Source organism: Cherax quadricarinatus, chromosome 36 (genome assembly GCF_038502225.1).
Source record: "Cherax quadricarinatus isolate ZL_2023a chromosome 36, ASM3850222v1, whole genome shotgun sequence".
NCBI lineage: Eukaryota > Metazoa > Arthropoda > Malacostraca > Decapoda > Parastacidae > Cherax > Cherax quadricarinatus.
This window is the reverse complement of record NC_091327.1, coordinates 33,398,672-33,470,760: the sequence shown is the minus strand read 5'-3', so window position 1 is coordinate 33,470,760 and position 72,089 is coordinate 33,398,672. Positions and strand designations below refer to the sequence as shown.

Genomic DNA, 72,089 nt, shown 5'->3' with positions numbered 1-72,089 from the left:
GAGAACATATCATTTAAACTTTTTTAAGATACAAAAGAAATCTGATAAACTCAGGCAAGAATTTTTTTTCCCAAGTTAAAGGTAACTGGACAATACATCATAATAGTGTGATAATTTAGTGTATAAGCTGTTATAAAAAACGTCGGAGAAGTAGAACTAGAAGGACTAACAGGTAAGGACCCACTAGTGTGGATCATTACCTCAGAATCCATAGAATTCTGGTGGTTTGGTCATTTAGAGAGAATGGATCAAAGTAGAATGACATGGAAAGCATATAAATCTATAGGGGAAGGAAGGCGGGGTAGGGGTCGTCCTCGAAAGGGTTGGAGAGAGGGGGTAAAGGAGATTTTGTGGGCAAGGGGCTTGGACTTCCAGCAAGCGTGCGTGAGCGTGTTAGATAGGAGTGAATGGAGACGAATGGTACTTGGGACCTGACGATCTGTTGGAGTGTGAGCAGGGTAATATTTAGTGAAGGGATTCAGGGAAACCGGTTATTTTCATATAGTCGGACTTGAGTCCTGGAAATGGGAAGTACAATGCCTGCACTTTAAAGGAGGGGTTTGGGATATTGGCAGTTTGGAGGGATATGTTGTGTATCTTTATATGTGTATGCTTCTAGACTGTTGTATTCTGAGCACCTCTGCAAAAACAGTGATAATGTGCGAGTGTGGTGAAAGTGTTGAATGATGATGAAAGTATTTTCTTTTTGGGGATTTTCTTTCTTTTTTGGGTCACCCTGCCTCGGTGGGAGACGGCCGACTTGTTGAGAAATATATATCTATATATATATATATATATATATATATATATATATATATATATATATATATATATATATATAACACTGATCTCTGGCTGAAGGAGACTCGAACCTACGAACCTTGGAACAAGGTACGCAGTGCTTTACCAATCTACCCACACTGGACCAATACCTTGGGGTCCAGCTTGCTCTAGACTTTGATCCAAGGCAGCCAGCTTTCAGGGAGAAGGCTTACAGCAGGGGATGAGATTAAAAGCTGTAAGCCTACTCCCTGAAAGCTGGCTGCCTTGGATCAAAGTCTAGCGCAAGCTGGACTCCAAGGTATTGGTCCAGTGTGGGTAGATTGGTAAAGCACTGCGTACCTGTTCCAAGGTTCGTACGCTCGAGTCTCCTTCAGCCAGAGATCAGTGTTTGTGCATATTTCGCCTGCTCTTGCAAATTCCTTGCATATGTATATATATATATATATATATATATATATATATATATATATATATATATATATATATATATATATATATATATATATATATATATATATATGTCTTGCCGAATATGTAAAACTGGTCAATTAGCAAGAACTCATTTAAAATTAAGTCTTTTCTAAAATTTTCTCTTATAAGTTTAAAGATATATTTTTTTGATTAATGTTAATGTAAAAAATTTTAATTTTGCACCAAAAGGAACTTAGAAAACTTACCTAACCTTATTATAACAAGAACAATTTATTTTAGCCTAACCCAACTAAATATATTTTAGATTTGTTTACAATAATTTAATACTAAACAAACACAGTGAAATATATTTTTTTCGTTAGGTTCAGAATGATTTTGGCGAAATTATTGCATACACAAATTTTCACTTGTCCTATATGGCAAGATGAGCGTTGCTATTTAAGCCAAGATTGCAAGTTCTGCCAATTCGGCACGACATATGTATATATATATATATATATATATATATATATATATATATATATATATATATATATATATATATATATATATATATATATATATGAAACCACATAATATTTAGTATTGATACATTTACCAGACTGCAGCAAACCGGGATTAAATCCTGCGACACATTCTCTCGTCTCATTACATATATTAAATAATTATAATAATCATGTATACATTGCGTTGCTTGACCTAGTGGCATTTCATTGCAAGGAGCGCCTTCTTGCATGTCATCACTGGTATGGTGTGCATCACTGGTTGCACACATACCAGTAATGACGTATTGCGTGAGGCTCTGTAACGGGTGACGATGAAGGTTTGACAGCACAGTTGAGTCACTCGGAAGAAATGTTGAGTAGCCGAAATATGTCTCTGAGAGTTCGAATTGGCTGAATTGAATCCCACCGCTGCCATCAGAAGTACGAATATGTTTGTATGTAACTATTCTCTAGTCATGTCTGTTATTCAATTGTAGATAATGCACGTTATATATCTATTTGTAAGACTTGTGCTAGCTGAACCTGAGGTTTGTGTGCGAGCTGTCTGTCTGTCGGTTAAGAACTGAGAGGGCAAGCCTATTATAGATTATTTTACCGGAGATGTGAACTGGCCTACCACTGATTAGCTAAGGCATAGCATAAAATTACTAAAATTGAAATCTGTTGTGATGAACTATGATATAAGCCTACGTAAGTGATACCGACAAAATGGTTTAATAAGACACGTGAGCAAGCACTAAGACATACCTATTTGAAAATGCTTGGGTCCTGGGACATTGCTCACTTTTAACATGCAAAGGTCAAAAATGATAGATTACAGGCTTAAGAAAGAAGCTTTCCTAAACAAATCACCCAAACAGTTCAGAGTTCTTCCGTGTGGTGATGTTTCCAGGAATACCCTCCAGGCTCTTGCTAGAAGAAAAATTAATGCTTCCATCATACCTACATCCTCCATTAAACACCTTAATTCGAAGCGCAGTTCGACACCTATAACTTCCAGAGCAGGCGTCTACCCCATCTCCTGTGGACACTTTCCCAATAAGTATGTAGGGAGGCAGGGGAGAGAAACCGAAATCTATCTGTCCATTTAAGTGAACGTCGAAACGCCTGCAACTGGGACGACTTAAAAAAAAAAAAACGCTGTGTCCTCCACAGAAACTCCACTGGACATTTGATGGATTGAAATGAGGTACAGCTAGTCCTTACTTAGACTCACGAAACCGTAATAACACGAATTTTAAAACTCACCTGTCATGTGCTTGAGCACAACCCGTGCTGTGATTTATGGCCTTAGGCGCCGACGGTGCCTAGAAGCCTAGCTAATCTCATTTATCGACACCGTGGAACATAATAATGGAAGCTACAAATTTTAGAAGCTACAGATTTTATATAAAAAAAAAACTGGTACATATTATTCTTTGACAAATTAAGCACAATCTGCCTCACAGAGCAGAAATCACTTGACCTCATAGGCTACCTGACGCCATCTCAAAAACCTCACTTGTGTTTTCGTTATGTCACTACATGTCACTCACTTCTCACTTCTAGCCTGGATTTACTGTTATTTTCGATCTTTGTATATTAGAAGCGATCAAAGTCCCAGGACCGAAACGTTTTCTAATAAATATGTCTTAGTTTCTGCTTGTATCTTCAACCACAACTAGTGTTAATATTACTGCAATAATCATCCTCATCACAACCACCATTCTTATGACGACAACCATTCTTATGACAATCATCCTTATCACTAAAACAACCATTCTTATCGCCACATCCACCAGTCTTATAACCATTCTTATCAACACAACCATTATTATCACCGCAACAACCATTATTACCACAACCATCATTATCACCACAATCACCATTCTTACGATAACAGTATCCATTCTTATTATCACAACCATCCTTATCACCACAACAACCATTCTTATCATCACTACAAACATAATTATTACCACTACTACTATTGGCACTACTGCTACTACAGCCATCATTATCATCATCCTTACCACCATCATCATTAATAATAACATCATTATTAAATAACTATTGTCTGTATCATCATTGCCACTATCAACATATTTTTTAATGCTACCAGCAACACTATCACTCCGTCACCATTGCTATCGGTTCCCATAGATCCTATCGCTTCCACCACCATTATCACCCCCACCACAATCCATTATTACTATTGCCACTACTGGCATTACAATCACAGCTGTTAGCACCACCACCAGCCTCTCTGCCATCAAAAGGTATCAGTATTATCATTAACATCAGTATAATCACTATCATTATTATTATTGCCTCCATAGGAATTATCACAACTAGTGCCACCCCCTCCCCTCTGTGCCAGCGCCAGCACCACCACTACCACCACAACCACCCTGTGCCATCACCATCAATGCCATCACCATCAATACCACCACCAGTCACACTCATCGCGATAAGTCTGCATGTCTCCTCCCCCCTCCCCATTACCTGGAAGTGTGCCATTTACACGTTTAACAGGTTTAGTCGGGCAGTCTGAAAATACCCACGACTCGACCTGTTTGCCCCCAGCATTTTCTCAGCGTGTGTGGGGGTGTTTGGTGAGTTTGGGGGATGATGGTGTTGGAAGGTGGAGAGTGGAGGGTGTCGTGGAGGGAGGGTAGAAGAACTGGTCAAGTAGTAGTTGGTAAGGTGAGAGAGGGAGGGGATGATGAGATTAAGGGAGATTGGTTGCGGAGAAATAGAGGATTATCTTTGGAAGAGAAAGAAGTACAGAACGAAGGAGGACAATCATGGTGCGGAGCAGGGAATAATGGGAGGGGAAAAGAGAAACGAGAGAAGAAAGGCAAAGAGAGAGAAGAAAGGTTGAGGCTATTCATTGAGAAGGGTTGCATAGAATCATGCGGCGGATGCGGGGTGGAAAACGTCCATTGCAATAAAAAGAGGATGTTAGTGAGATGGTGACATTGGTGAGTTGTTAACGTTCCGTGGGTGCAGATGCTGCGACATGTACCATACGAGAGGATGCTGGGGCGGGAGGACATACTGCAAACCCTAGGAGGACACAGTTAGACAAGTAACTATTAAAGTAGCTAGTGTTAAACACAACAGCTAATGAAAGAAATAGACATCATAGAGCACTGCTTCGAAAATTATACTCTGTAGCCCAATTCTGAGATAAGGCTTTCCTAGTTACTACTTGATCAGTCAAGCTGTTGTTATGGCAGGTTCTGGGTTTCACCCTGAATCCACCAGTTACTTACCTGAAGTTGCTTCCGGAGGCCACCGCCCCCGCGGTCCGGTCTCAGACTAGGACTGGTTGCTGGCCTGACTGATCAAGGTCCAACGTATGCAACACAACTCAGTTGATCAACAACGGTTTTAAGGAATCTGTCGACCTCCCTCTTAAAGACAGCTAAAGGTTTATTTGTGATCTTCCTTATGAATGAAGGGAGGACGTTGAAAATTCGTGATCCCTTAACACTTACTGAGTTTACTCTCAGTGTACTCATCACTTCCCTGTTTTTCACTGGAGGTCTCATACAGCGTTAGCCTTGGCGCTTGCCTGAGTTTATATGAGCTGTGAAGATTCTCTTTACATTTTCCAGCTCAGTAATATCGCCTACCTTGATGGAAGCCGTTAGTACACAGTAATAATGCAGCCTAGAGAGAATGAGTGACCTAAAGAGTGGCATCACTGACCTCGCATTCCTTGTTTTAAAGGTTCTAATTATGCAACCTATAATTTTTCTTCCAGCTGCGATAAAAATGCTGTTGTGTTTCATGAACGTGAGATCTCCTGAAATTGTCACTCCCAGGTCTCTCATATTTGACTTTCGTTATATTGAGTGGCCTGATTTGGTTTTAATTTCCTCCATTCTTCCGTGGAATTTGTCCTCATTGATCATTTTGTTTCCGGTAGCCCACTGGAAGATTTGAATTATATCAGCTTGGAGGTTCGCTGTGTCTTCTATGGATGACACTCTCATACAAATTCTAATATCGTCGGCAGAGGATGATACAGTGCTGTGATTAATGTCCTAATTTGTTAGAAATGAGAATGAAGAAGAAAGTTTGGTGAGTACCGTACCTTAAGTGACAACTTTTCATTTTAGCTGCTTTTGATTTCACTGTGTACTATTACTCCGAATTCTATTGGTGAAATTAACAATCCATCTTCCCACTTTCCTAGTTAGTCGCAATTCTTTTTTTTTTTTTTTAGAATAAGAAACTGGCACAACTGAAATACTAATTTACAGGCGATAATTTTTAGCCGCCTCGTCCACTTGCTTTTACCCTTAAACATTGATAACTTGTTAATACAAACGCTCAGCGGATTCAAATTTCGTTTGCTTGTGCACTTCATGATATTGGTCTCCTGAGCTAACAAAAGAATTTTCACTTTAGTTTGCCTTCAAAGCTGGAGTTTCTTAGTGAAAAGTTTGAATTCGTTTAGGGTTGTAGATATCCTAATTTGCTTTTATGAAAAAATGAAATATTAGTGTCCATGTGATAATTTGTGAACACCAAATTTGATTTGCTTCAGATTTTCAGCGCTAATACTTAACTGTATTGTAAACTTATAGAGTCCATTCTTAAATTAGGTTGGGTTGGGATAGGTTTGCCTGGAGTTTATCTGTTGAGAGGGTTCCATGGAGATATGATGGTTGGAGATAAACACAATTGTTGGGTTGTATACACTTATATTAGGAAAGTTGTGAGGGGAAGGCCCAGCCTAGCCTGTCACCTCACAACTTTGCTAATGTAAGTGAATACAACCCAACAAGTGTGTTTATCTCCAAGCATCATATCTCCACGGAACCTTCTCAACAAATGGTGGCAGCGGTGGGATGGATTGATCCAGGGCAGTGGATGAACTCTGCCACCACCATTTGTTGGGAGGGTTCCGTGGAAATATGATGGATGGAGATAAACACACTTGTTGGGTTGTATTCACTTATATTAGCAGAGTTGTGAGGGGAAGGCCCAGCCTAGCCTGTCGCCTGTAGGTCTATCCGTGAACTGAGAGAGGGACAGTGTGACTCCCGCCCACAAGCAGCGCTGTGTGACGCCACAAGTTAGCAAGGGGTCGTCTATATAATACATATGGATGGTACTATGATATTCAGCTATGCTACATAACATATACAGGGGATCAGGAACTTTGCTGACATATCTGGAGAGGGTTTCGGGGGTCAACGCCTCCGCGGCTAGGTCTGAGACCAGGCCTCGTGGTGGATCAGGGTCTGATCAATCAGGCTGTTACTGCTGGCCGCACGCAAACTGACGTACGAACCACAGCCCAGCTGGTCAGGTACTGACTTTAAGTGCCTGTACAGTGCCTTCTTGAAGACAGCCAGGGGTCTATTGGTAATCCCCCCTTATGTATGCTTGTGTATGAAATATTATTCTGTGAGAACAGAAAACGGGCAGCCACTGCACGAGGTTCATGTAGCTATGTCATATTTCAACTGTTCAAGGTTATGTCAACAGTCACCCATTTGACTATTTTTACTACAGTGCCATGCCTGTGGTAAATAGGACGGGTTGTAACTACAGTAGCTCTTCCATGCACATGCAACAGTGTTGCGCTGACACTGTACTTCACTGCACAGTATTGTACTGCATATGCTATGTACCGTGTTGCACTGTGTGTGTACTCACCTAGTTGAGGTTGTGGGGGTCGAGTCCGAGCTCCTGGCCCCGCCTCTTCACTGGTCGCTACTAGGTCACTCTCCATGAACCGTGAGCTTTATCGTACCTCTGCTTAAAGCTATGTATGGATCCTGCCTCCACTACATCGCTTCCCAAACTATTCCACTTACTGACTACTCTGTGGCTGAAGAAATACTTCCTAACATCCCTGTGATTCATCTGTGTCTTCAACTTCCAACTGTGTCCCCTTGTTACTGTGTCCAATCTCTGGAACATCCTGTCTTTGTCCACCTTGTCAATTCCTCTCAGTATTTTGTATGTCGTTATCATGTCCCCCCTATCTCTCCTGTCCTCCAGTGTCGTCAGGTTGATTTCCCTTAACCTCTCCTCGTAGGACATACCTCTTAGCTCTGGGACTAGTCTTGTTGCAAACCTTTGCACTTTCTCTAGTTTCTTTACGTGCTTGGATAGGTGTGGGTTCCAAACTGGTGCCGCATAATCCAATATGGGCCTAACGTACACGGTGTACAGGGTCCTAAACGATTCCTTATTAAGATGTCGGAATGCTATTCTGAGGTTTGCTAGGCGCCCATATGCTGCAGCAGTTATTTGATTGATGTGCGCTTCAGGAGATGTGCCTGGTGTTATACTCACCCCAAGATCTTTTTCCTTGAGTGAGGTTTGTAGTCTCTGGCACCCTGCAGTCTGCAGGGTGCACAGATAAGAAGGGAGGCCCAAAGACAATATGAAAATGACATAGCAGCGAAAGCCAAATCTGACCCAAAACTGTTGTACAGCCACATCAGGAGGAAAACAACAGTCAAGGACCAGGTAATCAGGCTAAGGAAGGAAGGAGGAGAGACAACAAGAAATGACAGTGAAGTATGTGAGGAACTCAACAAGAGATTCAAAGAAGTGTTCACAGAGGAGACAGAAGGGGCTCCAGAAAGACGGAGAGGTGGGGCACACCACAATGTGCTGGACACAGTGCACACAACCGAGGAAGAAGTGAAGAGGCTTCTGAGTGAGCTAGATACCTCAAAGGCAATGGGGCCAGATAACATCTCCCCATGGGTATTAAGAGAGGGAGCAGAGGCGCTATGTGTACCCCTAACAACAATATTCAATACATCTATCGAAACAGGGAGATTGCCTGAGGCATGGAAGACAGCAAATGTAGTCCCAATCTTTAAGAAAGGAGACAGACATGAAGCATTAAACTACAGACCAGTGTCACTGACATGTATAGTATGCAAAATCATGGAGAAAATTATCAGGAGAAGAGTGGTGGAACACTTAGAAAGGAATGATCTCATCAACAGCAGCCAACATGGTTTCAGGGACGGGAAATCCTGTGTCACAAACCTACTGGAGTTCTATGACATGGTGACAGCAGTAAGACAAGAGAGAGAGGGGTGGGTGGATTGCATATTCTTGGACTGCAAGAAGGCGTTTGACACAGCTCCACACGAGAGATTGGTGCAAAAACTGGAGGACCAAGCAGGGATAACAGGGAAGGCACTACAATGGATCAGGGAATACTTGTCAGGAAGACAGCAGCAAGTCATGGTACGTAGCGAGGTGTCAGAGTGGGCACCTGTGACCAGCGGGGTCCCACAGGGGTCAGTCCTAGGACCAGTGCTGTTTCTGGTATTTGTGAACGACATGACGGAAGTTATAGACTCTGAGGTGTCCCTGTTTGCAGATGACGTGAAGTTGATGAGAAGAATTCACTCGATCGAAGACCAGGCAGAACTACGAAGGGATCTGGACAGGCTGCAGACCTGGTCCAGCAATTGGCTCCTGGAGTTCAACCCCACCAAGTGCAAAGTCATGAAGACTGGGGAAGGGCAAAGAAGATCACAGACGGAATACAGTCTAGGAGGCCAGAGATTACAAACCTCACTCAAGGAAAAAGATCTTGGGGTGAGTATAACACCAGGCACATCAACTGAAGCGCATATCATCCAAATAACTGCTGCAGCATATGGGCGTCTAGCTAACCTCAGAACAGCATTCCGACATCTTAATAAGGAATCGTTCAGGACCCTGTACACCGTGTACGTTAGGCCCATATTGGAGTATGCGGCACCAGTTTGGAACCCACACCTAGCCAAGCACGTAAAGAAACTAGAGAAAGTGCAAAGGTTTGCAACAAGACTAGTCCCAGAGCTAAGAGGAATGTTCTACGAGGAGAGGTTAAGGGAAATCAACCTGACGACACTGGAGGACAGGAGAGATAGGGGAGACATGATAACGACATACAAAATACTGAGAGGAATTGACAAGGTGGACAAAGACAAGATGTTCCAGAGATGGGACACAGCAACAAGGGGACACAGTTGGAAGTTGAAGACACAGATGAATCACAGGGATGTTAGGATATATTTCTTCAGCCACAGAGTAGTCAGGAAGTGGAATAGTTTGGGAAGCGATGTAGTGGAGGCAGGATCCATACATAGCTTTAAGCAGAGGTATGATAAAGCTCACGGTTCAGGGAGAGTGACCTAGTAGCGACCAGCGAAGAGGCGGGGCCAGGAGCTTGGACTCGAGCCCTGCAACCTCAACTAGTGGAGTACACACACACACAGACACACACACACACACTCACACACACACACACACACACACACACACGCCCACACACACACACACACACACACACACACACACACACACACGCCCACACACACACACACACACACACACACACACACACGCCCACACACACACACACACAGGGGAAGGGGGAGGATATGCATGATTTCTTGGATCTAGAGGTCCTTACAGGCACCAAGGCACTTGAGAAGCAAACCTCTTGACAATGGTGCCACTTGGGTTACCAACCCATCTCAATAACGAGGTTAATAAGTGCAACAAACTTTGAATTTATCCCAACTCAGTGTCACGTAAACAAGACCACGTGTCTTTTTTAACTTTTAAGACGTGAGTGGCAGCCTAGTAAGTTTCCTTTGTCAGAGGCCCAGGATTTATTAAACCCTTTCTCAGTAATTTGTCATACTATTATACTCACGGAATTGTTAAATTTCCATGGGTATATCATCATTGTTTTCTTGCGTTACAACTAAATTTACGTCAAGAAAATAGCTTCTGAAACACGGTAAGTTGTGAAATGCAAAGAACTGTGTAATAATTGTGAAATGTAATTATATATACGTCGTGCCGAATAGGTAAAACTTGCTTATTTGAGCTTAAATAGCAATCTTTTTTTTGCCGAATAAGGCAAGCGAAAATTTGTGTATGCATTAATTTCGCAAAAATCATTCAGAACCTAACGAAAAAATATATTTCATTGTGTGTATTTATCATGAAATTATTGTAAACTTATCTAAAATATATTTAGTCGTATTAGGCTAAATTAAATTGTTCTTGTTATAATCAAGGTAAGTTTTCTAAGGTTCTTTTGGTACAAAATTATTAATTTTTACATTAGCATAAATGAAAAATACATATATTTAAATGAATAAGAAATTTTTTGGCAGAAAACATCCTTGTCATTTAGGCCTAAGTCGCTGTTTTGGGTTATTCGGAATGACAATTTGATTTACAATCTTTCATTACCTAAATCGTTTGTTACCCTATAATTTTTGCACTATTTTGTTTCCCCTTCCCTTTATACAAAGGAACTACGCACGCTCTCTGGTACCTAGGTATCTTCCCATCTTTAATACGTTTATTGAACAAACGTACCAGCCACCCCTTACCAACATCACCTCCTGCTTTTACCATTTTTGTCTTGATCCCATCAATCTCAGCTGCTTTACCTCCTTTCATTTTACCCTCAGACTCACGCACCTACCTCTCACAACCTAAAGGATGTTATTCTTTCCTGGCCAGTGCTTGAAATCAGTCTCCCTCTCTTCATCAACACTTAATTCCTCAAAATATTCCCACCATCTTCCCAATAACTCCAATTCACCAACTATTTACTCCCCTCTTCTGTTTTTAATTGTCAAATCCATTTGTTCTCTAGGCTTGGTCAATCTGTTCATCTCCAAAACTTTTTCATACTCGGCAAAATTTGTTGGCAAAACCTCATCCACTCTTATTCTCTCTCCTTTTATACTCCTTCACCTATCTTTGACTCTACATATGCTCCTCCCTCATGTCACATAACTCGATCGCTAGCGCACTCACCTCACAAACTGAGGTCCGGGGGTCGAATCCCCGTACAGCTAGAAAACGTTAGGACGTGTTTCCATAAGACACATGCCGTCCCTGTTCGCCCATCAGTAAAATGGGTACATGAGTGTTAGTTGACTGGTGTGGGTTGCATCCTGGGACAAAACTGATATAATTTGCCCGAAATGCTCTGCATAACAAACGGCTTTCTATATAGTAATATGTCATTCAAGTCAGCTAGTCCTGTATACCTTGTACGTGTACTTATAGAAATGAAGATATTATTATTATTATCATTATTATTATGCTACTTTTTTCTCCCTTACCACTCCCTTTATTTCATTCCACCAATCGCTCCTCATCCCTCATGCACCCACTATCCTATCTCCACAGACTATTGCTGCACACTCCAACACTGCATTTTTAAATCTATCTCATATCTCTTCAACCTCACTACCTAGACTCTCACAAACCCATTCTACCAAGAGTTGTTTAAGTCTCACCCTAACTGCCTCCTCCATTAGTTGATCAACCTCTCCCTCCACCCTTTACACACCTCTCTTCTCCAGATGCATAAACATTTATTATAACCACTTTCCACATCCGACCCTTATTTAATCAATTTATACATTTATACTCCCTCTTTTCCTGTCAGATCTAATCTTCCAACATTATTGCTATTCCTCCCTTAACTCTAACTCCCTCGGATACACCTGACATAATTCCATTCATTTCTCACTACTGAAACTCTCCTACCCGCTTCAGCTTTGTTTTCCTAAGAGCCAGAACACCCAGCTTCTTTTCATTCATAACAGTGACAAACTTTCCTTTCTTATCATCATTTGCACTACATCCCCGCACATTCAAGCATCCCAATTTAATTTTTTTTCTTATTATTTTCAAGAATTTACAGAGGATAAGGGGTTACTAGCCCCTTGCTCCTGGCATTTTAGTCACCTTTTACAACGCACATGGCTTATAGAGGAAGGATTCTTTTTCCACTTCCCCATGGAGATGACAGGAAATAAATATAAGAACATACCTGGAGTTTACCTGGAGAGAGTTTCGGGGGTCAACGCCCCCGCGGCCCGGTCTGTGACCAGGCCACAAGAAAGGAGGAACACTGCAGCAGGCCTGTTGGCCCACACTAGGCAGGTCCTTTACAATCCTTCCCATTAACAAAATATTTGCCTAACCCAATTTTCAATGCTACTCAAGAAATAAGTTTTGACGATTCTATTTACTCATTAGGCAAGTCTCACTCAAATCCAACCCCTCTCACTCGTGTATTTATCTAACCTAAATTTGAAACTACCCAACGTTTTAGCTTCAATAACCCTACTAGGCAGACTGTTCCACTCATCAACTACCCTATTTCCAAACTAATACTTTCCTATATCCTTTCGAAATCTAAACTTATGTAATTTGAATCCATTATTGCGGGTTCTTTCTTGAAGTGATATCCTCAAAACTTTATTTATATCCCCTTTGTTAATACCTATCTTCCACCTATACACTTCGATCATGTCTTCCCTCATTCTTCGTCTTACAAGTGAATGTAGTTTAAGAGTTTTCAATCGTTCTTCGTACGGAAGATTTCTAATGCTATGTATTAATTTGGTCATTCTACGCTGGATATTTTCTAGGGAATTTATATCCATTCTGTAATATGGGGACCAGAACTGAGCTGCGTAATCTAGGTGAGGCCTTACTAATGATGTATAAAGTTGTAAAATAACCGCTGAACTTCTGTTGCTTACACTTCTAGATATAAATCCCAGTAATCTGTTTGCTTTGTTATGTACGCTTAGGCACTGCTGTCTTGGTTTAAGGTTCCTGCTTACCATAACCCCCAAATCCTTTTCGCAATCTGTATGGCTAAGTTCTACGTTATTTAACCGATAAGTACTAGGATTATGGACACTCCCAAGCTTCAGAACCTTGCATTTATCTACACTGAACTGCATCTGCCACTTTTCTGACCAGGAATTGAGTTTGTCTAAATCCTCCTGATGTTCCCTGAGATCTAAGTTTGAATCAATTATCCTACCTATCTTTGTGTCATCGGCGAATTTGCTCATATCACTAGTAATTTCCTCATCAAGGTCATTGATATATATTATAAACAACAACGGGCCCAAGACTGATCCCTGTAGAACACCATTTGTTACAGATCCCCATTCGGATTTAACCCCATTTAAGCATAAATATGAACAAGAACTATTAAGAAAATGGAAGAAAACTCACATGGATGTGTATACATATACATGCATGTCTGATGTGATGTAACTGTAAGTAGAAGCAGCAAGATGTACTTGTTATCTTATGTGTTTATTAGACAGAAAGTAAAGACATCAGTAGTACTACCATTGTGTAAAACAACTGCAAGCTTCCGTTTAAATATCTACTAGGGCATAAGAAAGGAATTTATAGGCGTATCAAAAGAGGCGAGGGTCATCTTATGAATCAGTATATTGACATTAAGAGGGACATTAAAAAGGGGATAAGAAAAGCTAAAAGGGACTATGAAATTAAAGTTGCTAGGGATTCTAAAATTAATCCAAAAAGTTTTTTCCAGGTATATAGAACAAAAGTCAGAGATAAGATAGGTCCCCTTAAAAATAACTATGGGCATCTTACTGACAAAGAGAACGAAATGTGCTCGATTTTAAATAATTATTTTCTCTCGGTTTTTACACAGGAAGACACTAATAATATCCCGGTAATTAATTTTTATAGTGGATCAGAAGAAGATAAATTATGTAACATCACAGTCACTAGTGAAATGGTTGTGAAGCAGATAGACAGACTGAAGCAAAATAAGTCACCGGGTCCTGATGAGGTTTTTTCAAGGGTTCTTAAGGAATGCAAAATGGAAGTCTGTGAACCATTAACTAATATTTTTAATTTATCTCTTCAAACAGGTGTAGTGTCTGATATGTGGAAGATGGCTAATGTAATTCCTATTTTTAAAACAGGGGACAAGTCGTTACCGTCAAATTACCGCCCAATAAGCCTGACCTCAATTGTAGGCAAGTTGCTAGAGTCAATTATAGCTGAGATTATAAGAAGCCATCTCGATAAGCATAGCTTGATTAATGATACTCAGCATGGATTCACAAGAGGCCGGTCTTGTCTAACTAATTTATTAACTTTCTTCAGTAAAGCTTTTGAGGCTGTTGACCACGATAAAGAATTTGATATTGTTTACTTAGATTTTAGTAAGGCATTTGATAGAGTTCCGCACCAAAGACTGTTGAAGAAAGTAGCAGCTCATGGCATTGGGGGGAGGGTGCTCTCGTGGATCGAGTCATGGCTCACAGACAGGAAGCAGAGAGTGTCCATAAATGGGGTTAAATCCGAGTGGGGATCAGTAACAAGTGGCGTTCCACAGGGATCAGTCTTGGGCCCGTTGTTGTTTATAATATATATCAATGATCTTGATGAAGGAATTTCTAGTGATATGAGCAAATTCGCCGATGACACGAAGATAGGTAGGATAATTGATTCAAACGTAGATGTTAGGGAACTTCAGGAGGATTTAGACAAACTCTACTCTTGGTCAGAAAAGTGGCAGATGCAGTTCAATGTGGATAAATGCAAGGTTCTGAAGCTCGGGAGTGTCTATAACCCTAGCACTTATAAGTTAAATAATGTAGAACTTAGCCATACAGATTGCGAAAAGGACTTGGGGGTTATGGTAAGCAGCAACCTTAAACCAAGACAGCAATGCCTAAGCGTACGTAATAAGGCAAATAGATTACTGGGATTTATATCAAGAAGTGTAAGCAACAGAAGTCCAGAGGTCATACTGCAGCTTTATACATCATTAGTAAGGCCTCACCTAGATTATGCAGCTCAATTCTGGTCTCCATATTACAGAATGGACATAAATTCGTTAGAAAACATTCAGCGTAGGATGACTAAATTAATACATAGCATTAGAAATCTTCCTTATGAAGAAAGATTGAAGACTCTTAAGTTACATTCACTTGTTAGACGAAGAATGAGGGGAGACCTGATCGAAGTGTATAAGTGGAAGATAGGTATTAATAGGGGGGATATTAACAAGGTCTTGAGGATATCTCTCCAAGAGAGAACCCGCAGTAATGGATTTAAATTAGATAAGTTTAGATTTAGAAAGGACATAGGAAAGTATTGGTTTGGAAATAGGGTAGTTGATGAGTGGAACAGTCTACCTAGTTGGGTTATTGAGGCTAGGACTTTGGGTAGTTTCAAATTTAGGTTGGATAAGTACATGAGTGGGAGGGGTTGGATTTGAGTGGGACTTGCACATCGGAGCTTGTTTCTTGGGTGGCATTGAAAATTGGGATGGGCAAATGTTTTGTTAGTGGGATGAATTGTAAAGGACCTGCCTAGTATGGGCCAACAGGCCTTCTGCAGTGTTCCTCCTTTCTTATGTTCTTATGTTCTTATGTTCACACTCATTTAGCTGGACGGTAATCCCTCCCTGGGTGATTGCGGTCTACTGGCCTACTGTATTTAATGTGTGTGTGTGTGTGTGTGTGTGTGTGTGTGTGTGTGTGTGTGTGTGTGTGTGTGTGTGTGTGTGTGTGTGTGTGTGTGTGTGTGTGTGTGTGTTTATGGGAGCTCCGACTCTGGTGCAGTCAGTGAAGACCTAAAGCCTACCAACCCAGGTTTTTTTTAGGCATGTATACATCATTTTTATTAAGTAATATTATACGAAAAATTTAAGGAATACATTACAAGTACACATGTATTATTCGTCAAAAAATATATTTCAGATATTTCATCTAGCTCTTCTGAACTTAACCAGTGAGACGTTGAACCAGAAAACTAGCTGCTCTGGATCCTTACTCTCCCCTGATGAATATTTTGTCTAACTCCTTTAAGAACTTGAATTCCTCCTCCTCCTCCGCTCCCCACTGTGCAGAGGGATTCTGAACCTGTGAGAACGAACATATAATGATAAGCAAGCTCCCTGTATTTTCTCCTCCTAGTACTCTTTGAAGCTGGCAGCCTCACCTCCGTCATCTTTGTATTGGAGATAGAAGTCAGTATGGATGCGCATGAGTAGTCCCACACACCATCTGGCATTCGGTCCTGCAAGATAAATTCCATGTGTGCACTTTTAGATGCTACCAGATCTTCATAGGGTGGCTCCTTTAATTCCTTCACTGGATGACGTTATTAACCTATGCATGCAACACAATATTTACTTTCGATTTGCTACAAATAAAACCATAGTAACAAAAGTAGTCTGCCGATGCAGATACGCGCGTGTTCAGTGAGGACAAGGGAGGCAAACCAACGAGAAATGCCAAAGCTAGCCTGAGGGTTCAAGGTATGTTTTCAAGATTTGGGGACAGAACAGAAAATTGTTTCCATCAAGCTGAGGGGCCTTTTAAAGTATGTAAGTGCCTGGCCTCATTAATAAAAACTGGGTAGAGAATCCAACATTGTGACTGAAGCGTTCAGAGAGAATCGCTGCTAAAAGTTCCTTGGAAACATCACACGATGACAGGAACGTGGGGAGAATAACTTAAATGACATTAGTTCCCGGAGGGGCTCCAATTATTATTATAATTTTCAGGGGAAAACTCTACACTCGTAGGGGTCATGCAGTGGCTGGGAAATGAGAGGCATCGGATTTGATCAAGTGGATGACCATTCCAATTTGTTGGATCAAGAGCCCCTCACCAGCAGGAAGCTGTCAATAATAATAATAATAATAATAATAATAATAATAATAATAATAATAATATCTTTATTTCTACAAGTACATGTTCATGGTATACATGCCTAGTTGACATCAATGACATACTACTACATAGAAAGCCACTTGTTATGCTGAGCATTTCGGGCAAATTAGGTCAGTTTTGTCCAAGGATGCGACCCACACCAGTCGACTAACACCCAGGTACCCATTTTATACTGATGGGTGAACAGGGACAACAGGTGTCTTATGGAAACACGTCCCTAATGTTTTCCAGCCGTACCGGAGATTCAAACTCCGGACCTCAGTGTGAGCTGAGTGCGCTAGCGATGGAGCTACGGGACAATGGGTGATGTACCTGGTAGCGTCATTTATTTTATTTTATTTATAAAGCACTACAAAAGTAAGGTTATTCAGCACCTAACCATATTTACTTCATATCAAAATTAACACTATCATTATCAACCTGCTACTGTCGCGATCAATTCAAGCACAATAATCATACCTAGGAACATATTTGTATATTCCTGGAGGTTATTCCGGGGGTCACCGTCCCCGCGGCCTGGTCCATGACCAGGCCTCCCTATGGATCAGGGCCTGATCAACTAGGCTGTTACTGCTGGCCGCACGCAGTCCAACGTACGAGCCACAGCCCGGCTGATCCGGCACTGACTTTAGGTATCTGTCCAGCTCTCTCTTGAAGACAGCCAGGGGTTTATTGGTAATTCCCCGAATGCTTGATGGGAGGCTGTTGAACAGTCTTGGGCCCCGAAGACTTATGGTGTTTTCCCTTAGTGTACCAATGGCGCCCCTACTTTTAATTGGGGTCATTTTGCACCGCCTGCCCAGTCTTTTACTTTCGTAGGGAGTGATTTCTGTGTGCAGATTTGGGACCATTCCTTCCAAGATTTTCCAAGTGTAGATTATGATATATCTCTCCCTCCTGCGTTCCAACGAGTACAAGTCAAGTGCTTCCAAGCGTTCCCAGTAGTTAAGGTGCTTGACAGAACTTATACGTGCAGTAAAGGATCTCTGTACACTCTCTAGATCTGCGATTTCACCTGCTTTGAATGGAGATGTTAATGTACAACAGTATTCCAGCCTAGAGAGAACAAGTGATTTGAAAAGGATCATTGGCTTGGCATCTCTCGTTTTGAAAGTTCTCATTATCCATCCTATCATTTTCTTTACACGTGCGATCGTGGCACTGTTGTGATCCTTGAAAGTGAGATCCTCAGACATTACTACTCTCAGGTCCATTACATTATTTTTCCGCTCTATTGTATGGTCAGAGTCTGTAGTATACTCTGTTCTACTTATTATCTCCTCCAGTTTTCCATAACGGAGTAGTTGGAATTTGTCCTAATTGAACATCATATTGTTTACCGTTGCCCACTGGAAAACTTTGTTTATATCTTCTTGGAGGCTAACCGCGTCCTCAGCAGATGACAGCCTCATGCAGATCTTAGTATCGTCCGCAAAGGATGATACGGTGCTCTGATGTATATTTCTGTCTATGTCTGATATGAGGATGAGGAATAAGATGGGGGCGAGTACTGTGCCTTGTGGAACAGAGCTCTTCACTATGGCAGCCTCCGATTTAACTCTGTTGACCACTACTCTTTGTGTTCGATTTGTTAGGAAGTTGAAGATCCATCTCCCCACTTTCCCAGTTATTTCTTTAGCACGTATTTTATGGGCTATTACGCCATGATCGCATTTGTCAAATGCTTTTGCAAAGTCTGTGTATATTACATCTGCATTCTGATTTTCTTCCAGTGCATCCAAGGCCATATCATAGTGATCCAGTAGTTGTGAGAGGCAGGAGCGACCTGCCCTGGACCCATGTTGCCCTGGATTGTGCAGATTTTGGGAATCCAGGTGATTTGCAATTCTGCTTCTTAGCACTCTTTCAAAGATTTTTATTATGTGGGACGTCAGAGCTATTGGTCTATAGTTCATAGCTAATACTTTGCTGCCACCTTTATGGAGTGGGGCTATATCTGTTGTTTTAAGTGACTGGAATTTCACCCATGTCCAAGCTCCTCCACGCGAGAATAACTCGAAAAAGTCAGCCAAATTGACTTATTTCCATTGGGGTCCTGTTATATAAATTATAACGACAAATCAAGGACTGTTATAAGTATTTTTCATATTCCGCAGTTTATATTAATAATTCGTTCCGTGTCATCGGTCGCAGGTTTGCAAATTCAGACGCAAAGGAAAATGCTGGGTTCTTAGTGGGGAGTGTGGCAGCCCTCCCCAGAAGAGGCCCCAATCCCTAGGAACAAACCGCTCGAAACTGCATCGATTGTTTGCCTGCTGGCTAAGATGATATCGTATATGGAAGGTGCAAGGACGAGTTCCATAGTGTCAATATGTCTGTCCTCTTCTCATCAAGATCTGTTAACAGGAGCTCTTTGTATCATACCAACCTAATCATCATACGCGCACACACACACAGGAAGGAGAGAGAGAGAGAGAGAGAGAGAGAGAGAGAGAGAGAGAGAGAGAGAGAGAGAGAGAGAGAGAGAGAGAGAGAGAGAGTAAGAGGAGTAAGAGTGAGAGTGGGAGAGGAAGGCGTCTCACATGGTAACAGTGGAGGTGGGGGAGGAGAGCTGGGAGTTAGGGGAGGAGAAAGGGGGGACGGGAGGGAGGGAGGGGGAGAACAAGTGTGTTTATCTTGGTGATGTGATGCCAAGGTTTTGGCCGACCTGCTGCACTCCCAAACTACTTTCTATTTGTGTCTTTCGTTTTCCACTAGTTCTCCACATCACACCCGCTGGAGGAGACTACAGACAACAATAGCGCTGTGTTTGTGGTGCAAATAAGCGCATGAGTTGTTAAGGTGGTGTGGTGTGTTGTGTAAGAGATGGAAGGTGGGTAGTGAGGCAGGAGGGACGTGCCTCTGGCCTGGCTGTTGGCTGACTCGCCCACCCGTCCCTCCACCCGCCCTGAGTCTGCGTACTCACTACGTCACGGCTACGTCACCACTAGTGTGTGTGTGAGTGCGTGTGTGTGTGTGGGTGTGTGTTCGCCTCGCAGTGAGCTAGACGCGGCGCTCAGTCTGAGAAAACCCGTCTGTCTAGACGCACGGCTATGACGCTTTCCTCTCCCTAACTCGTGCACCCGCTCTTGGGTAATGTGCCACGACCCGCGTCTTAAGGAATACCTTACAGTACTGCGTCAGTGTGTCCTCGGACCGCCCACACGCCCCCGCCACCCTGCTGGCGGTAACAGATTACCTCAACGCCAAAACTGGCTACCTTTGTTTGAAATATTGAAGTGATATTCTAGCTTGTCTAGTGGAGTGCCAAGTTAATAGTGCGGTGAATGTTGTCAGAGAGTAGAGGAGCCATGTCATCATACCGGAGCCAGCGGCAGCACTGCTACCTGTGCGACCTGCCCCGCATGCCCTGGGCAATGTTGCACGACTTTTCCGAGCCCGTCTGCCGTGGCTGTGTCAACTATGAGGGCGCTGACAGGATAGACTTGGTGATAGAAACAGCGCGCCAGATGAAGCGAGCTCATGGCATTAACGAGAGCCGCCAGGGTCCTGCCAAGCCCCATCCTCGTGTGCCTATGGAGGCCCAGAATGGCGCCCATCACGGCCCCATGAAGCTGGAGGGCGGCATCAAAATGGAGCCTGGGTCCCACTCCCAGTCTGGATCTCATTCACACGCCCACTCCCATGGCCATCCATCGCCCTTGCCGCCCCCTGGTGCCCCAGGAGTCGCCTTTGTTGGAGGAGACGTGCGTCAGCGAGGGCCCCACATGCTAGCCGCCTTCCCTGCAGGCCTGGCCCACCGCGAGGACCCACACGCACCCTCCCTGGTGAGGCCGCCCGCCCACCTCACAGCCCACCCTCCCCTGCCGCCTCCACATTCTCGCCCACCAGGAGCCCCGGGATCCTCGTCAGGCTCAGCACCTCAAAAAAGATCCTTTGAGCGAGACGACGCCCAGAGTCCCAGCGAGGGTAGTGTACCCAAGAGACCCATGCTGGAGGAGGGGCACAGACCTACCCTCACCCGAGGAGAGTCCTTGCCAGCTGCCCCCGTTGCCCCAAACTACAAGGATACTGCTAAACATCATCCCGTCCGAGTGTGGTCCTTCGACGGGTCCTCAAAGCCTCCCACAGGTACGATATGCTTCATGTCTTGTTCTTTGTGCATCTATGCCTGACATGCGACCCAGTCATTATTAACCATTGATTTTTTTTTAGAATGTCATCCACAATCCCAGGGTGGCATTTATACCCTCCCTTCACCCCCCCCCCCACTCCTGACCCTCGTCCTGGCATTTGACAGTCACGGCTAAAGGTTAAATCACACTATGTATAATTTCCTCTCTCTGTCAGTACGGGTTATTCCCGCAGAGCAAATAATCGTCCCATTTATGGATGCCCCTAGCGGATAAATGACATCTTTGAAACCCTCCAATATACTCAAAGTTAAACTAGTGTTGCACTCATCATGTGGTAACAAGGTCATGTCATGTAATAAGAGGTCCCAGAGGTGCCAGGCCGGACTGCCATGTCTAACTTGCTCTCCCTTGTGATGGGTAGGTAATGAGATTGCGGCCCACTTCCGCCTCTCCCTGTTAGGGCTGGGTGCGGGGGCGCTGCGGAGTGGAGCTGCAGTAGGCGGCACAAAGTTGAAGGCCTCAGGTTCAGTGGTCAGCGCGGGGCTTCAGCGAGGCAATCAGCCCTGCAGTAGCAGCAGCAGCAGCAGCTCTGGCGGCGCGCGCTCCTCACCCTTCAGTCAGCAGCAGCAGCCGCAGCAGAAGCAGGAGGATGACCAGCCAAGTGGTAGGTGGTCCCCCAGCCACCTCGGCACCTACCTCACCTCTCACATTAACACCTGGAGTGGACTGCGTTCTGCTGACCTCATTTCCGTTTTAGGATTAATGATTAAAATAAGTTATTTTTAATTCCTAAGCTTATTAACACCTGGTAGTTAATTCACTTGGGTTATTAGTCGTACAAGTCATTGGGTATTGTATTACACGCTAACCAGAGTCCCAGGTTGAGTAAACCCCTTTTACCTGACTACTTTTAAACTAAAGTGGGAAATAAATCTAATGTATATACGCAAGTAATCACGATTTTTGTCCGTGTAAAAGTACTAAAGATTTTGCTTCTGTGGATGTTCAAAACAGGGTCGATATATAACAACATAAGAAAGAAGGAACACTGCAGCAGGCCTACTGGCCCATGCGAGGCAGGTCCAATTCTCCTACCGGCTTAAGCCAATGCCTTAACCTAGGCAAGTCAGGTCACATTCACTTAAGGAAGGAGCACGGCATCTGACCTAGTAGCACAAGCTAGTCAGGTCAAACTCACACCCACCCACACCCATTCATGTATTTATCTAACCTATTTTTATAACTATGCAAAGTCTTAGCTTCTATGACGGTACTCGGGAGTTTGTTCCACTCATCCACAACTCTATTACCAAACCAGTGCTTTCCTATATCCTCCCTGAATCTGAATTATTCCAACTTAAAGCCATTGCTGCGAGTCCTCTCTAGGCTAGATATTTTTAGCACGCTATTTACATTCCCTTTATTCATTCCTGTTTTCCATTTATACACCTCAATCATATTCCCTCTAATTCTACGCCTTTTTAGGGTGCAGATTCAGGGCCCTCAGTCTATCCTTGTAGGGACGATTTCTGATACATGGGATCAACTTTCTCATCCTCCTTTGTACGTTTTCCAATGCATTTATATCCATTCCGTAATACGGTGACCAGAACTGTGCAGCATAATCTAAATGAGGCCTAACCAAGGATATGTATAAAGTTAAAGAACAGCTTGAGGACTTCCATTATTTATACTTCTTGATATGAAGCCAAGATTCTGCTAGCTTTATTGCGAACACTTATGCACTGTTGTCCTTTTAGATTACTGCTAACCAGAGCTCCTAAATCCTTTTCACAGTCAGTAAAATTAAGATCTACATTATTTAGTTTATATGTGGCATGGTTATTGTCCTGTCCAACATTTAGAACTTTGCATTTGTCTATATTAAACTGCATCTGCCACTTCTCCGACCACTGCATCAGTTATTCAAATCATTCTGGAGTGCTCTAATGTCCCCATTAGAATGAATTTGATGGCCTATTTTGGTCATCAACAAATTTGCTTATGTCGTTATTTATTCTCTCATCTGTGTCGTTTATGTAAATTGTGAACAAGGGTCGCAACACTGACCCCTGTGGAACACCACTTGTGGCGTGCCCCCATTCTGATTTCTCCCCATTTATGCAAACTCTCTATTTGTCAACCATGCCTCTCTACCCAGGAAAAAGTTTCTCCTATTCCGTGTGCCTCAAGTTTCCTCAGTAGCCTCTAATGTGAAACTCTGTCGAAAGCCTTACTCAAGTCCATATACACAATCTCATATTCAGTACCATGATCTACCCCCTCAAATACCATAGTGAAAAAAGTTAGTAAATTCGTAAGACAGGAACGCCCCTTTGTAAAACCGTGCTGAGATTCATTAATCAATTTATGCCTTTCAAGATGGCTACGAATTGCCTCGGCAATTATTGATTTCATAAATTTTCCCACTATGGAGGTAAGGCTTATTGGTCTATAGTTCGAAGCTAAGAACCTGTCACCTGCCTTGTAAATAGGTATTACATTTGCCATTTTCCACTTGTCTGGCACTATACCAGTTTGTAGTGATATGTTGAAAAGATTAGCCAAAGGTATGCTAAGTTCTTCTTTACATTCCTTTAATCACATTACATAATGATTCGATTACAGTCGTTTCTGTAAATTAGTTCAAAACTGTAATCTCTAAGATACTGATTCGTATTTTAAAAACTTTAGGTTTTAATTCCGCGAGGAAATGTGGAATTAATTTAATTGGTATTGGAATCAGGTTAATCGATTCCAAGAGACGTGCTACTGCTCTTATTTCTTAGAACGATATAACAACTAAAAAAAAAAAAAGGTAACTGCACATAGTATTGGCTCATGGGAGGCAGCTCCTATTTATACCCATCTATTATCACTCACGCCTTGGGTGGTTTAAAAATAGGTTAGAGAGAAACATGAGTGGGAATGGTTGGATATGAATAGTATCCGCTTAGCATGGGCATTGCTCCTTTGTTTTGTATTTGCCCAACTCATGCTTGAAGATTGTCATTGTTTATGTTTATAATAGTAAGTAGCAACCTCCTTCAAACATTTGTGAACCTATTTCGAGGCTATGCTCATCTATTTCACCTGACAAATGGGGTGCCATTGATACCGGTGAAGGGCTCTGAAGAGATACCCTTCCCTTGGATCAAACTTGATTACCTAATATTCCCTACTGGTTCAGCATCACTCAGTAAATATAGTATTAATATTGATTTCTTAATCTTGAATGTCAAATTGGAAGTTACTGTTTCTAATTCCATCCTGAATGATATTTACAAAATCATATTGACTCCCTTAAGGTAAACCCTTACATCCACTGCCTCACTTGTCTTATTACTCTACGTCACTGTAAGAGTCTCGCTGAAGAGCAAATTTCATTATAAATAACACACACACACACACACACGTGTGTGTGTGTGTACTCACCTAATTGTGGCTGAAGGGGTCGATTCACAGCTCCTGGTCCCGCCTCTTCGCTAGCCGCAACTAGGTCACTCTTCCCGCTCCATGAGCTTCATCATACCCCTTCTTAAAGCTGTGTATGGATCCTGCCTCCACTACATCACTTCCCAGACTATTCCACTTCCCGACAACTTTGTGACTGAAGAAATACTTCCTAACATCCCTGTGATTCATTTGAGTCTTCAAATGAATGTTGCTGTGTCCCATCTCTGGTACATCCTGTCTCCGTCCACCTTGTCGATTCCTCTCGGTATTTTGTATGTTACTATCATATCCCCCCTATCTCTCCTATCCTCCAGTGTCAAGTCGATTTCTCAACCTCTCGTCATAGGACATACCCCTTACCTCCGGGACTAGTCTAGTTGTAAACCTTTGCACTTTCTCTAGTTTCCTTACATGCTTGGCTAGGTAGGGATTCCCAACTGGTGCTGCGTATTCCAATATGGGCCTAACGTACACGGTGTACAGGGTCCTGAACGATTCCTTATTAAGATGTCGGAATGCTGTTCTTAGGTTTGCCAGGCGCCCATATGCTGCAGCAGTTATTTGTGTGTGTGTGTTTGTGGTGGGTGTGTGTGTGTGTGTGTGTGTGTGTGTGTGTGTGTGTGTGTGTGTGTTTTAATTATATGGGGTGATAGACTTGATCTATCCAAGCGGCTTCAAATAGAGAGCGTAAGTTGTTTTTTTTTTACTTATATATATATATATATATATATATATATATATATATATATATATATATATATATATATATATATATATATATACATATATATACATGTCGTGCCGAATATGTAAAACTGGTCAATTAGCAAGAACTCGTTTAAAATTAAGTCCTTTCTAAAATTTTCTCTTATACGTTTAAAGATATATTTTTTTCATTAATGTTAATGTAAATTTTTTTAATTTTGCTCCAAACGAATCTTAGAAAACTTACCTAACCTTATTATAACAAGAACAATTTATTTTAGCCTAACTCAACTAAATATATTTTAGATTTGTTTACAATAATTTAATACTAAATAAACACAGTGAAATATATTTTTTTCGTTAGGTTCAAAATGATTTTGGCGAAATTATTGCATACACAAATTTTCACTTGTCCTATATGGCAAGATGAGCGTTGCTATTTAAGCCAAGATCGCAAGTTCTGCCTATTCGGCACGACATATATATATATATATTATATATATATATATATATATATATATATATATATATATATATATATATATATATATATATATATATATATGCAATAAGATCACAGTAAACAGGTGATTTTAACATATGCAAAACAACCACTGTGAAAGAGTAGTGAAATTCCAAGCACTTTCGTGACTACTCACATTGTCAAGGAGCTATGAAAGTAATACATCAAAGGAAGGCAATTAAAGGGCTTAGACTACACCTCACAGTCAACCCCCACAACAAAGAAACGCCTGACGCGCGACAATACCGGACTCATAAGAAAAGAGGAACACTGCAGTAGGTCCGCTGGTCCAACTAGACAGGTCCTCACGACATCCCACTAACAAAATATTCTACCCAAGAAATATATATATTCAAGTATTTCGATAATGATGCATAGCAATCTGCAGTTTGACTGTTAATATCTTATAGTCATCGTAATACACTGCATACACACACAAGTAACAAGGTGCGAGTGCCAGTCGACCTGCTACTGCACTCCGTGATCACGACCACAGCTGCAATGGTTACTAGTACGTATTAGAATTTTTCATCGTCGAAGTCAAACATGGTTTTATAAACTTTAAAACTGTGTAACAGACTATGTCAGCGTTGACATTTTTAAACGTTAAGTCCGTGTTGCGTAAAAAGCAAGTTAAAATATTAGTTACCTTTCGGAAGCAGCTGATACTATGATTAACTTTTCAGGTTGTTCCGGTATTGCATTTAAGGTACTTGCTAGTCTTGGTTACTTACCTTCTGGGGTTACTAATGCGAATCAAATTTTCATCTAGAGGGAAGTGAATCACTGGTGAACCTGTGTTCCTTTGAATCATGTGCTCAAAACAGGATCAAACGTGTGTTACAGTAAGCGAGGCAGGTCACGCTCTTTCAACTAATCCCATTCGTATGTTTAATATAATTAATAATTTTGTGTCAATATATTTTCATATCGCCCTGTATTTATCATTGACTTCCATTTTTCCACTTCTGTCACATCCCACTTTTGGAAATACAAGTTCAGTTCTCGTAATCTGTCTTCATTGGAATGTTGCCTACGAGAATGGACGCAATTTCGTCCAATCTCTGTTAATGCCTGAATTGTACAGCATAATTTGATTGATTCCCTACTAAGAACAGAGTATTACCATGGGAAGTTTGTTACTTATTCACATTAAATAGACATCCCAGGTTGTTCTCTCGTATTCACGGGTACCGCGGTTATTTTCTTTTCACAAGTCAGTTCCTTTCATTTATCTGCCACATTGAAATTCATCTGCTACATCTCAATATTATAAGCCTATTCAAATTTCCCTGGAGTTTCTTTATGCCATCCCTTAGACGTTTCATTGCCGTATATTTTCTGTGGTCAGTGAACTTACTAAACCTTTGTTTGTTCCTTCAATATTAAGGTATTTTATACAGGTTGTGAATTAGGGGCTCATCACTGACCTGACCCCAGTGGAACGACATTAGCAACTGGTTCCCATTCTTATTTCTCCTGTTGCCTATAGGTCTCACTGGAATTCTTATATTAAAGTTGGTATTCGTCAACCGTATTGAGATTTACTGACCAACTTACGTTCAAGGTAACTTTTAACTATATTATTAATGATAATCGAGGTACGCTGATAGTGCGATAATTCCAGGCCAAGGATTTGTCTCCTGTTTTATAAAAAAAAGTTTAACAATGACCATCTTCAACATTTTCATCGCTGCACCGGCTTGTAATAAATTAAAGACTAAATATTGGTTTACAAAGATTCTCTTTGTATTCGGGGCTTTGAGGCTTGCTTGACTTACTCTACCTATTTGAGAACTAGGTTCTAGTGGCAGTCATCCTGTGTAATGTGTCTTCTGGTATTGTATAATTGATTTCTGGATGGTGACACACATCACCACCACCACCTCAGATGACTGACACCAAAGGACCACCCTAGATAACTGTGACGCACCACCAGAAGATAACGGCCACACCATCTCAGACGACGGTGACATACCACAATACCACCACAGACCACGGTTACATATCACAACACCACCACCACAGATGACAGTGACATGCCATAACACCACCACAGGCGATGACATACCACAACACCACAGACGGCGGTGACATACCCCAACACCACCACCATGACTCACCTCGCCTGGCTCGCTACGGCGGCCCGCTGGCCTCCGCGACACAGCAGATTATACCCAGTGATTTGTGACGGAAGTCGCTCTGGTGAATTCAAGAGTCTGTTATTATTGTGTACCTGTTGTGTGGCCGCCCTATTTTTTCACACGCACCTTTGCCTGTTTATTACACTGTTGTCACGCAACAGTATTTGTTAATTGTACTATCTCACGCACTCGCGGCTGCTAATGACATCGACTCTCGCACCTGTGGCGGCTAACTATCCTGACTCACGCACTTGCGGTAGGTAATTATATTGACTCACGCACCGACATTGAAGGCACCTGTGGCTGTTAATTATAGAGCTCATGCGTCAGCTTCTGCTAATTATAGCAGTTCGTACTTGTGTGGCTGTTATATCTAGTACTTTTGTGGTACACTGACTCACGCACATGTGACAATTACGCTGACGCACCTGTGCACATTAATTAAACTGACGCACCAGTGATTTATACACTGACACATGCACCTGTGATTGTTAATTACACTGACTCACGTACCTCTGGCTGTTAATTACGTTGACTAGCCACCCTTGGCTAATACACTGACTCGCCCCTGGCTATTAATTACACTGACTCACGCACCCATGGCTATTAATTACACTCACGCACCCATGGCTATTAATTACACTCACGCACCCATGGCTATTAATTACACTCACGCACACTGGCGGCTGTTTATTATACTGACTCACGTGTCTTAATGTTTTTATCTGCTCATAACGTTCTAGATAATGCATATATACCTGCGCCCAAGTTTAGACAATAATGGGTCGTTGTTCATTATCACAGTGGCTGTTTCGTCCATAATTCGCTTTTACAATGGTTTACTTATTTGCATTAGTTGTTTATCTTCACAGTGGCTGTTTACTCCTTAGTTCATCGATACAATCGTTGTTTATTTTATATTTCGTCCATATATTGATAGTTTATAGTTTGTTGTACAGGAAACTACCACCGGACGGTCTGTCGTGGTTGCGGTCAACATTTACTTCATTACTCACCTCACGGAATCGTAATAACACGGCTGCAAACAAATCACGGAATGGGTGAGTCTTGAACCCATGGCAAGTGAGTTTAGGATTCACTTAGCATGGAGTTCAAGCCTCATCCATTTCATTTATCGTTGTTGCTGTAACTTATTTTGCTTCATATGTTCTGGTCGTAGTTAATGTTTCTTACGTACCCTCCGGCACAGGTGTTGCCCTGTACTCAGGATGACTTTTGTAGCACTGTTCCTGTGCTCAGGATGACTTTTGTAGCACTGTTCCTGTGCTCAGGATGACTTTTGTAGCACTGTTCCTGTGCTCAGGATGACTTTTGTAGCACTGTTCCTGTGCTCAGGATGACTTTTGTAGCACTGTTCCTGTGCTCAGGATGACTTTTGTAGCACTGTTCCTGTGCTCAGGATGACTTTTATAGCACTGTTCCTGTGCTCAGGATGACTTTTGTATCATTTAAGTGAAGTAAACAGCAGATTCCTGGTATCGGGCATCGGTTAAGTGTTCTCCAAGTGCCTCGTCTATTTGTGTACAATAATCCCTGATACAGAGCTGATATTAAAGATTGGAATGTATGAATCACATGCTGAGGGTAAACACACGCGCGCGCGCACACGCACGCACACACACACACACACACACACACACACACACACACACACACACACACACACACACACACACACACACACACAGTCTTATATTTTAGATCTTTGATCGTTCACGAATGGTGCTTTGACTCCTGTGAAAGGCACTTGGACAGGGGATGATTAAGATAACTTCCCATTAACAACGGTATATTCATTTACAGGGTTAAGTGACACTATCGAATTACCAATGCTGTTTTCACGACGCGATGTTCACTTATAAGATGAGGGACACTGCCCAATAAATTCTTCTATCTGTGTAAGATTTATAGCGGCCGGTGAGCTTATTACATTTCTTACAGCAGTTGCAACATTTATAATAAGGATCAATGGCATCACTACCTCACACTAACTCATAGGGAGCTCATACACACGAAATGCTCACGCAAGTTGCCATACTTCAATACTCTCGTAATGATATACTTATACATTGTGAAAAATTGACTCGCCTCACCTGGTCTCAGCAGCCCCACGCCGCTGAAAACAGCCGAGTGTTCTACTACGTCAACAATCCGTGACCTGGAATCAAGGACACAAGTATTTAAGCATTGAGACAGCTTTAAGATTTTCTTAATGAACCACTGAGTAGGTCATATCAATAAGACCCGCCTCAGCGGGGTTTCCCCCCTGACATATGTATTTGCAACAACAACTTCCCTCTTTCTATATTTAGTCTATCTCTCTCCATACCGTATTTACTCTCTTGCCTCTCGCCATCCTACCAAACCTGCTATAGTGATTAATATTTCCTCATCACCAATACAGCTCTATGCTTATATACCATCTCTCCTATCAGTAACACTTGGTTCAGTCATACCTAACCATCTGCATACAGTTGCCTGCGAGGAGTCAGCCGCACCTGCGTTGCCTTGGTATATTAGTGCTCCTTTAACACATTATGCGCCCTTTATTCTCACTGTGACACGGCCACTGTATTATCACTGCCACTGCCACCCAACCCTGCTGACATACTCCCACCTGATCCTACTGACACACGTCCACTTGACCCTGTTGTTCTAGATATCTGACAGGCTCGTCATGAAGCGTTGGAGTAACGTTAAACATGATCTAAGTTATGTAGCTGAGAAGCTGCTAAATTTATAATTATTCTTAGAAATCTTTATCTAATTATATACCGTTGAAAGGCATACCATCTTGCATAAAGCCTGATTATCTCCCATTTCCCTACGAGTTTAGAGCTTCTCCATAAAGAAATAGCATGATCACATGTAACCCTTCCATTATATTGTTCTGTTCATTACACTGTTATCCTGGTATACTTGTGACCGGTCTGGTGCTTGACTGGTCAACCAGGCACACGCCCACCTGACCCGGCTGACACACACCCATTAATCTTAACGACTTCCTCTCTCCGTTCTACATATCCATCACAGCCCGGCTTATCTAGCACTTGGCGGGGATACTGATCAAGTTTTTTCTTCGAGACTCGTTTAATCCCTGTTCTATTACCTTGGTAACCGTACCCAAGAGACCATACTATTACCCTAGTCACAGTACTATTAATTAGATTATTCCAGTCAACCAAGAACGTCAAAAACCTAAAATTTACTTCTCTCAAAATGTGTTGTGAAGGAAAATGCTGGCAAGGTTTGCGTAGTTAAACAAGTTTAATAAAGGACCATAAAAAATGGATCCGAAAACTTAACTCTAAGCAAAACTGTAAACAATGAATGAAAATTTAAAATTCTTAGGTTGAGGAAAGTGTAAAACGCTGGCTGGGAAATATATTACTGGGTAACATCAAGGACGTAAATACACTGGGAAGTCTCAGACAGGTTAGACAGATACACCAGTGTTCATGGTTAACAATATCTAGCTGCACCGCAAGGAAACAATACCTTCTTCATCATTATCGGTCTCAAGAGCTCATAAGAACCAACTTTTCCTGTTTATGGTTCGAAATTGTCATAACACGATTACCATGGGCTAAAGCCCCGCCCACCGAACGGGTCTGGTTCAAACCCTTGGCAAGCGAGGCCTGCGAGTTTTTGGACTCGCTTGCCAAGGGTTCAGGTCCCCACCCGTCCTGTGATTTATCCAATTCACATATTTTTCTTACTTTACAAGCTACTCAAAGTACTTGCTTCAGTGATACTGGTTAGATGCTGGTTTCCCACTCATTTTATCACCAGATCAGCACTTTTCGATAGCTTTGATACTTCTGATGCTTTTTCTAAATCTCATTTTGTTCTGTCATGATTAGATATTTTCAGAACTATATTTATGACACCGTCATTTAGTGTGTTGTTTACTTGACACTGCGTTACACAGCTAAGCTTATTACTTAACACTGCGTTACACAGCTAAGCTTATTACTTGACACTGCGTTACACAGCTAAGCTTATTCTACGTCTCTAGTGAATGCAAGTTTAATGCTCTTAATCTATTTCGATACAAATAGGCGATTTTTTTTAGCTCATTTCTTTATGTTTTGCAGCGAATTTATGTCCATCTCGAATGTTAACTAGAAGTGCCCCAAAATCTAAATTAAAATCTATCTGCGACTTCTGCTGCATGCACTTTTTGATATGAGGCCAAGGTATAAGAACATAAGACTGGAGGAACACTGCAGCATACCTACTGGCCCATACAAGGCAGGTCTTTCTCAAAACCAACCATTAAACCTCGGATTCTGATTTTTGGTAACCCTAATTATTAAGCATTTTCTCATCCACCTTGAATATGCTCTGTATTATTAGGCTTTAGTTAGGAGTCGTGATTGTTTCTCCTGCTGTGCCAGGACCTAACATTAATTTACACTGAACTGCAAATAACACTTACTGGTCTACATTACTGTCTTACCCAAATTATTCTGTAGTTCCGTGATGTCCTTAAAATATATCTTTTAGCCAATTTATTCATGCCAGCGACCTTACCTGTTTCTGTTCTTCCACAAGAACTAGATAGTTTATGGAAATTGTGAACATGTGTGTCAATACTTGACCGTTGATCAGGCCCTGGTTTACCTGGAGAGGGTTTCGGGGGTCAACGCCCCCGCGGCCCAGTCTGAGACCAGGCCTCATGGTGGATCAGGGGTCTGATCAACCAGGCTGTTACTGCTGGCCGCACGCAAACCAGCAAACGAACCACAGCCCGATTGGTCAGGTACTCACTTTAGGTACCTGTCCAGTGCCTTCTTGAAGACAGCCAGGGGTCTATTGGTAATCCCCCTTATGTATGCTGGAAGGCAGTTGAACAGTCTTGGGCCCTGGACACTTTTTGTGTTCTCTCTCAGTGTACTCGTGGCGCCCCTGCTCTTCATTGGGGGAATTTTGCATCACCTGCCGAGTCTTTTGCTTTCATTGGGAGTGATTTTCGTGTGCAAGTTTGATATTAATCCCTCTAGGATTTTCCAAGCGTATATTATTATGTATCTCTCTCGCATGTGCACCAGGGAATACAGATCAAGGGCCTTCAACCGTTCCCAGTAATTTAGGTTCCTTATCGTACTTGTGTGTGCCGTGAATGTTCTTTGTACACTCTTCAGGTGAGCAATTTCCCCTGCCTTGAAAAGGGCAAGTAGTGTACAACAGTATTCCAGCCTAGAGAGAAGAAGCGATTTGAAGAGAATCATCATGGGCTTTGCGTCCCTAGTTTTGAAGATTCTCATTATCCATCCTGTCATTTTCCTAGCGGTGAGGTAGATACATTGTTGTGGTCTTTGAAGGCGAGATCCTCCGACATTATCACTCCCAGGTCCTTCACATTACTTTTTCGCTCTATTTTATGGTTAGAATTTGTCGTATACCCTGATACAGTTTTAATTTCCTCAAGTTTTCCATATATGAGTAGTTGAAATTTCTCTTCATTGAACTTCATATTGTTTTGAGTGGCCCATTTGAAGATTTGATGTACGTCCGCTTGCGGACGTTTTGCGGTGTCTTCGATGGAGGTCACTGTCATGGCAATCCGGGTGTCATCCGCAAAGGAAGACACGGTGCTAAGGCTTACATCTCCGTCTATTTCAGATATGAGGATGGGGAATGAAATGGGAGCAAGTACTGTGCCTTGTGAAACAGCTTTTCACTGTAGCTGTCTGGGACTTTACTCTGTAATTACTCTTTGTGTTCTATTTGTCAGGAAGTTATAGATCCATCTACCAACTTTTCCTGTTATTCCTTTATCACGCATTTTGTCTGCAATTACACCATGGTCATACTTGTCGAAAACTTTTGCAAAGTCTATGTACTATACTACATCTGAATTTTGTTTATCCTCTACAGCAAATTTTTCTTATCTTTTCTTCTCTATTAATCAGATATGTCTTGATTCCAGAAAAGCTTCTCTAATACCGTAGGCTGCGTTACTTTCAGTGTTCAGTATCAATTTATCATTAGTCTTATGGAACTCTAGTTAAGCATCATCGTACTCTAAATCACTTCCCTCCACTTCATAAATAATTGTAATTGTTGGGTAAAAAATAACCCTTGTGAACCTTGTTGAGGCTCATTGATCAAATTATGAGTATCAAAGTGGCTCTGAATAGTTTCTTGGTATGATTACAATAACACGCATGAGTGAGGAAGGATGGCGAGAATATTATAATATCAAAAGTATGGTTCACTCATGTAAGCTGCTCCTGTACACAGGTGAGGCACAACAGTGGCTCCGGTATACATGTGAACATACAGGGTACACAAGTTATAGTACGGGTATCCTTTAAGTCCCGATTTTACTAGCGTGAGGGGGCGCCGGTACACAGCCGTCTTTGTTTGAGTCCCCCACATACTTTCCCACTTGGCATCGTCTATTTATAAGTGAGGGTTTACTGGACTGGTTCTGCCTCCCATGACACGCAGGAGAGGGGAAGGGGTGTGCTGGAGAGGAGGAGGGGGTGTGCAGGACACAGGGGGTGGGATGCTGGAGGGAATAGGGGGAGGGGGGAAAGATCCTGGTTGTGCGAAGGGGCTGTGGACTGGGGTAGGGTCGTCCGGAGATGTTAGTGGGTGGTGGTGTTGCCTAGATAGGTGACGTACTGATTGCTGTGCTGGAATTCCTGACGCTAATATTCGGGTTAATGGTTTGTTTCTCTTTCAGGAGTGAGCAAGGTCTGCTTGGCATAGACCAGTAGGTTTGCTGCAGTGCTTCTTAGTACTTATGTAAAAGTTACTGAGTAGAGAGGATGTGTAGAACGCAAGAAGAGGGAACACCCCCAGAGACCAATGATTAGCGGCACTCCTCAGAGCCAGACTCTTAGAAAGTGACAGTCTCCGAGCTGTACCCTTAGAGAGCGACGCCCTCTGAAAAAGCAAATAGGATCTATAGTATAATAAATAAATAAATGTCCGGTGTTGTCCCAAGGAACATAAATGTAAATAAATAGTCATGAGGAGGTTGTGTGAACTCTGAAGGTCATGGAAGTTATAGTTGAAGCAGGGATACCATGTCATAGTTGAGGCACGGATACCATGTCATAGTTGAGGCACGGATACCATGTCATAGTTGAGGCACGGATACCATGTCATAGTTGAGGCACGGATACCATGTCATAGTTGAGGCACGGATACCATGTCATAGTTGAGGCACGGATACCATGTCATAGTTGAGGCACGGATACCATGTCATAGTTGAGGCACGGATACCATGTCATAGTTGAGGCACGGATACCATGTCATAGTTGAGGCACGGATACCATGCCATTGCCGAGGCAGGGATACCATGCCATTGCTGAGGCAGGGATACCATGCCATTGCTGAGGCAGGGATACCATGCAATTGCTGAGGCAGGGATACCATGCAATTGCTGAGGCAGGGATACCATGCAATTGGTGAGGCAGGGATACCATGCAATTGCTGAGGCAGGGATACCATGCCATGGTTGAGGCAAGGATACCATGCCATGGTTGAGGCAGGGATACAATGCCATGGCTGAGGTAGGGATGCCTAGCTATGGCTGAGGTAAAGATACCTACCTACCTGGAGGGTATTCCGGGGATCAACGCCCCCGCAGCCCGGTTCACGACCAGGCCTTCCGGTGGATCAAGGCCTGATCAACCAGGCTGTTACTGCTGGCCGCACGTAGTCCAACGTACGAACCACAGCCCGGCTGATCCGGCACCGACTTTAAGTATCTGTCCAGCTCCCTCTTAAAGAGTACTAATGGCGCCGCTACTTTTCATTGGACAGGCGGTGCAAAATACCCCCAGTGATTTACTTTTGTATGGAGTGATTTCTGTGTGCAGATTCGGGACCATCCCTTCTAAGATCTTCCAAGTGTAGATTATGATATCTCTCTCTCTCCTGCGTTCCAGCGAGTACAAGTCAAGTGCTTCCAAGCGTTCCCAGTAGTTGAGGTGTTTGATAGAACTTATATGTGCAGTAAAGGTTCTCTGTACATTCTCTAGATCTGCAATTTCACCTGCTTTGAACGGAGATGTTAATGTACAGTAGTATTCCAACCGAGCGAGAACAAGTAATTTGAAAAGGATCATCACTGGCTTGGCATCTCTTGTTTTGAACGTTCTCATTATCCCTCCTATAATTTTCTTTGCAGTTGTGGTCGTGGCATTGTTGTGATCCTTGAAAATGAGATCCTCAGACACTACCACTCCCAGGTTCCTCACATTTTTCCGCTCTCCCTCTCTACCCGCCTCCTTGACATAGCTGAGGCAAGGTTACCTTGCCATAGCACCTTGTCAAGGCTTATATTTACCCTGGTGAGAGTAACGTTAACTGGTGAGAGTAATGTGTTACCCTGGTGAGGTTGAGAGGGGTTACCTTGCCAAGACTAAGGTCGCTGCAGGCCAAGGGTGAGGTAATGCCAGTGGGGAAGTGAGGGGGGAGAGGGGGAACATCCACCCTCCCATCTCTCCGCTCCCTCCCATCCCCCCCCCCTGTACCCGCTTCCTCCCTCCTTCCTCACCTCCCTCTCCACCAGGCTCCTCCCTCTCTCCCTCACTTGCCCTCCTCCCCTCCTACGCACTTACACCCTTCTCTCCTTGTCCTCTCATGGCTGCTCCTCAGGAGCGCAGAAACTGCATACCGACGCGTGTTCTTTTTTTATTACGTTTTTATTTTAACTCTCGGCTCTTTTATGTTGAGCGTGAGAGTCTATCTTTTGTCTGGCGGATTTTCGTTTATTGTGGCTGAGGCGAATATATGTTTGGGGAGGCAGGGCACTGTGTGCACCACCTGTTGTTACAGACGCTCGTAGCCTGCCTCAGGCACACACGTAGAGAAAGCTGTCTGCATGGTCGTCCAGTTTTTAGTAAAATGGGATGAATCAGTTTATCAGTATTGCTGGTTGAAGCATATAAGGAAATAAATTTATTAAGATGCACATCAGTACAATTATCATACATAGTGTAAATTACCTAGGATAATCCAAAAACGTCGGACAGAGTGAGACAAGTGCTGTGTTCCTGTCATATTCAGTCACCAAAAAATGGATATATTTCCATTTTATACCACCGTAGACAGTGGCTTTTCGTCATATTCCTTCACACAGGGTAGATTTCACCTGTCATATGCCTTTACACGGTAAATTTCCCTGTCATATTACATCACACAGGGTGGATGTTATACTCTGTTGACATCTGTCAGCCTGAGGTAAGAGACTTGAGTAGGGCACTGAGGATGTGTCAGTTATTCTATTAAGAGCCCAGTATCTACGGTAGGGAGAAGAGGGATGATGGGTGAGTTGGGGAGCGGCGTGATGTTCTTAGACGCGCACACGCTGAGGGATTTGGGTGCACTTCTAGTATTTTGTAGATTTGCCCGTTCTATGGCGTTTTTAATCTTGTGAATTTTGCCTGATTAGGTTGGGGCTTGGGCCGGTGGGGGACTTGGACCTGCTTCTCATGGGCCAGTAGGCCTGCTGCAGTGTTCCTTCTTTCTTATGTCTTAAGAGTCCAGACAGTCATTCTTACAAATTAGGAGAGATTGAGGACCACCTGCTTCCAGGTCTGGAACCTCATAATTACACATCTCACTCCACATGGGAAGGCGTTAAGGCTGATTGGTTACTTGAGGATGGCAATGAGTTCACCAACTGATTAGAGGTAATCTCAACACTTGCATGTGTCCATTTTGGCCTCTGGAACTTTTCCAGAGGCCAACCTAAATGTTGTCCAGCTCAATAATGGTTTGGGGAGGGACCGAGAAGCCAGCTGCTGCTGCTGTTTCTTCGACCTTCCTCTTATCTCTAACACCCTCCCTCACACACACACACACACACACACACACACACACACACACACACACACACACACACACACACACACACACACACACACACACACACGTCACAATGTGGTAGACTGTTGAAATGGTATTCAAGATCATTTGTTATAATTAGAAATTATCTACAAATTCGCAGTCCCACACAGTGCACAATATACTAATAGTAATTAACTGGGCAGACGCGGAAATATTATTTTAAAGAGGAAGACTGGGGACGGATGCATGGATATATGTCAGAGGCACAAATATGTCAGAAGTTAGGAAGAACCACTGCCTCAAGAAGGTCAGGGAGTCCAACAATTTAGGGAAGGAGATATCACACATCAAACTCATTTTTAAAGATAGGAACGACGGTCTGTGAGGCAGAAAAAGTAAGTAAACCAGTCGTTTGGGGGTGGGGCCAGGAGCCGAGGCTCAACTTAAAGAATAAAAGCACCCACGCACGAGTACACACACAACAGTCGGGGAGTTGAAGACAACGTCAGCAGGTCGAGTCCTCAGCTTCCTGGCTGCGTCAAGCTGCTCTCTATCTCTGCTGTGTGCGCATGTGTGTGTTTGAGTGTGTGTACGCGCCTGCCTGTGTGTGTATGTGTGCGCGCCTGCCTGTGTGTGTATGTGTGCGCGCCTGCCTGTGTGTGTATGTGAGAGCGTCCGCGCTGGAGGGCGTGAGTGGTGGTGGCGGTGATGGTGGTGGCGGTTGGCAGCCAGCCAAGGTGACGTCACGCTTACGTGGCCCCCGCCATGGATGAGGGACGCAGCAGCAGCAGCAGCAGCAGCAGCAGCACGGCCTTGAGCAACTCAGACCAACCACCCTTACCAACACTGCGCGCGCACACAGTACACACGAGTGCACGCACTCTTGTACACCTCCCCCCCACCAATTTATATATATATATATATATATATATATATATATATATATATATATATATATATATATATATATATATATATATATATATATATATATATTTATATATATATATATATAATGCGTGCCGAATAGGTAAAACTGGTCAGTTAACAAGAACTCATTTAATATTAACTCCTTTCAAAAATCTTATCTTATACATTCAAATTAAGTATATATTTTATTTCGTATATGTTAGTATAAAATTAATGATTTTGTACCAAAAGAACCTTAGGAAACTTTAGTAAGTTTTCTGATGTTCTTTTGGTACAAAAGTATTATTTTTCATATGTTAATGTAAAAATTAAAAATTTTGTTCCAAAAGAACATCAGAAAACTTACTAAAGTTTCCTAAGGTATATATCAATGAAACCACGAAACAAGTGGTTTTGAATCATTTACCAAACTTCGGCAGGCCAGGATTCGACCCCACGGCACATTGTGTGGTCTCTTGAGACAGGACAATGTACATGTCACCTTATCCACTCACCCTTCGATGATCGGTGGCTGAGTGGATAAGGTGACATACATTGTGTAGTCTCTTGAAGCATATGAATAATGTCGTTCTGCATAGGTAAAACTCGAACCCATGTCGTTTTGGCTCGACTCATGGTGAGCGAAAATCACATGACGCCCTAACCCACAGGACCTTAGCTCACCATGAGGTGGGCCAAAACGACATGGGTTCGAGTCCTTGGCTACTCGCAGTATTACCTGGAGGTTATTCCGGGGATCAACGCCCCCGAGGCCCGGTCCATGACCAGGCCTCCCGATGGATCAGGGCCTGATCAACTAGGCTGTTACTGCTGGCCGCACGCAGTCCGACGTACGAGCCACAGCCCGGCTGATCCGGCACTGACTTTGGGTATCTGTCCAGCTCTCTCTTGAAGGCAGCCAGGGGTTTATTGGCAATTCCCCTAATGCTTGATGGGAGGCTGTTGAACAGTTTTGGGCCCCGGACACTTATGGTGTTTTCTCTTAGTGTACCAATGGCTCCCCTACTTTTTATTGGCGGCATTTTGCATCGCCTGCCCAGTCTTTTACTTTCGTAGGGAGTGATTTCTGTGTGCAGATTTGGGACCATTCCTTCCAAGATTTTCCAAGTGTAGATTATGATATATCTCTCCCTCCTGCGTTCCAACGAGTACAAGTCAAGTGCTTCCAAGCGTTCCCAGTAGTTAAGGTGCTTGACAGAACTTATACGTGCAGTAAAGGATCTCTGTACACTCTCTAGATCTGCGATTTCACCTGCTTTGAATGGAGATGTTAATGTACAGCAGTATTCCAGCCTAGAGAGAACAAGTGATTTGAAAAGGATCATCATGGGCTTGGCATCTCTCGTTTTGAAAGTTCTCATTATCCATCCTATCATTTTCTTTGCACGTGCGATCGTGGCACTGTTGTGATCCTTGAAAGTGAGATCCTCAGACATTACTACTCCCAGGTCCCTTACATTATTTTTCCGCTCTATTGTATGGCCAGAGTCTGTAGTATACTCTGTTCTAGTTATTATCTCCTCCAGTTTTCCATAACGGAGTAGTTGGAATTTGTCCTCATTGAACATCATATTGTTTACCGTTGCCCACTGGAAAACTTTGTTTATATCTTCTTGGAGGTTAACCGCGTCCTCAGCAGATGACAGCCTCATGCAGATCCTAGTATCATCCGCAAAGGATGATACGGTGCTGTGATGTATATCTCTGTTTATGTCTGATATGAGGATAAGGAATAAGATGGGGGCGAGTACTGTGCCTTGTGGAACAGAGCTCTTCACTATGGCAGCCTCCGATTTAACTCTGTTGACCACTACTCTTTGTGTTCGATTTGTTAGGAAGTTGAAGATCCATCTCCCCACTTTCCCAGTTATTCCTTTAGCACGTATTTTATGGGCTATTACGCCATGATCGCATTTGTCAAATGCTTTTGCAAAGTCTGTGTATATTACATCTGCATTCTGATTTTCTTCCAGTGCATCCAAGGCCATGTCATAGTGATCCAGTAGTTGTGAGAGGCAGGAGCGACCTGCCCTGAACCCATGTTGCCCTGGATTGTGCAGATTTTGGGAATCCAGGTGATTTGCAATCCTGCTTCTTAGCACTCTTTCAAAGATTTTTATGATGTGGGACGTCAGAGCTATTGGTCTATAGTTCTTAGCTAATTCTTTGCTGCCACCTTTATGGAGTGGGGTTATTGTTATTGATTAAATACCACTCGTTCGTGGTTACAATAATAAATATAATATGTATGGCATTTGTGTGACCGAGTGAACTAGAGCGCTGCCTGGGGACCTTGACCGTCCCCAGATGTAGTTTCGAATCCTGCTGACTGCGATCTTTCTTTATATATATATATATATATATATATATATATATATATATATATATATATATATATATATATATATATATATATATATATATGTGTGTGTGTGTGTGTGTGTGTGTGTGTGTGTGTGTGTATGTGTGTATTAGTGTGTGTATGTGTGTATTAGTGTGTGTGTGTGTATTAGTGTGTGTGTGTGTTTTAGTGTGTGTGTGTGTGTGTATTTGTGTGTGTGTGTGTGTATTAGTGTGTGTGTGTGTGTGTGTGTGTGTGTGTGTAAGGTACGACATCACGAACTGGTTCATAAACTTAGATATTTTTCAGAGAGAGAGAGAGAGAGAGAGAGAGAGAGAGAGAGAGAGAGAGAGAGAGAGAGAGAGAGAGAGAGAGAGAGAGAGAGAGAGAGAGAGAGAGAGAGAGAGAGAGAGAGAGAGAGAGAAGAGAGAGAGAGAGAGAGAGAGAGAGAGAGAGAGAGAGAGAGAGAGAGAGAGAGAGAGAGAGAGAGAGAGAGAGAGAGAGAGAGAGAGAGAGAGAGAGAATGGTAAATGCTGTATACTAAAAATGCTGTCCAAAACGATTGTTAAGGTCAGATTTAAACACGCTGCTGCTAATATTTAATTGCGACAATGGATACAATTTCTGGAAGTGCCTGGTTGGCAGACTGTCAGGAGGAAAATAATAGTCAGGTTAATCACTTATGAGGTCATGACAGAATATGGTAATATAGGAGACATGATATCCTGTTAGGATCTCATGTAGCGACAATAAAAATACAAAATAAGATCGTTTCAAGAGGCCACGGTTGTTACACCAATAGGGAGATCAAGCAGCCACGGTTATTATACCAACAGGGAGATCAAGAAGCCACGGTTATTATACCAACAGGGAGATCAAGAAGCCACGGTTATTATACCAACAGGGAGATCAAGAGGCCACGGTTGTTACACCAACAGGGAGATCAAGAGGCCACGGTTATTATACCAACAGGGAGATCAAGAAGCCACGGTTGTTACACCAATAGGGAGATCAAGAGGCCACGGTTGTTACACCAATAGGGAGATCAAGAGGCCACGGTTGTTACACCAATATGGAGATCAAGAAGCCACGGTTGTTACACCAACAGGGAGATCAAGAGGCCACGGTTGTTACACCAACAGGGAGATCAAGAGGCCACGGTTGTTACACCAACAGGGAGATCAAGAAGCCACGGTTGTTACACCAACAGGGAGATCAAGAAGCCACGATTGTTACACCAACAGGGAGATCAAGAATCCACGGTTGTTACACCAACAGGGAGATCAAGAATCCACGGTTGTTACACCAACAGGGAGATCAAGAATCCACGGTTGTTACACCAACAGGGAGATCAAGAAGCCACGGTTGTTACACCAACAGGGAGATCAAGAAGCCACGGTTGTTACACCAACAGGGAGATCAAGAAGCCACAGTTGTTACACCAACAGGGAGATCAAGAAGCCACAGTTGTTACACCAACAGGGAGATCAAGAAGCCACGGTTGTTACACCAACAGGGAGATCAAGAAGCCACAGTTGTTACACCAACAGGGAGATCAAGAAGCCACGGTTGTTACACCAACAGGGAGATCAAGAGGCCACGGTTGTTACACCAACAGGGAGATCAAGAAGCCACAGTTGTTACACCAACAGGGAGATCAAGAAGCCACGGTTGTTACACCAACAGGGAGATCAAGAAGCCACAGTTGTTACACCAACAGGGAGATCAAGAAGCCACGGTTGTTACACCAACAGGGAGATCAAGAGGCCACGGTTGTTACACCAACAGGGAGATCAAGAGGCCACGGTTGTTACACCAACAAGGATCCTCGATCAAGAGGCCACGGTTGTTACACCAACAGGGAGATCAAGAAGCCACAGTTGTTACACCAACAGGGAGATCAAGAAGCCACAGTTGTTACACCAACAGGGAGATCAAGAGGCCACGGTTGTTACACCAACAGGGAGATCAAGAGGCCACGGTTGTTACACCAACAGGGAGATCAAGAGGCCACGGTTGTTACACCAACAAGGATCCTCGATCAAGAGGCCACGGTTGTTACACCAACAAGGATCCTTGATCAAGAGGCCACGATTGTTACACCAACAAGGATCCTTGATCAAGAGGCCACGATTGTTACACCAACAAGGATCCTTGATCAAGAGGCCACGGTTGTTACACCAACAGGGAGATCAAGAGGCCACGATTGTTACACCAACAAGGATCCTTGATCAAGAGGCCACGATTGTTACACCAACAAGGATCCTTGATCAAGAGGCCACGGTTGTTACACCAACAAGGATCCTTGATCAAGAGGCCACGGTTGTTACACCAACAAGGATCCTTGATCAAGAGGCCACGGTTGTTACACCAACAAGGATCCTTGATCAAGAGGCTACAGCTGTAAACTGAGGAAAAACATGTGCATGAAAGAAAAAAAAAATAAATTTGAATGTAAAGGGCTTAAGTACCACTTTCAGTCAGATACTGATCCAACGCGAGTCCTGGTCTCAAACCGAGCCGCGGGGGCGTTGACCCCGGAAACCTTCTCCAGGTATTCGTGCTAAAGTCAATGGATTATATACTGTACCACACCAACAAGGAGACAGCATAGTCCTGCTGCTCCCAGTAGCTAAAAACAATTCACGTAAACATAGTTGGCTCCCCACACCCCACATCCTGTAATCCTCTTATATAAGCCGTTATTGCAAAAGTGGGAAGTGTTATGTGTTAGTAGGCTTTGCCCTACAATAGTCAATAGGCCTGCTGTAGCAATCCTCAGGAATGTTCCTACCTGGAGGGTATTCCGGTGATCAACGTCGCCACGGCCTAGCTCACGACTAGGCCTCACGGTGGATCAGGGCCTGATTAACCAGGCTGTTACTGCTGGCCGCACGCAGTCCAGCATACGAACCACAGCCCAGCTGTTCCGGCATGGACTTCAAGTATCTGTCCAGCTCCCTCTTGAAGGCATATATTTTGGTGAAATATTTTGCAAATGTGCGCAGTCCTTTCTTATGTATGTCCAATTTACAATGAGCTAGCTTTCGTTTATCTTTCTCTCTCTCTGAGCAAAGGTACCATTCAAGTTGCTAAGGTTTGCACCACCGTCAGTCATTCCCAGTAACTTTTGGAATAATTAGCATGTCTTGTTTAACAACTCTAAGTCTCCTTACGCCAGTTTAGAATGAAATAAGAATGAATAGTCAAATATAAATAGATAGCTTTATAAATAACACGGAATATTTTTAAGTAATTCAGTGTAGTTTGCAGTGAATAGCTAACTCACAACCACAGTATTGTGACTGTTACTCGTATTTAGTAACGTGGGTTTCTCGCGACCAGATCCTGCCTTCAGCGGCTACATGACATAATGGACGACAAACGTGTCACTTGAAGCCAAAGGTCAAAGGTTGAGCATCAGTGGGCGACCTTCTCATGCACATGTGATCATGGCGGCGGCTCCCACCATGATGGTGAGTGCTGCTACTAATGCTACCCGTCCCTCCCCGTAAATAACGAGCGTGTGCTTTACAAATAACAGACTTTGTTGTTCCCACCCTCTCCACCAGAGGTTAGCTACATAAAATTTTTCCCCGAGGGGAGAGCTTATAACGAATCTTTGTGAGAGAAAATATACCGCAATGACAACACTGCGTAGATAGCTGGTACGCAATTAGGGATATTAACTTCTTCCTTGGCTGTTTCATTATATATATACCTTTACACATCATTAAATACATTCAAGCATTTAAAATGCTGGGAACGCCTGAAAGTGCATATAACGTACTCTCTAGAGTGAAGAAGCGAGAACACCTGAAAACACTGTATTATATGGAAGATACTGAAGGGTTCAGTTAAATATCTACACACTACCATAACAACGTACTGGACTGAGAGATATGGGAAGAAAGCATAAAATAGACGTAGTGAAAAGCAGGAAACTTAATATCTGTGGTCCAAGGCTATTCAACTTGTTACTAGCAAATATCAGAACTATGGCAGCAACAAGTGAAGAGTTTTTAAAAAGAAACTAGATCACTGCCTCCAAGTGCCAGATCATTCAGGTTGTGATTGCTGTGTTGGCCAGCGGGATGCCTACAGCAAGAGCCTGGTTAAAAAAGTCATCAAGAGGCTTTGCTGTAGGCCAGGCTGCGAAAGTACCAAGAGTCTCGCAAATGGTCGTATTATAGAGGAATACTGCAGTAGGCTTTTTGGCTCATGCTAGGAAGGTTCTCATACTTGTGAGTCACATTGACCTCTGACCAATGGGATACTATGACCTCTGCCGTGTGCACCCAGATGGTGGGAGGTCACCAAGTAGTAGCGACACCACCGACAGTGCTGCTGCACTGGCACCATGCTCCAGTGAAAGATTTGGCTAGAAGCCAGTAGCTTTGGCATGCAGTGTGGCGTTCATGACAGACATTATTATATTTAGGGAACATTGTATTAACGTCCACGACCCCAGACTATTCACCATTACCAGAAGATATCAAAAACACTGCTGGGACAGTTGTAGAAGACTTCAAGAGGAAACTGGACAAGTATCTTCACCAGGTGCCAGATTAACCAGGCTGTGATGAATATGTTGATCAGCGGGCCACCAGCAGCAGCAGCCTGGTTGACCAGGTAAACGCCAGATGAGCCTGGCTTAAAGCCAGGTTCTGGTAGTAGTAAAGCTCTCTGAACTCAAAGGTTATCTTTCAGAGCCGTTAACAAAAATAACATGCTAACAGAAAAATATACCGAGCTGTATTTACATCATGGCTTCTTGTTACGGAGTGTCCCAGCGTCCAGTCACCGCTCATGACACGTTTCAGGCAGCTGCAGGAAAAGCCCACTGTGTGGGCGAAACGTTGTCAATAAAGGATCACATTATACTGCATACGTGTTTGTATTTCCATTGTGTCGGTATTTTATACCATTTATTTCCAGCTGCTGGGTGTGCCATTTTTTAATATTAATTATTATTATTATTATATTTAGGGAAGCATAACGCCCGGGTCTTACAGGTTCTTGGGAGTGAGAGGAAATCAGATTCGATTCAAAGAAGAAGAGGATAAGTCCAATTCCTTGCAAAAAGAGCCCCTCACAGGTGTCAAGGCGCTTCCTTTGATGGGTTCTCTGGTTATTACATTCGTGGCTAAGTATTCAACCTATGAGGGTTACAAAGCGTCTGAGTAATAAGAGGTAATCAGGTTAGATCTGAAGGGGATGGCTCCGATTCCTTGGATGAAAGGCCCTTACTAAGGTGTCCCATTTCTAAAGGGACTGTGACTGTTCAACACCCTCCCTTAATGCATAAGGGAGGGAGGTGGGTCACCAGCAAACCCTTTTCAAGAGGCAACTCGACAGATTCCCCAGGACAGTTTCTGATCACCCGGGTTGTGGTGCATACGTTGGACTGCGGGTGGCGGGCACTAACAGGTTTATCGATTTGGCCAGCAACCAAGAGGCCTGGTCTGGGACCGGGTACTGGGGGCGGTGACCTCCGGTAAGGGGACAGGATTCATCAAAGTTCCTGTTTTAAAGAGGGAAATCTAATTGCACTAATAACTATGTAAAGAACTTCGGTGTTGCTAAGTTTGATTATTAACTAAGTGTTTTCATGCAAATTAGCGTCCGGGTGATCACTTTCATGTTCAACAACTCAAATATTAAATGATACACAGATAACCCAAACATAGGAGAGAGAGGAGCTTACGACGACGCTTCGGTCCGACTTGGACCAGTTGTATAGTTCAAGTCGGGCCAAAACGTCGTCATAAGCTCCTATCTCTTACGTGCGAGTTATTTGTGTATTGTTCCTGTCACGGTATTGTGCCTTTTTGTTCTGTAAATGTTGAATGATTTTCCAATTCTTCTTTTATGTTTGTGGTACAACAGTCGCTGCTGCCTTGGCCCGTATTAGGGCCAACGTTTACCCAGTTTCTGCATGTGTTCGCGAGTATCGCGTGCCGAGCCTTGTGAGGGAGTGGGTGACATCCTTGAGCGGGTCATCTCATAATCAACACACACATCAGGGGATTTTCACGGACGAATATGTTAATGTAACGTAAAACTTTCAGCAGCATCAGTCAACAACAGCAGCAGTAGCAGCAATACACTTGCCAAGAATGTTACACTAATATGAGCTAATTATCTATGATACCCCAATATATAAATAACCAGAATAGTATATAAAACCAGAATATATGAGAGAAGGGGCAGTGAAAGTAGGTTGGGTAGTGGTAATGGTGGTGATGATGGCGGCGGCAGCGGCTGGACAGAACACTTATAGAACAAAACCCACCGGGACAGAAAAAAGGAAAAGCAAGGACATTCAGAAGAGGAGAGGAGAGGTGGCGGCTAAGGTCAGGCCAAGTCACGAGTGTTCTGAAGTTTAGAGCATTTGACAACGTAATGAGAAAGGCAGGCAACAACAGAGACAAAGCCAGGAATAGGATTCAAGTTAGGAACACTGTACATAAAGGATGCTTCAGCCAGATGTCTGTGAAGCTTTGAAGGGTAGTCTAACATGACTGAAAAACAACATTGTTTGTATGGGCATGGCTAACATTTTTGCGTTCTAAGTGTGTACGGCCAGCAGTAACAGCCTGGTTTATCAGGCCCTGATCCACCGGGAGGCCTGGTCATGGTCCGGGTCGCGGGGACGTTGATCTCTGGAAACCTTCCCCCCCCCCCGGTCCCTTTCCACCTGACACCAGTATATAAGCGCCAGCCTTCTTGCCTTTGCTCCAGTATCTTCACGACTCCGGTGTTCTGCACACCATCTCCAAGGCTGAGGGACTGATTACCTCATCTGTTGTGTATAGTTCTTCTGTCTTCCAGTCATGTCCTTGAATTTGTAGTGATAAAGCCATTGGATGGCGAAACGTCTACAATAAAGATCCCCAGATGTTGCACATTTGTCTAATTTTTCATTTATAAAGCTGTAATATAACCGCTCGACTTCTGTTTCTTACACTTCTTCATATAAATCCCGGTAATCTATTTGCCTTAGTACGTACGCATAGGCATTGCTGACTTGGTTTAAAGTTGCTGCTTACCATAACCCCCCCAAGTCCTTTTCGCATTCTGTATGGCTAAGTTCTACATTATTAAGCTGGTAGGTGCTAGGGTTATAAACATTCCCGAGCTTCAGAACTTTGCGTTTATCTACATTGAACTGCATCTGCTACTTTTCTAACCACAAATTGAGTTTGTCTAAATCCTCCTGAAGTTTCGTGACATCTAGGTCTGAATCGATTATCCTGCTTATCTTTGTGTCATCAGCGAATTTGCTCATATCACTAGTAATTCCCTCGTCAAGGTCATTGATGTATATTATAAACAACAATGGGCCTAATACCGATCCCTGTGGAACGTCACTTGTTACAGATCCCCACTCAGATTTTACCCCATTTAGGCACGCACTGCTTCCTGTTGGTGAGCCATGACTCGATCCATGACAGCACTTTTCCCCTCAGTGCCATGGGCTGTCACTTTCTTCAACAGTCTCTGGTACAGTACTCTATCAAAAGCCTTACTAAAATCCAAATAAACAATATCAAATTCTTTATCGTGATCAACAGCCTCAAAAGCTTTACTGAAGAAAGTTAGTAAATTAGTTAGGCAGGAACGGCCCCTCGTGAATCCACGCTGAGTATCATTAATCGAATTATGCTTATCAAGATGACTTCTTATAATATCAGCTATAATTGACTCTAGTAATTTGCCTACAATTGAGGTCAGGCTTATTGGGGGGTAATTTGACGGTAACGACTTGTCCCCTGATTTAAAAATAGGAATTACTTTGGCCCTCTTCCACATATCAGGCACTACACCTGTTTGAAGAGATATATGTATTAAAAATGTTAGTTAATGGTTCACAAGGTTCCATATTACACTCAAGAAAAAAAATTCATCAGGGCCCGGGGATTTATTTTGCTTCAGTCGGTCTATCTGATAACCATATCGCTAGTGACTGTGATATTTCATTTTATTTTGGAGCTGTTTGAATATTTATTACGTCAATTTTTGATAATTATTCGAGATATTAGATGATGCTTTACTTAGTTATCTGTATTCTACAAGTTTTGCTCACTTTTAATCTATTTATTTGAGAACTATGTTATAGTAACTATGGGTCAGCAGAATTAATTTTCTTTAGGTCCTCTTCACTTATATATTTTCAGAACAGTCATTCGTCTGTGAAAACAGATTTGAAATGATTGTTCACAAAGGAAAAATTAATTAGCTGACGCAGCTAAAGCATTTTGTAATTATAAAAATAGGTTAGATAAATACATGAGTGGATGTGACCTGGACCTGACAAGCTTGGGTCAGTGGCTTAAGCCGGTAGGTTACCTGGAGGTTATTCCGGGGATCAACGCCCCCGCGGCCCGGTCCATGACCAGGCCTCCCGATGGATCAGGGCCTGATCAACTAGGCTGTTACTGCTGCCTCGCATGGGCCAGTAGGCCTGATGCAGTGTTCCTTCTTACGTTCTTGTACTTCTTAACACACCGGCCGTTTCCCACCAAGGTAGGGTTGCCCGAAAAAGAAAAACTCACCATCATTCACTCCGTCACTCCATCTTATATTATCTTTCTTTCCCAAAACTTAGCCCTTTGTGGCTGGAAATATTTAAAAAATAAGCTTCGGAAAGAAATTGGTCCTTATTACACACTATATTTAAATATCAGTAAATCCTATTGTCAGAGTGATTTATGAATGATTGTAACGGCTAGTAGCAGTGACTGCAGTGTATTAATGTCTGTGACAAGGCAGATAAGAACTCTGATTTATAAGGAAAAACTTACGAAAGAGAATGGTGTATGACTCACGAAATCGTAATGACACGATTGCAAACAAACCATACCACGAGTGGGGTTTGAACCCGCGGTCAGAGTCTCAAAACTCCAGACCGTCGTGTTAGCCACTGAGCCTGCTAGCTTCAATAAGATGTAATGTACAACTTGGCGAAAATATACAGAGAAGGATGAATAAATTGTTCCAGAACATCAGAAAACATCCAGGAAAAGTGATTTTGAAAGCTAAAGTTACTTTTTTTCTTGAAAACCATTATAAAAGGCAATACGATTTAAATGTACAAGTAGGTGAAAAGCTAATACCGGGAATATTAAGAGAGTTCTACAATTATACATTCAAAATAGAGCTTGAAAGTTGAAACAAAGCTTCAAATTGGAATGTATGATTTGGAACATATATTAATAAATTCTGGTTCACTGGGCTGTTTGTAGTTCCTCCTATTCTTGTATATGTTTAAATCCAACTAGTCTTGTTAGCTCGTGTTACTGTCTTAAAATTATTGTGTTTACGTGAGTGCTCTGTGACTGCCGCCTTTCTCGTTAGCTCGGTGGCGTTTGTTTCTCTTTCAAGTTTATAATGTGTTTGATGTCTTCTGGCATCTGCATGATCCTCGGCGGGGTTTGTGCTGTGACATTGAGTGGTAAGGAAGATGTGTGTCAACGTCAACATCTGTCAGTTTCTCTCTTTACGTACATCAAACCAGAAGAAAGATTGCTGCGGGGCCAGCACATGCTTAATCACTTTGATCTCTCGATAGTGCTTGTGTGGGTGGAAGGAGTGAGGAGAGGGGAGATAGGAAAGGATGACATCACAACACCCTCGTATGGGAGGACCTTTCACACAGGTCACGAAGCTTGTGTCAGCCTTTCCTCGGGTAACTAATACCGTTCCTCCTCCGTCACCAGAGTCAGTGGTAGTGCAATATTAATGGTAGCTGGTTAGTAACTGATAGTGTATTTTTGCTGATACTTTTTCTCAGAAGTATCAGTGAAATGAATGGTCCTGATATTTTTCTCTAGGGTGTGTAGGTTCGTTCATCAGGTCTTTTATTTAATAATTATATTCATTTGGAAGCGCTAAACCCGTAGGATTCACATGTGTGTTTAGTCACAGCACATGGGAAGTGGCAGATAATCAGGTACAATCGAATGAAGAAGAGAGTAACTTCTTTTACTATCATCATTGCCCTCATAGAAGAGATGCATCTTCAAAGATAATAATGATTATAAACCACAGAGTGAAGCATCATGTGGTGACAACGAAGGTTTTCGACTTCTTTGCGCATTATCCGAAACAACTCAGTATCACTAAAGCTAAAATCTTGAGTAGCTTCAAATAGAGGTTAATTAAATACATGAATGACAGGGGTTGGATTTCAGTGGGACTTGTACATCATGAGTTGGTCGAGTTATCAAAGCTTATTCCTTGAAAACCTTTGCGGGGTTTAGCACTAGCTTTGATTTTATTGATAATTATTCATTGAAAAGCACTGAAAATAAGTTGGGCAAATAATTTTGTTGAAGGGTCTGCGTTTGAGAAGAACCTGCCTAGTATTGGCCATTAGGCTTGCTGCAGTTTTTTTTCTTATAATCTTCAATGTTCACTCATGACAACTGATTATCAACTGGCTCAACAACTGGTAAAAGGACTAAGCTGGTCGACGAAGGATCGAGCTTAACCACTCCTTGCCCTAAATGACCTACACATTTAGCGCCTCATGCAAATGCAGTCATAATCATCAGCAACAGCGGGTGTGCCAGGACTGCTTGGATCTACTGTTTTAACCTTCTCGTATATGTACATCTCCTTAGAGCACTTGTAGCATTTGTTTCGATGTTCTTCGCGCACAGGGAGTGTCTAGTGATTGAGTTCTTTTACTGTAAGGACATCTACGTAGCCTATGTCAAGAATAGTCAGGTTGTCGAGATCGATAAGGTATTCGTTATCAAAGCATTCGTTTTCCAACTCTATAGCGCGTGCGTTAGAGCTTCAGAGAACTGTAACTGTATCTTCTGTTTGTCCCGCCGTTGTTAATCCTCCACGATAGAAGCCCAACAAGCTGATAAAATAACCAAATATCCTAAGATCTATAACCTGGAAGGATATCTCAAAGTGCCGAGTGAATACTTATATTTTTGTCAGCAAATTAGTTGGAAACCAAACGTTTGTTACGCGGTCAGTTTCAGCAACACCTCACTGAAATTTTCTCCACACTAATGTATTTCCCTTTATATGGTTCTTTTATTCAAAATTTTGTTGGTAGTTTTTACCATATGGAAAAGGCAAGACTACACACGCTGCCTCTGTTCTTACAATAAATATATATACCTAGGAGTTAACATTAATCAGTTGTATCATGGGAAAGAGGAGCACAGAAAGTCAGCTAAACTAAGTTATCCAGGTCTAAGAACCATCCGAGGTTACTAACCAGAAAAAATCAACCAACCGTACTATATATGATCTGAACAAGATTACCACTGTCTCTGCTGGTATTCCTTGTTCCAGCTCCTTAGCTCAGTCTGTCGGCTCAGCGCTGGTTGGTAATATGTTGAACCAGTGTGGGTGTTGTTGCTACAGCAACTTTGAGTCATCCAAGACTGCATCTCGGGGTATCCCTCTTCCTGCCCAGACAGACATAACGGAGTTGCCGCGTATTCAAATACTTGCTTTGTCTTCATACAGGGTGTCCCATAAGTCTGGACACAAGGAAAAGAAAAAGAAAAACTTGAATTGTTTAAACTGAATGTCCTCAGTAACCATACACCTTCATTTTAGCACAAATATTTTCCAGTGTCCTATAACCATAGCAACACTTCGTCAACGAATCTATGAAATGGCTTTGATTTATAATTTTATTTTTAGTGAAATAAGTCGCATACCTCCCTGACTTGTTCCAGAAACACACACACGAGAAACAATTCCATCTTCTCTTAATTAGTATGGCGAACCATTTTATTTAATGTAATTATAAAAATGACATGAGCCGTATCTAAGAACATAATGGTGACATTTTCAATGGGTTTTAACATTAGGAACACTATATATATTTTTTTTTCGTTATTCGCTGCGGTGAGACGACACTCGTGTGTGGATTCCTATTTACTGTAGGTGGAGAATTAACTGTGGTAAATGGTTTTGAAAACCGACAAGTTGAAGATTGAGACACTTAAGATTTCCATATGTTGCATAAGTGTCTCAATCTTCAACAGAGTTAACTGTATTATCCCATGTTGTTTAAGTGGAAAAAAAATGATATTTTTGTACCAGGACGCAGGGTTTTGTTTCTGCTCTGGTACTGCTGTTGTCAGTTCAATGTGACAGCATCACGCTGACGTTGCTCCGCAAGCTTTTACGCATATTTTATTTACACGGACTACCATCATGATGATTCTTGCATCCTATTATTAGTATCCTGTTATTAGTATGTGCATAGTGGATGTATACTATTGAACCTCGTCTTACACATGAACGCTGCAAGTCTTACTGACCCGTAATAGACGGGAGTCCACCCTTGACTTCACTGACACTAATTGGTAGTTTGTTCCACTCATCTATAACAATTGACAAACCTCTACTAATTATCTTTTTACACCTTTTACTTAATTTGAATCCATTATTTCAAATACTGTCTTGTTTATACCTTCAGCAACCTCTTTATTCCTGTCTTTTATTTGTACATCTCAATAATATCTTACCTCTGATGTCAGTGGTAGAATAAACCGACAAATGTGTTAATAAGACACAATATGCGGCTTATGACATTTTACAGAGAACCTTTCGCCAGGTCCAAGGCTGGGCTTCGGAAGTAGAAAACTTCCAAAAATTCAAAAGTATACATGAAACGTCTTCTCTGTAAACTGACATAAGTTGATATTGTGACATATTAATTTATCCTACATCATTATATACCATTCACGAGTGTAGGTTCAGCTCTCCTTTTCTGAGAGATGTACAACCAAAAACCTTCTTGCGTTTCGTGTCATGGCATAGAGGCTATTGGCTGGGCTCTCACCGTTCTTGTATACTGTTTTTGTTATTGTATATACTCTCCTGGATATGCTCAAGATGCTTTCAGGAGAAAGAAACGCTATCAGGTGGAGGTGGGAGCTTGAGTTAAGGTAGTGCGTGGTGGCGATAGTGGTGATTGCTGAAGAATGCCCCAGTTAAGACAACAATGGTGGAAATTTTGGTGGTGATAGTGGTTGTCGACTGATTCAGTGAACGTAAGTGGTAGTGGTACTGGTGATAGCAGTGGCGGTGGTGGTGGAGCGACCAAGTTAAGGTAATACACAATAAGTCAATACATGTGACGTAGTAACTCCTTACTGGCCGCTCCATTCTCCTACAGTTTCACCTTGCTCACGTAGTACTACCTAGACGCGTGTACCTGCCACCTCCTCGGTCATTCACCTGACAGGTGTGGCACACACATTTCCCATCAGATGAAACACCCTGATGAAGTGCTTCAGTGGTGGCACTGTTGGTTTAATGTTGCGTGTGCTCCTTGGTTTATGTAGGCTTTGTACTTTTGCATGAGGCTGTAATTTTTTTTTGTCTCATAGACACGTAAGGTAGAAAATAAATTTTACTTTCGTCTACTTACATGCATAGTACATTTACCTTTATTTTCTCCATTTTGCACATTTCTTACAGTACATATACTTATCCTTACATTCTTGCGAGTTCCCTCAGTCATTAACATATATTAGTGCGTTTTATACATTTGAAGGCTTTCGAGAGTTTTCCTACTCTAGCTGCGAGAGCGTCACACTTCTGTGGGTCATACTGCGCCTGGGAGAATGGAAGGCGTATAAGCTCGATCCAGTGAAACTGAGTACATATCAAGAGTCCCTCACCGACATCAATGAACCTTGAGAGTTTATTCTGAATAAGCTTAACTTATTTCAAGTCATCTTACACTGATTTTTTATACATTAGGAAAGTGTCATGACTGGCAACAAGATTGCTTTTACTACATATTAAACTTGAGCTCATCTTAAGTGATGATAACATGCACTCTTCTTTACTATTTTGGGGTATGAAAAGTAGTTGAGATCGTGGTTGTAGTGTTAGTAGTTAGTTGTGGTGGTGTTTGTAGTGCTGTGGTGAATGTAATGGTGGTGACTGTAGTGTTGTCATGGTTGTAGTCATAGTTGTGGTAGGTGCAGTGGTGATTAGTGTTTCTTGTAGCGGTGGCAGGGTGGTGGTGGTGGTTGTAGTTTAGTTGTAATGGTGGCGGTTATAATGCTACTTGTGGTGATGGTTATAGTGCTACTTGTGGTGGTGGTGGTAGTAGTGCTACTTGTGGTGGTGGTGGTAGTAGTGCTACTTGTGGTGGTGGTGGTTGTAGTGCTACTTGTGGTGGTAGTGGTTGTAGTGCTACTTATGGTGGTGGTGGTTGTAGAGCTTAATGCCAATAAATATAACGCATATCGCTGATATCTTTCACCCAACACAAACAATTGCAGCAGATCTGCAGGTTTCTTATATTTATAGGCATTTTGCAGACACCTTTCATCAGATGAGACGCACATCAACCGGCTAACCTACAACTGCCTTTATTTTTATACAGCTTGATGAGCAAGGACAACAGGAAATTTACCCCCTATGTTTCGGTGGCAAATTTCCTTACACCTTTGCTTCTACTATTCACCTAACTCGGGTTTCAGGTGAGGTCTAGAGCCTTATCCACCCACTACTGTAGTTATTGCCACGTAAATAGTTTTTAATGGACCTTGATTGCTATCCTGCAGCAGAACACAGAGAGGGGAAATTATACTTTATCATTCTGAAATAGATAGTTTTTCCTAGAAGCTATTTTATACATTTCTCCGGGGCTGTGGGTCCCCATAATGTGCACTACAGGTGAACTTCATAAAAATGTGAATTATTATGTATAGTTTTTAAGGTATTTGTGTAAGTTCTTTTTCTGTATTCAGAATATTCGTGTGGAGAGGCAACATTAACTAAAGTGTTGTGTTGAACAGGTTACCCAGGGCTGCCTGTGAGTGCAGCTGCTGTGGTAGCGGCAGCGGCGGCGCAGCAGCAAGCACAAGCAAACAGCCAGAGCCAACAGGGGTCGTCGCAGGGGCCCGGCGGCCCCCGAACCACCTCCCCCGAGGGTCCCAACTCCTCCACCAACGGGCCCTCGCCGATGGCGGCCCTCCAGAGTGTGACAGACAACCTGCCACCGGGTTCCCCACACAGCCATGCCTCTGCCTCCCCCCAGCAGCGCTCAGCATCCAGGAACTCGTCACAGTTGTCCCCTTCTTCAGGTACGTCTGAAGCTCACGCGCACACTCGCATCTACACACATACGTCTGACGTCACAAATACACTTCAAAAGTGTATTTGTGAATAAAGCTTAGCCAGAGCTGTGCCTCCTGTGTGTTCCCGGGGTATACGCATAAATGGTTGTCGTATTCTCACTTGAACTTAAAGTGTACTTGTTACGTCTTGGCACTAAAAGCAAGATTGATGGTTGGGAACATATAGATATACTTGGATTTACGTGGTACAGTATTCACAGTATCGAAATATGTCAGAAAAATTATCATTCGAAATAGTGTGATACAATCATTAAAATTGTTGACATTAAGAAAATGCTATTATATATATATATATATATATATATATATATATATATATATATATATATATATATATATATATATATATATATATATATATATATATATAAAGGACTTCCAGATCAATGCACATTTAGTTATCACATGGTCATTGTAAATTCAACTCATAATGACTGTTAGCTCATCTCTGGAGAATTTTCGTGGGGGCTTATATCTCACTCATTGTTTCCTGGTAATGACTCTTTGAGGCCAGTGTAGACTACCTAGGGCCTGGAGACACTTGCTGGCGCTCCTCAACCATTGGTGTCTTAAGATTAGGTTATATTTATTCCTGAAGTGCCGAGACACTATATAAATACTTTTCCTGCCACAAATTCCATCCTGTGGTGACTATAGACGAAGTGGAGAATGCATCTGTCGAGTTTCTGCTGCAGAAAAAAGCAGCATTCATTCTTTTACCCCTATCTTGTGACGAACATCCTTTGCGCTATCTATAATCCACCTCCCTTCCCTCACATTCCTGTAGACACTGGACAGCTGTTGCCAGCTTTACTCTTTTCCTTGAAGATAGCACTGGGATGCCAAGTAGCTTCGATGCGTTTTCCTCGGAGATAGGGACAGGAAGCCAGTCCACTTTTCCCTGAACGATGAGTTGGAAAGCAACTTGCTATCCCAGTACACAATAAGAAACGTGTTAGGAGCAAAATATTCTTAAATCTTTGCAGATACAATCTTCTCTCGGTAATGAACAAGATTTATTCCGCTTATGACATGATGCAGGAAGGGTGGAGGTCAGTTGTCTTGGTGCGATCCAATGCCGACAGTAACTCTGGAATGACATGTTTAATATCTTCCTTTGTTTGGATGTTCTTGGTGTTGGATCGACTTCACCAGCGGTGATCGGCCCTGATTCTTGAATGACTTCCAGGTCGCATTGGTCGCTAGTACTGGAAGAGGACTAGCGCTCAAATGTTAGTGATACCGTGATACTATTTGAGATTTCCTTTCTGCGATTAGCCTTTTCAGCCTCCATCTTTTTGCCCCTTTTGGGTTCATTCCTTGCGCGCGTCTTTTTATCGACCCAGGCAGTGCTCGTGCACCTTCCTTTCGCACGCTACAGCGCCTCTGCATCAGAAGTAATGGTTTCTCCTCCTCAACGATGATCATGTTGAGGGCGTTTTCTTCAGCAGTGCAGTCTTCCAACACTTCAGAAAAGAGTTCTACCTTCGATTACTAACTTCACATACGTCGAAAAGGTTTTAAACCTTGTTTATTTCTTTTGAAGGGTGGGGGAAGGGGAGAAGGATGCTACATATGACCCAGAATTTATTTGCTTCTGTCAAGAAGAGTTTCGCGGCGACAAATATAGTGTGCTTCTCGACGTTATGTAGGAAGAACCGCTAAAGTGCCTCGCCTTACCAAGGTAATTTCTCCCCATCAATGAACAATGTTAGAAAATAAGGCACAATACCGCAACTCAAACAATACACAAATAACCCGCACATGGGAGAGAGAAGCTTATGAAGACGTTTCTGTCCGACTTGGACCATTTATAAATGTAAATGGTTCATTAGGACCGAAAAGTCGCCATAAGCTTCTCTCTCCTATGTGCGGGTTATTTGTGTAACAATGTTAGTTCGCTGATGAGAGAAACTGACATATGCTAGTGAGTGATAGTCCTTCCTTCAATCATACTACTGATACATAACTTGAACGTAATGGTAAAAGTGTCAGAAATCTGTGACGAATTAGAGCTTGATTTATTGCCAACAAAAAACAAAACAAAACGACAGCTGCCAATACTCTGATATTAGAACACTGACCAAATACTGTTCCCACTGTTGTACTGCGGTGCCAGGCATACGAAGAGTGTACATTTGAGTAATAACCATTGTAAACTGATATAACACCGATGTATACTCCGATCACTATGAAACTTCATACTTGTCGTTTTTTTCACGATTTTCAACAATAGTAAAGGATAGTCCGACAGTATTTAAAAAAGGTCTTAACGAAAACACACTTTTGTTTATGACAGTGTTACTATGGATGGGTTTTACCTAAATATCTCGAATAATAAAGCAGATCCAATTATTTCATATGTCTTTGTGTGATGCTGCCAGACATAGCCGCTGCATGTTGAACACTAGTTAAAAAAGTAGTAATTATATATATATATATATATATATATATATATATATATATATATATATATATATATATATATATTATATATAAATGTATGAAAGAGGGGAAGGTACCTAGGGATTGGCGGAGAGCATGTATAGTCCCTTTATATAAAGGGAAAGGGGACAAAAGAGATTGTAAAAATTATAGAGGAATAAGTTTACTGAGTATACCAGGAAAAGTATACGGTAGAGTTATAATTGAAAGAATTAGAGGTAAGACAGAATGTAGGATTGCGGATGAGCAGGGAGGCTTCAGAGTGGGTAGGGGATGTGTAGATCAAGTGTTTACATTGAAGCATATATGTGAACAGTATTTAGATAAAGGTAGGGAAGTTTTTATTGCATTTATGGATTTAGAAAAGGCATATGATAGAGTGGATAGAGGAGCAATGTGGCAGATGTTGCAAGTTTATGGAATAGGTGGTAAGTTACTAAATGCTGTAAAGAGCTTTTATGAGGATAGTGAGGCTCAGGTTAGGGTGTGTAGAAGAGAGGGAGAATATTTCCCGGTAAAAGTAGGTCTTAGACAGGGATGTGTAATGTCACCATGGTTGTTTAATATATTTATAGATGGGGTTGTAAAAGAAGTAAATGCTAGGGTGTTCGGGAGAGGGGTGGGATTAAATTATGGGGAATCAAATTCAAAATGGGAATTGACACAGTTACTTTTTGCTGATGATACTGTGCTTATGGGAGATTCTAAAGAAAAATTGCAAAGGTTAGTGGATGAGTTTGAGAATGTGTGTAAAGGTAGAAAGTTGAAAGTGAACATTGAAAAGAGTAAGGTGATGAGGGTATCAAATGATTTAGATAAAGAAAAATTGGATATCAAATTGGGGAGGAGGAGTATGGAAGAAGTGAATGTTTTCAGATACTTGGGAGTTGACGTGTCGGCGGATGGATTTATGAAGGATGAGGTTAATCATAGAATTGATGAGGGAAAAAAGGTGAGTGGTGCGTTGAGGTATATGTGGAGTCAAAAAACGTTATCTATGGAGGCAAAAAAGGGAATGTATGAAAGTATAGTAGTACCAACACTCTTATATGGATGTGAAGCTTGGGTGGTAAATGCAGCAGCGAGGAGACGGTTGGAGGCAGTGGAGATGTCCTGTCTAAGGGCAATGTGTGGTGTAAATATTATGCAGAAAATTCGGAGTGTGGAAATTAGGAGAAGGTGTGGAGTTAATAAAAGCATTAGTCAGAGGGCAGAAGAGGGGTTGTTGAGGTGGTTTGGTCATTTAGAGAGAATGGATCAAAGTAGAATGACATGGAAAGCATATAAATCTATAGGGGAAGGAAAGAGGGGTAGGGGTCGTCCTAGAAAGGGTTGGAAAGAGGGGGTAAAGGAGGTTTTGTGGGCGAGGGGCTTGGACTTCCAGCAAGCGTGCATGAGCGTGTTAGATAGGAGTGAATGGAGACGAATGATACTTGGAACCTGACGATCTGTTGGAGTGTGAGCAGGGTAATATTTAGTGAAGGGATTCAGGGAAACCGGTTATTTTCTTATAGTCGGACTTGAGTCCTGGAAATGGGAAGTACAATGCCTGCACTCTAAAGGAGGGGTTTGGGATATTGGCAGTTTGGAGGGATATGTTGTGTATCTTTATACGTATATGCTTCTAAACTGTTGTATTCTGAGCACCTCTGCAAAAGCAGTGATAATGTGTGAGTGTGGTGAAAGTGTTGAATGATGAAAGTATTTTCTCTTTGGGGATTTTCTTTCTTTTTTGGGTCACCCTGCCTCGGTGGGAGACGACCAACTTGTTGAAAAAAAAAAAAAATTATATATATATATATATATATATATATATATATATATATATATATATATATATATATATATATATATATAACATGTAGTTGAGCATATAAAATATCGTAGTGTGACAGCAATGGAACATAACATCAACAGTAGGGTTTTTTTTTTTTTTTTAATAAAAGTATTTGTTGCCGTTTCAGGAGAACCCAGGAGGAGATCTTCTGGCGGGAGGCATGGAGACTCAAGCGGGGACAGCAGCCCCGGGGCACAGGGAGGAGGAGCGAGCACTGGCAGTAGTGGCAGCGACGCCCCGCAACCCAGCAACAACCTCAAGTGCACGATATGTACCGAGAGGCTGGAGGACACGCATTTCGTGCAGTGCCCCTCCGTCCTTCACCACAAGTTCTGCTTCCCCTGTTCCAGAGATTCCATCAAGCGACAGGGCGCTGGCACCGAGGTATTTTTTCCTTCCCTGTTATTATTTTATGTAGTCATAGGGTGCCTGATGAATGCGAGGTAATTTTATTTGATCCAAGGAAAGGGAGGGTAGCTCAGATTCCTTGGCTCAAGTCCTTGAAAGAAGGTCCATGCCTAGTGTTTTCTTTAGCTCTCCCTCCTCTCCATCTTTCATGTTTGCTTTGAAAGTCTCTTGTTTGGCCAGTGTTATCCAGCTCACTGCCAAGTTTTCATTATAACTTATTTACCAGTAACCTATTATTATTATACTAATAAAAATACGTATTGCATAAGCCCATAGTCAGTCACTGCTCTACAAGACTACGTATTTCAATACTGCTTAGCATATTTCATGTTATATATTTTTCAGTAACAGATGCACTAATATACTTGACTAATGTCATGCCTCTTTTTGTACATATCAGTAGCATATTATTTTCATTCAAGACTTATATTAAGTTTTGCTTGTAAACGAGTTGTCTTGTTTCTCAGGTGTACTGCCCTAGCGGTGAGCGGTGTCCCTTGGCCGGGTCGTCGGTGCCGTGGGCCTTTATGCAGGGTGAGATAGCCACCATCCTCGGCACCGCAAACATCCTGCCCCAACACTCCCAGGATGAAGTCAAGACCAAGAAGGAACGCGACACATAGGCTGTGTCGCGCAAGGTTCCTCTGGTTTTAGTTACAAGGTTACCAGCGATGCTTAGCTGGTGACTTTTGTCGGCGTCGACCGCAATCTGCGTGTTCGGCGTGGTGACGCTGTACTAGCGTGTCCATATGGTGCTGGATCCGGTCCTTGCTGTGGACTCTGCCTGCTAGTGGTGGTGGTGGCAGCGGCCGGGGCCCCCAACGGCGTCTCGAAGCCACACTACCAGTTGTGTTGTGAGTCGCCATCTGGGAGGTGACTAGGGTGAGAAGGCAGAGTCAGCTAGTCCAGGGAGTCGTCTACATTAGTGACTGTTAGACATTTATGCAGACATTCAGTGTGTCAGTGAATTGGTTTACTTCTCTGGAAGTGACCAAATTTCCTGCCTTCATAAGGAGTGATGACTGCCGTGAGTAATTTGTTGATCAGTCGTGGCAGGACTGTGGGACAACTCAAGTGAATATGATCATCACAAATCAAGGATTACCTGCTGTATAGGTTATCAAAACATGTGGAATTTTGTTTGCAGGAGAGCTCTGAGGCTGAGATAACCTTGGGTGCAGAGTGGCGCAAAAAGAGTCGTCCCAGGGAGACTGGGAAAACTTAGTGTCGTCCTGTGTCATCAGTGACTGCCTCTTGTGAGCAGCTCGACCTCACACTGTCGTTGGCTTAAGTTGCCGTCAGTCTCATGATATCCTTATTGTTGTCAGGATATTGACCTCAGGCTCTGTTGTCAGCCCAAGCTGTCAGATATCGTCGACACCAAGCTGACATTGACCTCAAGCTGTTGTCGACTTTTAAAGATGTCGTCCCACTTTCGGTCCATATTCTTGTGCTGATTTCTTCACAAGTTTTACCTTCAGAGTCGAGCAGAATTGTTATTGTAATCTCTTAGGCTGTACATATGTGTACAATCAGCAAACACAACTCACATGTGCATAAATACACATGCACATACATATGCACACAAACCAGCACATGTGCGAACCCCCCACACAGATGTACCTACACACATGCACAAACATTTAACATGCACGCACACACACACACACACACACACACACACACACACACACACACACACACACATTCTCCCAAACACTGCTCCAAGACCGTGTGACGTTCGCAATGACCAAAGGCTTACCTTGTATATTGATTGATAGGAATATATTACTTTAGTGTAATGTGATAACACACTTAGCCTACTAGTCATTTATGATACTGGGTAATTTTGGTACAGTATCACAATTTGGAACTCCGTACTCGCTTTTGTAGATTTATAAATGTTCCAAATATTCTCTCTACCGGAATCTGTCAGATCTTCTCCACCAGACTAACACCGGCAATTGTTTAAAACCAAAATCAACAGCAATTAACATGCAAATCAACTTTCTTCTTGTATGCGACAACCCGAGAGAATAACAGCACATCATTGTCAAGTTTTCAGTTATATATATATATATATATATATATATATATATATATATATATATATATATATATATATATATATATATATATATATATATATATATATATATATATATATTCCTCCCTGCCAGTTTTAGAAGATAGCAGTTATAAGTGTGTGTGTCTGTGTCTCCATATGCTGATTCCTTCACGCTGGGCTCGACCTCTCGTTGGACTAAGCTATAAATGGGCTGGCTAGCAACCTCATCGCGTTGCTTACATTGTATTATGTTAGACGAACATCTCTGTTTAGGCTATGCCTTGGTCACAGTCTCGGCTGCCTCTCAGAGTACCGCAGTGTTGTGTTTGGTGTATTCGCTCGCGGCACCAATGTCATTCGCGACCTCTATGGCTTCATTTTTATGTTTGAATTTTTTAGTGTTGTGGCAAAGCTGCAATAAATAACTTAGGCCCAAGCATGCCTTTCTGCGGTACCACAAGCTAGAACATATATACTCCTGTTTTGAGATTATTTTTGGTCTAGTGATGCTAGTATCAAAAGCATGATTAATCAGTCCATCAGTCAGAAGGCCTGGTCTGGGACCGGGTCGCAGAATTAACATGTAGGTAGTTGTCTAATATATGAGAAGTCTGATTGAAATATGGGTAAATTGAGATATAGTGTGACTGATATGTAATTAGGATGACGGAAATTTGGGCATTAATATGTGGGTAGTTAGCCTGACATGTAGACAGTGCGAATTTTGAGTGTTTTGACATGCAGACTGACATGTGGATAATCTGAATGTTATGTATGCATTGCAGGAAGTTTTGTGGGAAGTCTTGAGTTAGCACTGCTACGATTATCTGTGGTAGTCTGGAATGACACTAATAAGACTATTGTGTCTGGATTCATATTTAGATAATATCTAGTATACAAAGTCAGTCATATGCCTGATAACATCCGAGAGAAGTTCACTGTGATTTTGGAGTGTGACTAAATATTGAACTCGAGTTACACAAATTTGTACTTTGTTCATGGTAGCTTATCTCCGTTTTGTGTGTGTGTGTGTGTGTGTGTGTGTGTGTGTGTGTGTGTGTGTGTGTGTGTGTGCGTGTGTGTGATAAAGTGCTGCATGGCTTTGTATTGTGAGGGTGGGTGTTTAGTGTTCGTAATGGAGAAGTTGCTGCCAGAAAGCCCAAGCCCGAGTTCTAGCGTGGGGTCTCCCAGCCCCTTTCCCTACGAGCTCCAAAGGGAGGGGGAGTGCTGCTACTGCTGGGGGTGGGAGGGAGGGGGCAAGAGGGGTCTACCTCAGAATATTATCCAGTTGGACGAGTAGCTGCCTGGGGCTTCTTGTATTAACATTTAACTAAAGAGTTCCATACGTAAGATTTCTTAGAAATGTTAAAACAGTTGTTTCTTATGCAATCTTGAATGCCTTGGTATGTTTACGGCACATTCCCAGTGATAAGTAGTGTTACTGTTTCGGGGGCTAGCTACTCGATTTTTTTCTCACTGCCTTGGTTAGGAGGTTTTGCCGTCCAGGTAGCAGCACTCTTCCTTGCCCGCGCCCGTTAGCGTCCAGTACTCTTTTTTCATCATTCCCATAATATACAGTGGTAAACAAAACCAACCCTTGGAGAAACACTGCTGGCTCGGTGTCCTATGCTACTCCGCAATGTTTTTACACTGCTTTACAGTGTCCTCAAAGCTGCTTATCCATGCCCTATGATGTTCAGCTAGTTTACAGGTGCCACTCATACTCTTTAATTTCACTCATCGTCACTTATCTAGCTGTTGAGCCATTTCTCTTCAGTCTCTGGCTATTTGCCATCATCTGCATAACTATGCTTCATTTTCTCTTGCTTCTATTCATCAATGCCCTGCGCTTCTGTCAGTGTGATGATTCCGGCACAGTGTAACGCCCCGGCAAGGCCGTGGCTGTACTCCTCTGGGAGTCTTTGCCAGATATGAATTTTTATATTTTGTTTTTGTTTTAAGCGGGAAAGGCCAGCTACTTGTTGCTCGTCTTGGTCATGAGAGCGTCGATGTGAACCATCACTCCCCGCTGTGGCACAGTGCCAGAATCATTGGGCCCTGGTGAGGAGAGCGTCACTGTGACCCATCACTCTCTGCAGTGGTCCGGTGCCAGAATCATTGGCTATTCTTTCGTTCTTGTTTTCTATGTTGCCTAACGGCATTTTGTTGTAAGTATTAATGCTCCTGGTGTTACTACTTTAACTACTCTTTCCAAGGTACAAATGAAGTAGCTCTTGACGTATTTTTGTAGAAGGGCTTTGTAAAATAAATGACCACCGGGAGGGTTGCAAAGGATTCACCTGATAAGACCTTCTGGCATAAAAAAAAATATATATATATTGTCCATTACTTATTGAAATGGCACAAATGCCCTGCTTTGTTTATGAGTTGGCGTCCAGTTGAGAGAAAATGATTGGTAAGTTTTGGACCAGTGTTGATGGTTTCTTTAGTATCCAGTTCTTGGGTCGAGGTTGTGTAAGTGAAGAGCCTGTTGGTCACGTTATAAACATGAATTATAACCTATTGGACCCAGTTTGTGACCACTCGGGCTTGTGGTGTACACCACACACATGATGAATATAAATATGGCTTGTGTAACTTAGCTAAATCTTCAAACTCAACATTTTGCACTTAGGAAAAACGAGGAATGTGGCCTGTAGAAGCTGACTTACATTGGGCAAGACTTTATTTGTGATCTGTTGATTCAGTTATGATGTTGACAAGCCTGAAAAGAAAATTATTTCTTTAGGGCATATCAGCATCCCTGAGGGCCGAAAGGCACTTAACTGTGCTGTCATCCCCCCCAGGATAAGCTGCATTGTGGCCCAAGGCCTGCCAACCTAATCCCATATCAGGCAGCTCTCCAGAGTTTTGTTTCACTCAGAACCCATGCAGCAGCTCCTACCGGCCTCTTAAATCCTCAAACCTCAAGACCTAAAGAGCGGGAGGGAGCTGTGACGTCATAGACAATGGAGAAAGAACGGGCCTCTGGTTTGCCGGAGACGCCCAGTCCCATCGACATAAGCTGTACAGTAATCTAGGCTGCCCGTTAATATATGGCATCATACATATTGGTTTATGTATGGTTTGATGTACCTGCTTTTAAGATATATATACAAATTGTTGCCATTGGGCGACTTTTAATACCTGTTCATATGGATGTTGTTGGTCTCTTATTATTGTAAAGGGTGTACAGTGAACACATGCATAGTATAATTATATTAAATTATATTACCTGCCGCAACCATTATCACTGCTGTTATGATCAGTGTTATTTTCTCCTTTGTATAAATCCGGTCACAACCACGTGGTGAGAAGTGTGTGCCATAACCTGGTGCAAGCAACAGTGCAGCAACGCAGTAATAAACTATTGACAACCTCAGTGGTGCTTTCATTACGACCCTCACAACGACTCGGCAAAGTCCTGCAAGACACGGGTACTCGTGATCACTTCTTATGGCAATTATATTAATATTAAGCGGCAACAAAATTCATATGAAGATACATGCAAAAAAAAAAAAAAATCTTCACATAAAGTGTAAATGTAACAAAATGTGAAGCAAATATACTAGATACAAGAGCAAAAAAGGTCAAGTGCGTTTAGGCTTTTTGTGAAGATAGCCCTATGGAGAGGGGTGCCTTGATGCTGGCATGGGCTCTTCATCCAAGGGACTGAAGCTACACTTTTCCTCAGATGAAACTTGATTATCGAGTATTTCAAGGCGTATATGATAATATGAGCTTTCCAAGAATATGAAAAATAGCTGTCAATTAAATATTAATAATATTTGGGTGTTAAGGGGCCAGCTGGCATGTCTTACCTATCATACATTCAAAGCGACAACCGTATTCAACTTAACATTTGCTGGATCAACTAGGCTGTGATGGATATGTGGGTCACGGGCCGCCAGCAGCAAAATCCTGGATGATCAGGCAAGCACCAGACAAGCCTGGACCAGGGCCGGGCTGCGGGAGTAAGAAAACTGGAAACCCGTCAAAGGCTTAAGAGTATCCCGGCGCAGACCCAAGTCTTCCCTAAGTCTACTGGACCATGTTTGGAAGTTTGCAGCTCAAACATTCCCTTTAATGTTTCTTTCCATAGAATATATCTACCTTAAATATTTGTTTGGCTGACAGTACTTTACGGTTTGACACATCTACAGTTCCACTAATAAAACTACTTTCCTACTTAAATCTCGAATTGGTGAATTTTGATCCAGTGCCTCTAGTTAAGTCTTGGCTAAATAACCTTGTTTTTAAACCTTTTAATGATACTTATCTGATCCCCTACCCCCCTCAAGGGAGGTTCCTTGGCGCTGGTGAGGGGCTCTGGTGGGCTGGTGGTTAACGCTCTCGCTTCACACGGCAAGGGCCTGGGTTCGATTCCCAGCCAAAGTAGAAACATTGGGCGTGTTTCTTTCCACCTGTTGTCTATGTTCCCCATCAGTAAATAATGGGTACCTGGGTGTTAGTCGACTGGTGTGGGTCGCATCCTGGGACACTGACCTAATTTGCCCGGGATGCTCAGCATAACAAGTGGCTTTCTATGTAGTAGTATGTCATTGTTGTCAGCTAGGACTGTATACCATGTACATGTACTTGTAGTAAATAAAGATTATTATTATTATTATTAGGGAATTGAATCCGTGCTCCAGTTCCCTGAATTGAGTCTGAATACTTTGCATCCCCCCCCCGACATGCGCTGTATAATCCTATGGGTTTATCACTCCTCTATAATAATAATAATAATAATAATAATAATAATAATAATCCCTTACCGGTTATTTTTATACATATGTAAAGAACTCAACCAGAGTGAAACATTCATGTAGACTCAAGGAGAGATAAAACACTCGATCCCCCGAAGATAATCGCAAGATAAAAGCACTACTCATGTAGGTGGGCTTTCATTACTTGTATACATCAGTAATATGCCCCATAATTCTACTACAAGACTTTCGAGAGTGATGGACCCGAGCTATTTTAGCTGGGAAAGATTTCAGAGATAGAAAATCAACTAATTTTCTTCTCTTTATAGATGAGTAATTATCAGTTCCCTCATAGTGGTGCGTTTGTGTGGTAGCCAGTCTGAGGTAATCCCCACAGAACACCTATGAGGTCTGTCTGAGCTTTTAGTAAAAACGTAAATACGTTCAAAATATTAACAGGGTAAAACAGCCCCTAAAGTTTAAAGCAATCACTCAAGAAAAGATAAATATCACACGACTTTAAAATAACTCGGAGAATTTTGCGACTTGCTTTTACTGATAACAAGAGAACCATTGAATTCTATCCCATGTCCCCACGGGAGAGACTGATAGAAAAGGACTGGTATAGGTCCTTTTCTATTATAGGTATAGGTCAGCCGGGCTGACCAGGCAAGCACCAGTTAAACCTGGTCCAGGGCCAGGCTCCGGGAGTAAAAAAAAAAAAAATCGGAACTCAGCAAATGTGTATCAAAGGTAAATGACTAACACACAGGAAGGTCTACCTATCTGAAGGTCTTTCTGAGGGTCAACGCCCCTGCGGCCCAGTCCTTACCAGGCCTCCTGCTGGATCAGGGCCTGATCAACCAAGCTGTTACTGCTGGCCACACGCAAACCAGCGAACCAACCACAGCTCGGCTGATCGGACAGTGACTTTAGGGAGTAGTAGTATATATACAAATATATATATATATATATATATATATATATATATATATATATATATATATATATAAATATATATATATATATATATAAATATATATAATGATTAGCTCTGTATCTCAATGTGCATATGAAATCCTTCAAGGGGTACCTTCATGCCGATGTAGAGCGCTTGATTCAAGGAAATAGAGCTACCCTCCCGTTCTTTGGATCGAACCTTATTGGCTCCCATTCACCAGGCGCTGTATGACCCTTGCGGATTTAGAGTTTCCCCATGAATATAATTATAATACAGTGAAAGTAAAAATCAGTGACCATCTCGGTCCACAACAGTGAACTAGTCTTGATATTTACTCTCCTTATATCGAGCAGAAGTATAGGAAGCAGCCGGTCAGCTTAATCACAGGCATTATGTCACTGTTGCAGAGACAGACAAGAGACTGATGAAGGTAATTTAAACGGTGAAAATCTGACAGTTATGTCTGCCACGCTCACTGGCTGTCAGTCTGCTGTTCGTTTCCACAAAACATTTTATCGCCTTTCACTTAATATTTACATTTTTTTCCCTCCGTTGTATGTTACAACTTTTTTATTGGGTAATATACTACCTAACCTGAGAAATTTGCTGCAAATCGTATGTAAAAAAAATCACAGATTCATATGCGAGTTAAAAGGAAGAGTTGTAGAACAGAAAGGACGGGAAGAGTTACTGCGAAGACGTGAAAACACTGATGTATCTGAGAGTGGCCATGTTGGCTATAATGGTTCAAAGATGAAATGAATCACAAAATGGGTAAGGGGAAGGTAATTAGCTTTAATTCAGGGAAAAAAGGGGGTCGATAACTGCACATAGTGTAGTGATACTGAAAATAAAATGATCTGGCAAAAAAGTTTTCTTAAGTGTCATCGCAGCACACTAGCGCTGAAGTGTTAAGTGCTTTACCACACACTATTGAAAGGAGGGGAGAGCGGGCCATCATACCAGAGAAGGGCCCCTTCATCTAATTCAATTCAATTAAATTCAAATTTATTCTCTATAATGGTTACAATGCGGGGTTTACAGGTTTTAGGTATTTTGTGGTTTACATGTTATGAAATACTAATTACAGAGGGGTCCACTAGGACACCTAGCATGGCTAGGCATTTCGAGCAGACTTAGATTAATTCTTAAAATTAAATCCTTACAGATTATGGTATTAAGGCTAAGTGACTACATCATAATTTGTGAGTTTAGCAATGTGAATGCTTTTGTTTTGGCACAATACAAGGTGTTTATATTTGAGTATCATAGGCAAACTTATGACTAGTTAGGATTTATTATTTTAAGATTAAGATTAGTATTTCTGGGTTTATAGTCAGTGGGTGAGTGAGTGCAATTTTGAACCACCAGGTGGTTATCATGTAGTTAGTTGTCGGGGTGGATCAGGGAGATGTTTTCTAACTGTAGTTTTGAAAGTGATGAATGTGTCTGCAGCTCTAAAGTTTTCAGGTAGGGTGTTCCAGATTTTAGGTCCTTTGAAATACATTGAATTTTTGTAAAGGTTTAGTCGAATACGGGGAATGTCATAGAGATGTTTGTGTCTGGTGTTATGCCTGTGGATCCTGTCACAACTATCAAGAAAGCATTTTAGGTCAAGGTTAATATTGGAATTTAAGGTCCTGTAGATATAGATTGCACAGTAGTAAGTGTGGATGTTCTGAACAGGGAGTAAGTTTAGATCTATGAAGAGTGGGGGGGGGGTTGCCAGGGATGGGATTTAGTGATTATTCTTACTGAGGCTTTTTGTTGGGTTATTATTGGCTTTAGGTGTGTTGCTGCAGTTGAACCCCAAGCACAGATAGCATAGGTGAGGTATGGATATACAAGTGAATGGTATAGTGTGAGAAGGGCAGTTTGCGGCACGTAGTATCGTATCTTGGAGAGGATCCCCACCATTTTGGATACTTTTTTTGTTATGTGTTGGATATGGGTGCTGAAATTTAGGTTGTTGTCGAGGTATAGGCCAAGGAATTTGCCCTCATTATGTCTGGCAATTAGAGTGTTGTTGATCTTAATGTTAAGTTGCGCAACACCTGCTCTCTCTTTCCTCAGATCAAACCTCATTATTTCCAGGTCCCCAGACGTTGCAAGAACCATACTACTAATAATAATTGCACAATAATAATAATAATAATAATAATAATAATCTTCAACATACCATAAATCTGTCTTGAGTTACTGTTGCCAACAATATAAATTTTCAAGCACCGACATTTTTACAGAGGACGTTGTTAATGAGACAGAATAATATAAACACTTTCATGGTACTATTAATATCTTAGTGATACAAGATAACGCGCACAGTCAAGCAGACTGACCTAATTTCATTGGTGCTGAGTCTCTGTCCCAGAATGCAGCCCACAACAGTCAGTTAACACCCTGGTAACCATTAATCACTAGGAGAATAGAGGCAGAGGGGAGAAAAATGTGCTTTAACACCTAACCTGACTGCACCTCTCTGCGCTTCCCTTACATACATACATAAATTATACTGCGACTGACCGGGAATTGAACCCTCGATCCTTTAGCATACTTCGTGACAAGCCCGTAAAATTTCAAGACTACTTCGGCCGTCAGTGCATCAAACAGCAAGTGCCCAGTACCAGTTGATACATTACCCTTGATGCTGAATAAGGTGTCTCGGAGTTTTCGTGGGCTTCTCACGAGACGTGCTAAAAGATCGGAGATTCGATTCTCGGCCAGTTGCAGTACATTATATATATATATATATATATATATATATATATATATATATATATATATATATATATATATATATATATATATATATATATATATATATATATATATATATATATATATATATATATATATATATATATATATATATATATATATATATATATATATATATATATGTACTTCTACTTACACTTAGGTCACACTACACATACATGTACACATTTATTTATACACACTCATCTGAGTTTTCTTTGATTTTATCTTAATAGTTCTTGGTCATATTACTTTTCCTTTTATATCCATGGGGAAGTGGAATAAGAATCTTTCCTCCGTAAGCCATGCGTGTTGTAAAAGTCAACTAAAATGCCGGGAACAATGGGCTAGTAACCCCTTTTCCTGTAAAGATTACTAAAAAGAATAATAAGAAAATTGTTGAAGTGGGAAGTCTGAATGTGCGTGGATGTTGTGCGAATGATAAGAAAGAGATGATTGTGGATGTTA

The 72,089-nt window shown here is 42.1% G+C and overlaps 1 protein-coding gene across 3 annotated transcripts; it reads left to right on the top strand.

Moving 5' to 3' along the window:
- The first annotated feature begins 20,131 nt into the window (after positions 1-20,131).
- On the top strand, positions 20,132-66,576 carry Pits (Protein interacting with Ttk69 and Sin3A). Of its 3 annotated transcripts, none has more exons than XM_053780293.2 (5): positions 20,132-21,349; positions 21,815-22,018; positions 56,095-56,382; positions 60,846-61,102; positions 61,594-66,576. In XM_053780293.2, the coding sequence occupies exons 1-5, from the start codon at positions 20,545-20,547 to the stop codon at positions 61,747-61,749; spliced, it is 1,710 nt and encodes a 569-aa protein (XP_053636268.1). In that variant the 5' UTR covers positions 20,132-20,544; the 3' UTR covers positions 61,750-66,576. The 3 variants fall into 3 exon arrangements, with proteins under 3 accessions (XP_053636268.1, XP_053636267.1, XP_053636269.1); XM_053780292.2 differs by having other exon boundaries at positions 20,151-21,349; positions 21,776-22,018; XM_053780294.2 differs by lacking the exon at positions 21,815-22,018 and having other exon boundaries at positions 20,216-21,349.
- Positions 66,577-72,089: the final 5,513 nt, after the last annotated feature.

Excerpts from the sequence above, each read along its gene's own strand:
- Pits (XM_053780292.2), top strand. The coding sequence starts at position 20,545 with ATGTTGTCAGAGAGTAGAGGAGCCATGTCATCATACCGGAGCCAGCGG. Across the intron at positions 22,019-56,094 it reads GGAGGATGACCAGCCAAGTG|GTTACCCAGGGCTGCCTGTG; the intron begins GTAGGTGGTCCC and ends TGTGTTGAACAG. Across the intron at positions 56,383-60,845 it reads ACAGTTGTCCCCTTCTTCAG|GAGAACCCAGGAGGAGATCT; the intron begins GTACGTCTGAAG and ends TTGCCGTTTCAG.